The 72,089-nt window shown below is 37.7% G+C and overlaps 2 long non-coding RNA genes across 2 annotated transcripts in view; one reads left to right on the top strand and one right to left on the bottom strand.

The window, feature by feature from the left end:
• LOC127479510 (uncharacterized) overlaps positions 1–1,647 on the bottom strand; it is a 9,851-nt gene extending 8,204 nt beyond the window's left edge. Inside the window, exon 1 of the long non-coding RNA XR_007907591.1 lies at positions 1,586–1,647. This is a non-coding gene — a long non-coding RNA (uncharacterized LOC127479510). The remainder of the gene's footprint in view (positions 1–1,585) is intronic.
• Positions 1,648–52,925: 51,278 nt separating this feature from the next.
• On the top strand, positions 52,926–58,030 carry LOC127479508 (uncharacterized). Its single transcript, XR_007907589.1, has 3 exons — positions 52,926–53,260; positions 55,423–55,678; positions 57,705–58,030. It is a non-coding gene; the product is annotated as an uncharacterized LOC127479508 (long non-coding RNA).
• The last annotated feature ends 14,059 nt before the right edge of the window (positions 58,031–72,089 follow it).

Genomic DNA, 72,089 nt, shown 5'->3' with positions numbered 1-72,089 from the left:
ATTCATTACTATAGAGAAGGAACCTGTATGTGTCTTTGAGTATAAAGTTACTAGACATTGGGTAGAGGAAAATGAGAAGAGAGTAAAGGACAGAACCCCTTGAAATACCCGGGAAGTTGAAAGAGTTACTTGGGAGTGGATCTAGAGGAGCTGAATTGCAGAAGCTAGGGGAGGACAGAATTTGAAGCTGAGAATCTGATTTTCAAGAAGTAGCCAACAGGTTCAGGAAATTGAGGGTGCTTGAGCTGTAGGAATGATTAGAAATTTTTGGGAGGAAAGTTTTAGATTTAGAGCTACATTCCCCAGACAGGAAGAGAATTAAAGTTTCAAAAGAAGCCTGTACTAAAATTCTTTGCTGAATTCATTTAATCCCCGAAATCAGGAGAACTAAATTCTTTGGAGGACTGCCATCTAGTGGCACCATCTACAATCACCTGGTTCTCATTTTTAAAACTGGTTGCCTTGTGTGAGCCTTGAAGGTCGAAGATATCGTTTACCTGACACTAATTTAGGTCCGTTTAAGCTGTTCACCTTTCATAACCGACCAATTCCCTTCATTTAGCTAATTTCACAAATGCAAATTTTCTGTCTGGGGGTATGCATGGTTTCTGTGTAGTGGATGGTGAAATTGAAATTACTTTAACCATATAAATAGCGATAGATTTTTTTTTTCTCTAATTCTGAGTTCTTCTGTGAAAGAATCTTGTTTGACTATAACAAAGTCCAAAGACGCCTGCAGTGGTAGGATTTTGTGGTAAATCAGATCAAGAAAGCAATAATTTTCTTGCTTTAAAGTCTTGCCTTCACTATGAAAAATATCCACAGGCTTAAAAATATATATAACTTTTCATTCACATGTGCAAAAAAAATGTCTTGCAGAGCAGGATGCATCATTTTATCAGGATGTAAACTTCCCAAGGTCAGGTACAACTCTCTCCTGAGATTGCCTGTATTAAATTTATTTAATCAGATAGCAAAGGTGCCTTGTTTTGCACTCCTGTTTAATCTTGGCATGCTCTGCAAGCATCAATCTGAGGGTTAAAAAAGCTATTTTTTTTAGCCATGAAAACAAGTATTAAGCTAAATATATTTTTATGACGGTTATATGTGGATTGTCAAACCTTTTCCTCACAGATATCCTGCAAAAATTTTAATGAGATTTGTAGCTTCATGTTATGTTTGTTAAGGTTCCTTCATACAGGAATGCCTGTATCTCCCCAAGACATTCTGATTTTACACTTTTTTACCAGCAGATGGAAACAATATTATTAAATCAGTATTATTATTACTTGGAGCTTTACTCCATGTTGCTTCTCTGTTCTAGAAATGAAAAGTCTGATGTTTTGCATTAACTCACAGTTGATTATTTAATATAAACTCATTGAATTGAAAATGATTTGTGACAGAAGTGACCTAGGGAGGGACAGCTCTTTTTACATTGTTGCCTTAAAACACTTTTAACCACCAAATGATAAGAAATATTTTGATTGTTTTATACCTTTTTGCATGTTGTATAGCTTCATTTGACGTTCCTTTTATGCAGGCAACCACCTTGAAGAGTCAGAACCACCTGTGGTGGACTTACCCTGGCTGGACTCCTAGTGACCATCAAAGCTGTTTCATCAGTCCCCTCCTCAGCTGGTCAGGGGAGAGAAAATATAGTGAAAGGCTCATGGGTTAAGATAAAAACAGGGAGAGATCACTCACCAATTACCATCACAGGCAAAACAGACTTGACTTGGAAGAAAAGAAAATACATTATTACCAATCAAATCAGAGTAGGAAAATAAGAAATAAAATCAAATCTTAAAACACTTTCCCCCCACTCCTCTCTCCTTCCGAAGATTTTACTCCGGAATTCACTACCTCTTCCACTCCAGTGGCACAAGGGAACATGGGATTGAGTTCATTACATGTGTTACCTCCGCTGCTCTTTCCTCCTCGTGAGAAGACTCCTCACACTCTTCCCCAGCTCCAGTGTGGGGTCCCTCCCACAGGAAGTAATCCTCCATGAACTCCTCCAAAGGGAGTCCACCCCACAGGCTACAATTCTTCATGTATTGCTCCAGTGTGGGTCCCCCATGGATCACAAGTTCTGCCAGCAAACCTGCTCCAGTTTGGACCCCTCTCTGCAGGTCTACAGGTCTTGCTGAAAACCTAGTACAGCACAAGCTTCCCACAGGGTCACAGCCTCCTTTGGGCACCCACCTGCTCTGGTGTGGGACTCCTCCACAGGCTGCAGGTGGGTCACTGCTCCTCTGTGGACCTCCATGGGCTGCAGGGGAATCTCAGCTCTGTCACCTGGAGCACTTCCTCCCCCTTCTTCTTCTTCACCAAACTCAGTGTCTGCAGTTTCTGCAGCTGTTTCTGTCACATATTTCTTCGCTGTCTTCAGTTGCTCCTGCTCAGCTTTTTTCCCCCCTTCTGTGAGCACCCAGAGGTGCTCACACTATTGCTGACGAGCTCAGCCTTGTCCGGTGCAAGGTCCATCTTGGAGCTGTTTGGCATTAGCTCTGTCAGACAAGGAGGAAGCTTCCAGCAACTTCTCAGAGAAGCCACCCTGTAGCTGCCCCACTACCAAAACCTTGCCACAAAAATCCGGTACAAAACAAACTGCTTCGATATAAAGAAAAACTAGGAAGGCCAAATGCTTGTCAGAAGTTTGGATTTCAGTTCTTACTTTTCTTCTCTTTAAGAAATAGATCAAAGCTTCCATTTGAAGAATGAAACCTAAAAAGAGTTCAAGAACTACTCCCAGATCTGCAATCTTTTTCTCTGTGTAAGAACTACAACTTATGAGTAAGTGCTGCATTTTAAGAATTCCTTTTTAATGGCCAAATGTACTTCAAGAAGGCATTTTGTTTGTTAAATCAAATGGCTGGTTCTCAGTTATGCTGAGACACCCACTGTTACTTATTCAGTATTCTGAAAATTTAAATAGGTTTTTAAATGGAAATACATTGCAATTAGCAGAAATGAGAATCAAGTCCACTTTAGCAGTCTACTCTGTCAGTAGAATTGCAACTAACTGAAGTAACACTCTTTAATTCCATGAATGCACAAGAAACTTCATGATTGTTTGCAGAAAAGCTCCCCCAAACCTGACTAACACCAGTAGATGTCAGTGTTGCCATATTCCAGTGCGTTGAGAAAAATCAAATGTTCCATTTGATATGTGTTTCAATTTACATACCTATATGGATACCTGAATATATGATATTGAGCATTGATGTTTTAGTTGTTGCTAAGTGGTGGTTACTTTAAATCAAGGACCTTTCAGTTTCCCGTACTCTGTCAGAGTCTAATTAAAAATTATTCAATACTTCATTTATTTTTTCATTTATTTTAATTTAGTAACAAGTGTTTCCCTCTGTACATTTCAGGCAGTGGACATGAAATTGTGTTTTAATTTATTTGACAAAGATGTGTTATGCCTAGTTTATAGTGCAGGTTAGTGAACTGGAATTCACAAAACATCTGAGAAGCAATAATTTGTTATTGCAAAAAATACTTGCTTAATAATTAATAACAATTAAACACCAGGGGATAACAGTTATTCTTTAGGTTTTGATTTCATCAGGTGATTCAGGGATGGGGACACAAAATATAAGAGTGCATAATTACAGTCAGATATTAACTATGTTTCCATATAATACAATTGTACTTGTAAACATGGTACAGAGTCCTCCTGTCTTTTCTTCTGGGTTCATGAATATCCCTCAGTTTATTTTTTCTGTAAATGTCACCATCAGTTGCATACTTTTTTTATTTTAAAATTTAACTTCCCTACAAGGTCTGGGGTTATTTAATTTAAATTTCTTGTAATAATTTTTAGGGAAGACTGATTTCAGCTCTTTATGAGCTTCAAATAACTTTGAATTAATTTTTCACATCCCTTTGCTTTGACACATATCCTGAGATATGCAGATCTTTTTTCCCATTAAATACAATTTTTTTTAATCAACGCAGTCCCTATGTCACTCTTTTTTTTTCTTTACAATTTTATATAAAATAAAATCCAGTCCACTAAAACTAAGAAAATGTGGTATATAAATCTTATTTCAAATGAACATCTAAATAAATTTTCTTTTTTTTAACAGACAAGTTTGATTAAAAGATCAATCTCAGCTCTGGAGATGAATGCTTTTGAAGATGAAACTATGTTAAATATGTCAGCTAATTTCAAAACCAGCATGAAAGAATTGAAGGTTATGAAGCAATGGTTAGCTGAGCCAGAGATTGGGAAAAGCTCCTCTACCAAGCATCTATTGAATCGAGTCTGTAATCATCCTCAGTCAACGCAGACAGACATACCAGTAGAAAAAATGCCTACTTTGCCTGGACAGATGATGGTGAGAATGGCATTGTTTTTGTGAAATGACCTCAAAATGCTGGGATTAAATACACTGTTTTTCCAAGAAGAAAGAAAAAAAAGAAATCAAAGAAAATAATAAACCCTAGAAAATTAGAAGCTGTGATTAAGAAACTAAGTCTACCCCGAGAGATTCTTCTAAGGTTTTCTTTAATTAATATGTATTGCCTTTTTAAAGAATAGATTTTAATTTCTAGCTGTATTATCTAATTATAGGTTTTATATTTTTAATATTAAATATTGCTCTGAAATTAAGAGAAGAAATTTAGTTATCTAGGAATAATATAGATTTTTCAATGCACAGAAAAAAATAAATGCTGCTCAGTTATCTTTAGGACTTTTAGTATGTACTGCAATTTAAATGGAATGGCTTCTTGAAATGACAAAAAATGTTTTATCTAAATATAAATGCATTATTAAAATGGTCAAACCTTTTTCTTCAGAGAGACGAGGGTGAAAGGAATGCTCTTGATAGTTTTTTGATGTTTCTTAAATACTATGTTCTAAATGTGACCTGCAAAAAAATTCCAAATGTTGTCTATTCTTGCGTGCAGTTATATATGTTCACATTGTAATTACTCTGATGTTCAGGTCTGGTTCTTCAAGCCAGTTTTCCATTCAGCTTCTAACTTTTTCTACTTTTAGGCACCTTTCAGTAGATTTGTTCTTAAGGAAATAAAAATACTTAAATGGTATGGTATACTGGTATAGTGAACTGTGAGTAAGGGAGAAGGTGACCTTTTTCCAGGGTCTTTTGAGACCCTTGCTCAGGATACAACACTTTTAAATGGAGTTGGAGATAGCCTAAACAGGAAGGACAGGAAGATTTTTAATTTCTTGCTTTCTGCAAAAGTATAGTAAGAAAGTAAATGGAAAAGTAATGTATTTCCTGTTTATAATTAAACTATTATTTGATGTTACAATTTTATAAAATACTATTAGTGTTTTCCTATATGTTTATATATATATTTATATTTTTTCTATGTATTTATGGTTTTTTTCAACACTTTTAAATTCCTTTCTAGTGCTACAAACCTGCCATTAATTCTGCCCAAGACCCTGCACAAGAAAGAAACAACAAAACCAGAATAAAAACATTGCTGAAAAAACAGAAATTAAAAGAATATTTTAAAAGTCCAAACTGTCTTTTTGATGAGGCCTATTTTCTGAGACAGAATTAGTTCCTAGGTATGTGAGCTCAGATGTCTCAAGTCAAATTGAACTTGGGTAAAGGCCATTTGTGTTTACAGGTTAGTTGGCCAAGATGGGTAAAGAAAAATAGGTGATTACACTAACTGAAGGCAAACCTAAGATGTGAAGATGCTAGTTCTTTCATAAATGAGGTTTTACAAAAGTCATTCTTTGCTACCACTCTTCAGAAAAGCCACTTAAAGTATAAGGGAGGTTGCAGAAAAGGTGTGTGTTACACTGGAGCAGATTGCACACAGAATTGTGGAGTCTCCATCTTTGAACTCTCTGCTTATTCTCTGCAGCACTGTATTTTAACAGGGTTATATAACGGTTTGAAACAATATGAACCAGCTGAGAAAGACTTTTCAACAGGTAATATTTATTTCCTTTCATGATTATGTTTGGTAGCATGCTAACAATTATGATAACAAATTACTTAGCTTTATTTCATGATTCAGAAAGTATATGTGTATTTTTGCTAGTATATTTTCTACCTGATTTGATCAGATATTATGATGTGATTAAAAAGAGAATATTAAAGTAAACATGCTAATTAATTAAAAAGAGGATATTAAACTTGCTAATTAAGCATGTGTTTTTTCCAGTTTCAAAATTGAAAGAATATGTAAATTAGAAGATAAACCATTTCATATAATGTGTGTCATTAACAGGTGAACAAATCCCCATTCTAAATGACATTGTGACAAGAAGTTATGCAAAAATACTATACTTAACAAGTCTGAAAATTTTTGTGGGTTTTTGTGTGTATGTGTTATCTTGGTGCTTAGAAAAACACACTCAGATAGCTTAATTTATATATAAACATGAAATTTAATATTCATGCTCTCTGTAGAACTTTCATCTTGATTTTAGCAAAAATAAAACCTTTTGTATGGATTCATGACAGCCAAGTTATATTACTCCATCACTGCCCTTGTCATTGCAACTAACATGAGATTCAGCAGCTTTCTTTCAGGTAAATTTCTTCCAGTAGCTAAAGCTATGGGGTTTTGTATTAATTTTACTGAAACAAAGTTTCATAATGTGACTTTGATTTTACATCATTTGATTGCATAGGTCATGATGTTTCCTGACAAGATAACTCTCTCTAGAATTTTTTTTTCCAGAAATTAGCTTGCTTTTTCTGTGGAATTTGTCAAAATGGTGTTTCAGAGGAAAATATAATTTCTGTTGTTATAATGGGATTCACAAATGGTATCAAATAGAGAAAAAAAATCTGAAGTGTGAGTAACATAGCAAAGTTTCCTACCTCTTGATGTAAAGTTAATATATATGTATAATAAGTTTTCTCTTGTAAAAGTATCTATAGATAAGAATTTGAGCATTGACAAGTTTTACTTCCTTTGTAATAATATGATAATGTTAAAAAAAATTTCCTAATATTCTATTTCTTAGTTATACAGCATTGCCAAATCAGGCTAATGGTGCCTTAATGTAAACGGTGCTCTAAATTTAGAGCTGATATTTGTGGTAAATTTGGTTTCAGTGAAGAGGCTGAGAAGACTACAAACATGCAGCTAACATTCAGGAACAGATGGATTCCATGTGGAAATATAATAGTTGTCATGCCTCTTGGGTTCAATTTACAGATTTCTCAGATCTCTAATTAAAAAAGCCCAACATACAGGCAACATGCAGGAAAAATGTATAACTTATCTTCATTTTTATATATACTACGCACACTTTATTCTCCTAAATAATATAATTACCCAGACTGTATGAAACTAGCCAGAGTTATTTAAGAATAAAATATCACATTTAATTTTTATGTGTTATAGATTGTTCCTTATTTTTAAGTGTCAAGAGGTAATTGTTTGTGTTTTGTGTAAAAGAAGGGACAGAGAAGAGCTATTTATAGGCAAAAGGTCTCAACCATATTGGTTATAGAAGGATAAAAGAGACTACTCTTTCCCTTTCCCCAAATAAAAATGCTTACAGTGATGCTAATTATAGGTCACCTAGAGTATGTGGGAAATAAAAAATTTAAAATGGCTACCAAATGCTTGTGACAGCTAATTAAGTCTCACTTTTTTTCCTTATCTTCCTTCTCTACCTCTGAATAAGATTTCTTACACCCTGCCACTCCCATGGTAGGGGAAAGCCACTGTGCAAGGTCCTTCTGTTGCAGTGTGTGAGAACTACTCCAAGAACTGAAATTTGAGAAGGACATGATTCACTTTCTGAGTAAGAAGTTCAGGTTACTTATTTTCACTGAAGAGGCAGGTGAAAATTAAAAGTAAGAGCTAATAGTTTTGTGTTTTGAGCTGCAGGAATGGGCTGAAGAACAAGCTCTCACCTAAACTTGGAAATTGAAATGTGAATCTGTATGACCAAAATTTAAAAATTGTCAGACTCTACCCATGGGCCAAATCGAATCCCCAGATTTTGCATAGTCTGGTGAAGATAGCAAAAGGATGAAGCAAAACAGATGTCATTGTCTCAGAAAAGAGAGAAAGAAGGAATGTTAAAGTCTTTCTTATTCAGCATGCAAGCACTATGGTTTCAGATAGTGGCAAGATTTCTAAAGGCTCAAATGGTACTTCAATGGATAATCCCAGTGGTATAGGAATTGCCTATGTGATTTCAATTTAGACCTAGATGTAAAATGCTAACAATTTTCCCCTTGAAAAAAGTCAAAAGGAAAAGGTGGGAGGGACCGTCACAATAGACCCAACACACATTGATATGTTCTGGAACTACCTAATGTTCTGTATGTGCAGTCATCCCTATGCAACAGAAAATAATCCAGAATAAAATAAAACTTAAAAAAATCTAATCTATATAAAATTAGTATGAAAGATTTACATTGGTCCAATTAATTTTATAACTAATCCTTTTGGCACTGCTAGAGTGGTTTGGTTTTTTTTGTTTTAATTTATGTGCTATTGAGATGAAAGTAAAAAAAGTTAGTATTCCTTTGTTTTAAAGAATTGGGTTTTGTTTTTCTATGCACTTAACACACTACTTCATGCTATTTCTGTAAAAATATCCATTCTTGCATATCTCTGTAGTGTATGGTAGCCAACGTGACAGACAATAGCTGCAATTCTAGTTTTGTTCTAGTGTCCTTTGCTTGTCACTTTATGATATTTGGATTGAAAAAAAATATAGCGTGGAAAGGAAATTTGAGGATCACAGCTAAGAACATTTATGTCAGTAAAGGACTTGTCTCCATCCCTACTCTCCTTGTCTATTATCTTATCTTGTTGTTTAATATCTAGCTTGGTGAGCCTTTGCACTTGAAAGATCTGTGGTGATAAGGTTGACTGGAGTAGGTTTATCATAGTTAACTAGTATAAAAGTTAAAACAAATTCAGATAATTCTGTATTTAGTTTTTGTTTATTCACAATTAGTGCCTCTGATGTTTAAAAAGGAATGTTTATAGATATAAAAAAAAAATTTAAATATTTCTATATGTTGCATATTGATAGTTATTTCTAGTATTATCATTAGAGTGTTACTTACTTGTGCTGGTTTGGGCTGGGGTAGAGTTAATTTTCTTCACAGGGGCTGGTAAGGGGCCGTGTTTTGGATTTGTGTTGAACACAGTGTTGATAATATATAGATATTTTTGTTATTGTTGAGCAGTGCTTACACAGAGGCAAGACCTTTTCTGCTTTTTGTACTGCCATGCTGGCAAGGAGGCTGGGTGTGCGTGGGAGATTGGGAGGAGACATATCTGGGACAGGTGACCCAAACTGAGCAAATTCCATACCATATGACATCATGCTCAGTATATATAGTGGGGGGAAGAAGGAAGAAAGGGTGGATGATTGGAGTGATGGCATTTGACTTCCCAGGTAACCATTATGCTTGGTGGGACCCTGCTCTCCTGGACATGTCTGAACTCCTGCCTGCCCATGGGAAGCAGTGAATCAATTCCTTGTTTTGCTTTGCTTGCATGCACGTCTTTTGCTTTTCATATAAAACTGCCATTATCTCAACACAAGAGTTTTCCACCTTTTACCCCTCAGATTCTCTTCCTGATCCCACTGGTGGGGGAGTGATTGAGTGGCTGCATGGGGCGTGACTGCTGGCTGGGGTTAAACCACAACATTACTATAAATCTGTTTGGAATGACAGTTTTTCTTGAAATTAAATTAAAATATCTGACCATGGGATGCTCTGTTCTCCAGTAATTTGAAATAACAATTGCTAATAACAGCTTTTAGAAGTATTAATTTTGCCACACTGCAATGAAAAAAAGATCTGATAGGTTGCGACATAGAATCGGGAGAAGTCCTTTGTGACTGTGCATTAGGGAGGGGTTCGAAACATGCTGAAACTTGAAAACCATGACACTGTTGCAAGCTCAACAAAACCGATATTTATTACCAAGAGGTGGCCAACAAAATGAACAAACCCAAAAGGGAGGAAGGAGGAGAGAAATAAGCCCCCAGCACAACCTCCCCAGTTACCCAGCTGTTGCCCATAAAGTTATCTTACCGACCTAGCATGCCTATAATTACCCATAGCAGAAGCTGCATCCTTGGAGAGTCAGTAAATTCACAAACTGGCAGACGTCCCTGCCAAAGGCAACATTGTCCTTGGTGTGAAGTTAGCTCCCACCAAGAAAGCGTTATCTGCTTTTTATACAGTTGAGTGACCACAACCTCCCAGGTGTGGCCAGCACCGCCCAGCCAGAGGACTTAAGTCCCACCTCCTTAGTTATATAAGTGCACCTCTTCTGTGCACATGTGGCTTTCCCTGTGCCTGCATACTGTTCTCAGGGGAGTCTTTTCCAAATGAGTCTGGGGGCGTCCTTCATCATCCTCCACCTCCTCAATCTGTCCTTCAAGCGACCTTGGAGGAGAATTAGCCGATCACAGAACACCAATTAAATCAGTTTATACAAGAAGCTCTCTTCAAGGGCAACTTTCCCGTTTATCAGTGCTTGTTTCCCATAAATTGGCAGGGACAGAGCAAAGCTTTCACAGGTGGCAGGGCCAAACACAGACCAAAAGTATCAGCATAAATTCACTCTGCTACACTATGACAGAATTCAAGAATCGGAATAGCTATGCCAGGTCTGATTAGACCATTGCAGCCATGTGCTTCTGCGCAGAGTTTTACTCTTTGTGGATTTTGTTTTTGTGTCCTTAATATTGACTGTTACATTACTAAAGCTAAGTTTGTAAAGACCAAGGTAACTGGATATTTATTTACTGGGGTTTTTTTCCCCAATATTTTTCTTTTTTATGATTTATTTAGCTTATTTATTTTTGTGCTATCATCATACCCAAGTGGATCAAGTGTAATGTACAAAGTATAAGTATATGTGTGTCTGTATTTTCATGCATGTTTATCGTGGTTGTTGATGAAATTTGGGAATGATTTATCTAGTTTTTCTATGCACACGAAGTTGAAATTTGCTTGCAAATGGTGTTGGTGGTATTTTTATTCCCTTTCTCTGGCACCACATGCCTCTTTCAGTGCTCTTTTTTATTATTGAAGAATTGTTTATTGATGAAGTTGCTAAATTATGCATGATTCTATGGCCTTTTCCTTTCTTTGACCTCCTTATGAATTACCTACTGATGAGTTGTGAGATACCCTCATCGTGTATAGTGCATCATCAAACTTAAATCAGAATGAAGAAAGGTCTAACCTTTCTCTTTGATCCTTTTCTTGTAATATTCACTGTGGATTTTCTTTAGTTTAACCTCTCTTGAACTTCAGGCTTTTATCTTCACTTTTAAACACTGAAATCAGATGTAACCAGTTATGACTCACCATTGATAAAGTGACTTACATAATAAGGACTTATTCTCATTTCTGCTCGTAATTTTTAAATTATGGATTTAAAATATGGATCTATTTTTTTTTAATTCTTTAAACCTGAATATTTATTATTTCTATGGTTGGCTCTGTGGAGTTAAACTTTTAGAGCTTTTCATCTACCTACAGTGCTTAGGAAATGGCTGATGTCCTATTGTCTTTCCAATGTCAGCATTTAGCATTGCTCTCATTCACCTTTCAGGGACCATGTTAGATTTTTATAAAGAAAATGGGAAGTGGATGAAGGATTTATTTGCACAGTAGATCATGGAAATTTCAAATTGCATGATCAGAACTAAATGCATTCTTTAAAAAATGGATTGTCACTTCCTTCTCTTTTTTCTTCAAATCTTTCTTCTAAATTTCCTTTCTGACCTAAAGAAATTTTATTTTTTCTAAAGGTTTGTAAAAGCAGTTGGAAATATTTTGTCAATAGTGACTCTAAGAATCACTGTTCCACCAGTAAGTTGCAACTGTGTTTGTAGGTTGAATGGTAGCACTTGAACTTCCCTGTTGGTGGAGGCTGCAGTAGGTTTGTGGTATTCTGAATTTTGCCCAGCTCATGATGAGACAGGTGTTAAACTCTGAGGTTACTTCCATTGCTAATAATAGATTTAGTAAAATTTCATACTGGGGATTATCAAAGTGATTTTATGTCTCAAATGCAGTTTAACGATAACTCTTGTCCCTCGCTATGTAATGGTATTAATTCTTTTTGGATTTAAAAAATGATAATCTGAGGTTCATCTTTTTCTGCATTTACTTTCTTTCATTTTCTTTTTCTAGAAAAACCTTTGATAGACTGTAGTTAAAAAAACCCCTAGTTACTAAGAAACCTCAGACGCACACAGGTTTTTCCTTCCTCTTTAAAATAAGACATGCATTACTGGGAAACAGGTGCACTGGTTGATTAATTCAAAATGCAGTAGATAACTTTTTATTAAAAAAAAGACTAAAGCAAATATTTCCATTTGAAGTCCTATAAGGGACACAAGGAAGTCCACAAGGATAATTGAGTCCAGCTCCTGGCTCTGACCAAGAGCATTCCCAAGAGTCACACCATGTGCCTGAGAGTGTCATCCAAACACTTCTTGAACTCTGTCAGGCTTGCTGCTGTGACCATTTCCCTGGGAAGCCTGTTCCAGTGTCGAACCACCCTCTGGGAGAAGAACCTCTTTTAATAGCTAATCTAAACCTCCCCGGCTCAGCTTTGTGCCATTCCCTTGGGTCCTGTCACTGGTCACCACAAAAAAGAGATCAGTGCCTGCCCCTCCCCTTGCCCTCATGAGGAAGTTGTAGGCTGCAGTGAGATCTCCCCTCAGTCTCTTCTTTTCCAGGCTGAACAGACCAAGTGACCTCAGCTGCTCCTCACACGGCTTCCTCTCAAGGCCCTTCACCATCTTTGTTGCCCTCCTTTGGACACTCTCCAACAGCTTAACATCTTATATTGTGGAGACCAAAATCGCACACAATATTCGAGGTGAGAACTTGCAGGAAAGATGCTACTCTTTAGAAGAAAACTCATGAGTTTTAAAAGATAATTTGGGAAACCTCTTTGTAAAAATGCAATGAATGCAAGTGGCCTATCATTGCATCTGAACTTGTAGTGTTTTCAGTTTACTTTTCTTGGGCCTGAAAGAACGCAGTAAATTTTAATTCACTGCTGGTTTTGTTCATTTTAGTAGGGGAAGAATGGCAGCTATATTCCATAGAGGAAGACAATGTTATGGCTGCTGCTATGGTATTCTCACTAGATAGTAGTTTCAGAGTAGAGAGATGAGGTAGTAGTCTTGCTTTTCTAGGTGTGCCATTGAAAGTGAATATTCTTTTTGGGTGGTTAAGAAAATGAGTCAAAATTAGTCTCAGTATTATTAATACTTTTTTCCTTAAGAAATATATCTCAGAAATGTATTTTATTTTGAAGTCTGTGCCAAATTATAACAGATTTGTCATTTTCAACAAATTAACAGAGGCAATACACCCTAGTGGAAGGCCATAAGAAAACTCTGAGTAATGTGCTTCTAATTTCAATGAGAAATATACCAATATTTTCACATTATGCAGTCTTAACTATACTGCATTTTTAAGGCTGAGAAAAAAACAGGTTCCAACTCAACCTTAAACCTGCCTGAACTTTGTATGAGCACACTGTGAGAGGTGGCATGCAGGACTAGTATGATGCCCTGCCCAGTGCTATGTAGACACTACTGAGCAACGGCTGCCTATGACTCAACACAAAAGATGTTTCATATTATGGGACACTGTGATGGTCTTTTGTAACACTGCCTGTGTACCTTTGCCACAAGGGCAGATGCAAGGTGATCTAGGCTGGGATGGAGAGTCCTTTGGTGGATCATGGTATACCTGGGCCATCTACTATGCTTACAGCAAGAGCACACCTGGGTAGAAACAATATTAGCTCAAGTTATCTATTATGTCTTCCATCCCACCCTACCTAAACCCTCAAGCCAGTGCTTGGCTCATATGGACACAAATTAAATTTGGATTTGAATTGGCAATGAACCAAATCTTGAAAAGAAGGATGCAGCCTGAGCCATTTCATGGGATATTAGGAAAAAAAATATACTGGAATTAGTGTGCATGCAGAATGTGCTCTGAAAATGTCAGTGTGTACTAAGGTGATGTTTTAAGTAATCTTACTCAAAAGGTGACTCTTATGAAGTGTGACAGTAAGACAGACCACCAGCAGATGGCAGTAGGCAATCTCAAGTGGAACAACTCTACTCCCCTGTAGCAAACAGGCTACACCAGCAGCCTTCATCTCTGGTAACAGTTGTGAGGAGGTATTACATATACTAATGTTTTCTGATGCCTCAGGCTTAATTGAGAGTATTGTTCTCTCACTTCCTTTTGGATATCCTTTATGCAGTTATTTTGTAATAAAATTATAATTGAGATTATCATATATCAGAAATGTAAATGTACATGTATAAGAACATGTGCAGAAGCACATCCCCATGTATATGCATATGTACATGCAATAATACAGGTAATGAGTGGCACGAGCCCTGAATAACAGCTCCTTTCCTGTCTGGACTTTTTTCCCCTCCTGGTTTTGAGGTACTTTCCTACAAAATGAGGCATTCAGAAAAAGACAGTAAACTCTGTGGAACCTTTCAACTGTTCCAAGCAGTTATATTTTACAGCATGTTTCTTTTTATTCAGTCTATTGTGTCAGTAAATTCTTTTTGTTGCAAAAGGAAAAAGGCTCTTGCCGTTGCTATCTGTTGGAGTTCAAACAGAAAAGGTAAAACGTAGCCACACCTGGCTTCATGAGACATTCTTCCCTCCGGCCCTTCCTGCCCCCCTCTCAAAATGGATACAATGCTTTGTTTGCAGAGAGTGAAAGAGATAAAGTGTCTTTACTCTTAAGAAAAGAAATTCTCCCTTTTCTCATGGAGAGGGTGTGGCCTGCAGCTGTGTCCTGCTCAGACTCTTATACTCTTTTCTGCATGGACAAGCTCTCCAGGCAGGGATGAACTTTTTTTACTGTCCCCAGTGCAAAGAGACATTTCTACCCAGGATGATGCACATACCTTGTACCTGGCATGTAGGTAAGTTTTTCTTCCCGCTGGGCCCAAAAGACAGAGGAATTGCCCAAAACCTGTTCCAGACCAACACATGGGCTCTCCTGCCTAGCTGTGCCTTCATCTCCTATTGTCAGGGCCTTGATGGGACCTCCAGGTCTCCCTGCGCCTGGCTGGCCCCAGGTTGCTGTTCTATACCACCGATGTCATCTCTGAGAGCGTGGTTTCATGGGGAAAAAAAGGTAGGTACCCACTGGAAATGTGCTTTTTTTTTTGTTTCTTCCTCAGGGAAGTTGCCTGGACGGGTGCTGCTGACTCTGTCCTTCTCCCACTGCCACCTGTCCATTCCTGTCCCTCAGGAAGAATGTAACTCCAAGTGGTGAACACAGCCAAGTCCAGTGGAGCTCATGCTCTGCAGTGCCAGTGCTGGAGGCAGCCACGGGGAACGAAGTGGCAGCAAAGCAAGTCAAGAGGAGCCAAGCAAAGCCAAGCCCGAGCTCAGCGGAGCGGAGCAGAGCAGTCCGGAGCAGACAGTGCTGTGTAGACTCGCACCAGTGGAGCAGAGCAGGTCGGAAGCTGGTGGCGCAGTGCAATGCAGGCTTTTTGGGGGTTCGTCAGTCATTGTTTCTCATTGTCCCAGGTCAGAAATGGGGAACACTGGCTGTGGAGAGCATCCGCCATCTTGTCTTTGTCTGTGGGGGGCCATGTGACGCTGGATGTAGGAAGATCCACCATCTTGTCTTTTTCTTGGTGGTCACATGGAACTGAGTCAAGGTAGTGAGCACCTTTTGTGTGTAAAGCACCTTCTTTTTTGTATACTTTTGTTATTAATATTGTTGCTGTTACCGTGCATTTCTCATTCCATTGTTGTTTGTTTTAATTAAATTTTTATCTCTGCCTTTGTTTGTCTCTCACTGGAGGGCAGTAGGAGAAAGTGGAGCAGTTTATTTGTGGTCTGATTCCCACCTTGCTTTATACCACCACACTCTAGTTTACATGCTGACAAGCTTGGTGTTCATGCAGTTACGAACTATTAATTTTGTGATTTAAGAAGAAATTCATACACAAGTCTTTAAATAACCAGTTATCTCAGAGAACTAATAATTATTTAATTACAGGATTTCCAAATAATATTTTAATTCTAATTAGAGCTGTTCAGAAGCTATGAAGTAAAGAAAGAAAACCTGCATAATTGAAGACTAACTCTTTAGTAACTACATTGTGTATCAAGCAGAAAAAATGTGTTAAAGTTGTCTCAATAGGGAGCTAATCAGTACAATAATGATCAGCCTTGTTTCCTAATAATAGAATTATCTAATATTCCATTTCTTTTCCCAGTTTTTTGAGAGCTTGCAGGCAAAAGTACATTTTATTTTCCATCAATATTGAAAACTTGCTGACTTGCCTAACCTCATTAAGAATTACAGTGTAATATAACAATAAGAATAATACACTTATAGTGTATTTATTTCTGTATCAAGAGGCACTGCAAAGAGTCTGTCAGATTTTACAGTAAATGTGAAACTTCTCATACATATATTTAAAATGAGAAGTAAATGGGACATAGAACAAACAAGGCAGCCAGAGTGGAGCAGAGCCAACTGTGCTGATATCCCAATCTTTCCCTGATGATTCATTAGTCCAGCTACTGATATGACTCTTCGTTTTCAAGTAGGAATTACAAAACACAGTCCAACACGAATGGTGAAGCCTTCCTATCTTCTGTTCTGGGAAACGGTTGTTAGCATTTCCCCAAACAATTTTTCTTTAAACAAAATATAATTTAAAAAATTTAACTGTTGAGTGCAAAGTGAGAATTCTCTGTGTATTTGCTGAGAAAAAAGGAAATAGGTAATTCAAAATGCGATAGCAAAATTAGATTTGAATTAATTTCTCAAAAGTGTCAGAAGAGATTAATTCTCCTTTTCAAAAGCATCATGTACATTTATGTACTCTAAAGTATTCCAGCAGGGGCCTAGCTGTGTATTTAGGTGTCTCTATAAATCTGAAATCTGGGATGTGGCTGATTGTTAATTTACTTTCATTTAAAGACAGAATGATTAGGGTTAATCAGAAACTTTTGGGCAGAAGATTTTACTATAAAAAAGGTTGGTTTTGTTTGACACTTCATGCAAGCGTGCACATATCATAGAATTCTTGTTTAGACAAAAGACCAGGAAAACAAAACAATTTATTTCCCTTCTATTTTTACATTTACAGAACAGGATACTTTGACTTTGCTTGGAAACAACTCTTTTCTGTTTTGAGAAGTTGTGTTTCACTTTACTCAAAAACCTGAAAGGAGTTTAAATGTTAATTAATTTAAAACAAAATCTTAGTCCATTAAAAACAAAATTTCATTCAAAATATGGTTTCTCAAGGGCATTTAATTTTTCTGTTTACTCTCTGAACTGTAAAAAGCTTTCAGATTTATTCTCTGCAGAACCAAAAAGTCCAACTTTTCAATCAATGTGTGACTATTCTCTTTTGTGATTTTTCTTGTGACACATTACCAGCAAGTGATAAATGCTCCAGTTTTCCATGCTTAGTGTTCAGAATATGTGGGGGTTTTTGTGTTCTTGTGGTTATATCTCGTACCTATTAGCAATTTTTAGAAGCACATCATTCTAACATTTCTGTTTTCCTGTGAGTATTTTGTTTTATTGCAGCAGAACCTAGATGAGGTAAAAGACACAGATGAAAGCAAAATGCTGAAGTTCAAGAAAGTTCCTGATGTTTTCCTCTCTCATCTTCGCACTTCAGTTCTCCAACCATGTGATACAGATCATTCTCTTCAGATTCAAGCATGAGATCAAATTCTAAGCTGACCAAGAAAATTAACTATCATGAGTAGGGAAAAAGCTGGTAAACTCGGGGCCACCTTTGAGTCAAGCAAAAAAACCCTGCTACAACAGGGTGATGTCACAACAAGTTGGTTCAGATCCAGTGCAACATCAGCTGCTTTAGATGTAGGCTGACTTCTACCATAAGGAGGAAAGACCATACCTTTTTCTCTGCTCATCAGTGCTCTGAAAGAGAAGTGCAAAAGCAGATGAGGCAGTGAACACAAGCTGATCTTTGCGCTGTTGTGCACTTACTGCACCTGCTTAAACAAACTCTCAGACACAGAGTTGTGAGGGAACAAGATGAAGAAACAGGCTTCAGGGAGGTTTTGGAAATCACCATCTGAGAGATGGCATACCTGATTTTAGACATCTCCACTGGCCTCGGTCACCCCACGCAGAGTCTCCCACACTGTGCTTCCCAACACTGTCAGTTGTAAGAATGGGGTGCAGAAGTCTGCAGAAAGCCTCTGGGATCCCCCTGGTTCTGTCTTATGCAAAGTTATCTGAGCCTACACTGGAAGCAGCAAAGATGTAGTTGCAAAGCAGTGTGCCTAAATGAAGCTCCACTTACCTGAACTGCTTCACTTCCAAGGTAGTGTGCTGCTTAAAAATGATACCATCCCTCCTCACCCTGCGAGGTGTGTTAGAAACTTCCACAGCTTTGCTAGTAAGAAGTAGATGGTGGGAGCACTTTGTCCACTGCTTCAGGTAAGTATTTCAGCTGTGCCATTCTGACTTGCACAGCCTAAGGGTGGCACACCATGACCCCTATTCAAACAGAGCTGAGGAGGTATGTTAGTGAGGGCAGGAATGGTTTAATCCAGCTGGACTGAGCCTGGAGGGGGATGTCTGGTCATGCTATGGAATCAGAAACAGTAAGAAAAATGAGAGCCTGGGCTACATCAGCCAGTAAAGTAAGGATGGTTTGGCTGTTCTGACAGAAAGCACTCCTTGCTTATTCAGCCTATTTGATCTTCATATTTATTGTTCTGGGGAATTTAAAACACTAGAACAGAGATGTTAAGTAGTATTTTCATCAAATAACAGTTTGTAAATGATGTTATTTAAAATGAGAGGTCATGTTTTAACCTTTACTTCAGAATAAAATAAGACATTAGCATTTTTATGTGCAGGTCTATATATGTTACGCATTTTGTATAATAATTGTCAAGGGTGAATTTTTTGCAGCCATTTAGGAGGCAATTATTTTGATGAATGAGTAAGCTCTTGCCCTTGATAGCTATTAAAATGTGTCAGGTTTCTTTTAGATGTTATAGACTTTGTGAGCGGCAGAATTAATGATGCTTTGGTGCTCAACAGGGATTTTTCTTCCTTTAGGAAACTGGATTGGACAATTGGCTAGTCCACAGGATGCTGGAGTTGATATCAGAATTATATAACTTTTTCTCTGCCATTCTTTCTAATGTTTTCTTTTCACTTCATTATAGGTCTATGATATTACCATTTCTGGGTGGTCCAACTGTTCATGCCAGAAGTACCTCTGCAGCAATTTTCATAAATTATTTTCATTTCCCAAGTGTTAGTTTCTTTCAAGTACTATGAATGACTTTAAAAAGTCTCAGAGCAGAAAAAATACCAGATAATAAGCTTATTTTAGGTTGCTTTTTACAAAATAACTCATCAGACAGCATGGCAATTGTCCTTCAGATGTTTAACATAATACACAGATGAAGTCAGTATCAACTATCTTTTTCTGAATTTTGTCAAAATATTTTCAATCATTTCAGTAAGTACTATTTGATGTTCAATGCTTATATGCTAGGAAAAAAATTGTATTTTCAGAATTTCCATACCCATTCTTAAATTCTGCTTATTTGCACATACCTGTTACTGTTTATTCTGCAAATTTGCTTTCATGAAAGACTAAGAAAGATATTTTTCCAACAATACCTTGTTATTTTTCCAAATACATAAAACTCTTTTTTTCCCTTCTCTCTCGTATAACATAAGGGGATGATTTTCATTGTAGTGACAGAGCTACCACTTCTAGACTGGAAGTTTCTTGAAAGTGTAAATGTGTCTGGATGACTCAAAAAGAACATGCATGCAAAACCTTAGCACATGTCAGAACCAACGAATTTACCGAAGGATTTATCTATTTGTGTTTTTCCTTTCACAGGGTTTTCAGGTATTTCAGATTCCCTATGCTCATTCCGTGAGATGTAACAGAAATTCCTTCTGTATCTCATCTATGGTTTTCTTTAAGCTTGTTACATTACCTGGCAACTTCTTAAATATTTATGAGGATTTGGAGGAATTGACTAGTGTAATAATTAGATGGAAATTTAAGGCCTTGGCAATTAATACCTCTGCTATAAAAAATGTTTGAGGCTTTACTAATTTGAAAAGTCTTATATGCAGTCTTTCAAGGAGAGGGTTATTGCCTTTACAGAGAACAAAAAGAGGGGTAGGGAAGTGCAATTGAATACACAATTCAATAAACACATTACTTATGTAGTGTACAAAATGAAATTTTGTCTTTGGAGGCTGAATGCAGTATTCTTCCAAACCAAATCTTCCAAGTTTTAAGATGTTACAAGGCACAACGTAACAGACTTTCTCTGAAATGTTGTTTCCTTCCTCAAAAATGTCATTAAGATGATGCAACATATTTTGTGCCTATAGCTGATCATTTGTTGAATGTAGTTGCTCTTCTGATACAAAGCTTGCATATGTCAAACAATTTATAACTGAATCCAGATTTTGATTAAGGTCTGGGTCACAGCATCATTCTCCTTTCCTCTGTAAATAGACATGTCAAGTCTTGTGCAGTCTGCATGAAAAACATGTGACCTTCTCCTTCTCCCTTTCCCTACTTCTCACCTGGTTTCCCTGCTGCTCCAGAGTGTCTCTGTGCAGTGTTCACAGAGCCAGGTGCACCTGGCTGGTAGCTGGCTCTGTGTACCTTGTCTCTAGAGAGGCCTTCCAGAAGGTTCCCGCTCTAGCCAAAGCCTACAGTCACAGGCCTGTGGTAGTCACAGGAATAATAACAGGATAAATATTACAAACAGGATGTAAAAGTTACATTACCAGAGTCTGTATAACTGCCTGTGAAAATGTGTGAGATAATTTTTCCTGAGAGTGTAAACTTTTAGGACATAGATTTCTTTTTTCTGTATGCTTATAAAGAAGCATATAAGGAGCCTATTGCAAATATTGCCTAGCTTTAGAAGTTGCTGTAATGCAAATAGAATATTATCTATCTACACTAAAATGTCTGTTCATCATGTATGTTGTAGGAATATTTGCTGTTTTGTTTCTATATGGAATTGCTCACTAGGTGTCCTCACAGGATCAGAACTCATTGAGTAATTTTTATAATAAAACTTTAAAATTGTTATATTTCCCAATCCCGAATAATTATGAGCTATAAAGGAAAAATAATAATGTGTATCTGTCTCTTACTCAAATGGAAAATTAAGAGACAGGTAGAGATGGCCAACTTTACATCCATTTTTACACTTCAGTTTTCAAACTGTGACAGTTTTTGCTGGCTTTGTACAGCAAACTGTACAAAGGCTTTGTACAGGATACTAAACAAATAATGACTTAATATATAAGTAAAAGTTAATGATTTTCTGACAGGAGAGAATGAATAGTGGAGTAATCAAGAGTACACAAAAATGAACTTAATCAAGAATTTGAAACCTTTACCATTGCATGAACGTACTTCAGATAATCATGTAGCATACAAGAATAATGTTAGTTTCAAATTAAACATGTTAGTGCTCTAGAAAAAAGTTTTATGTTCCTCAGAGGTAAGTGCAACAGATTTACTTAACAGTGAATGAATAATTGTTAATGTATATCTGTGTCTTATGATTATTGATTATTTGCCATCAGTATAACTAAAACAACTCCCACTATAAGGCAACCAGTCTTTTACTCGATTTTCTGTCATTAGTTATCCTTCTCGGGAAGCCAAAAGCTGTCTTCTCTCAGCCAGTTTGTTAACATAGATTTTCTCAATTGTAACACCAAAACTGACCATGAAGTTGAATAATTTAACCTCGTCTGTAATATAGGCCATAGATGTTCAGTGAAAAAATACAAGCAGTTGTGGGTGCACTTATAGCACATCCGTAGCTGCTGCTTTTGGAAAGCTTGAAACATACCTCAGGCAGATTTTCATCTCCGTTGTCTTGCAGCCAGCTAAAGACTAATTTGATCCTTTGTACAGATTCGTGCTTAACAGGTCCTTTTTCTCTGCACAGGACTTAGGAAAAGGGTTGCTATGGAGCTGCTAGTCTGTCTCAGCACTATACAAATGAACAGATTTTTTCCATTTTATTTGCATTTCTAAAACTGGGATCTGAAGAATGCTTTGAATGACCACTTTTTGTTTGGGATCATCTATCCATAATAGAGTGAGGACTAAGGTAGTAGAATTGCCTTAACTCATGTTCCTAATTATTTAAACTGATCAAATTGTTTTGATAGTTACTTCCTAGAAGTGTCATTAGCGAAACATAATGCACAAACATGCTTTAATGGAAGAGAAATAATAGAGTAGCAAATCAATTGGGCCTTCAATAGATGTAACTGGACCAAACACAACTTTTTTCTGGGGAAAAAAAAAGGCAGAAATTGATGAAAAACACAAATAAGCAAGTATTTTTAAACTCAGTAAAATAATCCAATTCAGAGTAGTGAAAAATGAATACTTTACTGGGAGATAAGCTATCAGATAAACTTAGCATGTGAACTACTTTGAGGTAATTGCTTTTTAGTTATGCTCATTTGTCTTTTCCCGTAATAGTTAATTCACAGATATAACTAACATAGAAATACGTGGCAAGTTAAAAGCAGTTATGTAACTCCTGTACAGAAATAGATGTGGCAAATGGAAGCATGTACTTCTTGGAAAATGTACTCAATGAAAAACATCAATGAAATTGCAGCACCTGAAAGGGAGCTATTCTAAAGTAAAACTAGAATGCATATTGTCTGCTAATTTAATGGTGAATATGAGTACAAGGTTAAAGCTGTGGCATATCTGAAGTGTAAATACCGATACATCCTATCTTAGTGTAACACAAGGAGCATCACCTGTGTTACTTGGCAATTGAGGAGGTTTTTAGATATAGCTGAACAGTTACAGGAAAAGATCAAATGTAAAGTAGAGCTGACTTATACAGAAAATTATTTTTTAAAAAGGCAATTGTTCTTAAGAAGATTATGAAGGTCTCTAGGAAATATGGACTATATTAGAAAGTATTTTAGTTTAGGAAGCCTAATCTACATAGGATCTTACTATAGTCAAATGGAGAAGATGAACTTTTACAGAGTCCAGTCAAATTAGCATTATGTACTTACTACTTGCTGGGGGAAGTTTATCTTCATGCACCAGAGGAGGCATCTATCTTCCCTAGCATTTGTGACTATCCCTCCATGTGATGACATCCAACCTAGTGCATATAAACATAAATTCATTGTCTAAATTAATGGAGGAGAACATAAATAGTAAAACAACAAAAAAAGAACTCCCAAAAAACCTCAACAACAAAAAACAACAACATAAAACCAATAAAACCCAGGAACAGCCCTCAAAATAAATTTAGGCAAGCTATTGAAGAATAGCATTAGATTGGTAATGATATTGGTAATGCCTGCTTGCAGATGAGATGCTCTTAAGAGATAATGGATGGAATTCTTGTTTTCTGAACTACTTTAAAATTCATAGCAAGTAACAGCTTTGAGACTGAACTCCAAGAAAGCAGCACTAGAATCTTTCACTGATGCACATCTGTGCTATTCTGTTCATATAAGACTTCTTAGGAGTTTTAAAATCCATTAGTGCCTTAATAACAGTAAAAGCAGAATTTTACCCAAACATCCAGGCTCCTGTTCAAAGCCAGCATTTATAAGAGGTAATTTTGCCATCTTCCGTTCTGTATTGTACCCAAAGGTTGCTGCCTACCAGTGCACCATCTCTCTTTTCTACTGCAGTGACAGCATGACCCAGTAACTACCTTTTCAATATAGAAGCTAATCAAGTAATTTATTTTCTGTAGGTACAAGTATTTGTTCATAATTGCTTGAAGATCATAGAAACTTCTCCACAGGATTTCTTTTCACAGTATTTCAATTTCTAAAGTATGCTTTCATTAGTGTCTTCTGAAAAAGCTGGTTAGGTCAGCTCTGCTCAACATCTATTCAGCTTGGAAAACCAATGGAGAGGCTGGACATGCAAGGATAGCTTAGTTCCCCATGTGTGTTTATGATTGCTGACATTGCAAGAGGCTGGTTCAATCTCCACCATTAGCTGGGGATGTCTCCAGAGTTCCTCTAAATTGTAAATGGCAGCACACTTGTTACAGTATCATTTTAAAATGAAAATTGCCTGTGTGATTTTCAACACTTCCAGTGTGAGACGGTAGATAAAGGCAGAAGAGCCAAGTATCCAGTTCCCTGACTATGAATACAAAGTTTTATTTCTAAATCTTTCTTCTAGCAATCTTCCCTGTTATGTAGTCATCATTAGAAATCTATCTGATAGCTAACTGAATTACAGCTTATAAAATATGCATTTTCCTTACCAATGCAGTGTGCCTGAGTTAGGGCACGGAGGATACTATGAAATTTTGGGTCAAACCCCTGAAAATGTAGAAGGAGCTGTGCTCTTGGTTTAGTTAGTAAAAAACCCATTTATTTATTTATTATAACATATGTTTGGGCACTTATAATACCCTGAAGTCTCCCAAAATTAACTTTATGGGCAAAAAATTCTGCAGATGGAGAACTGCTAGAGACTTTAGTGAGTAGAAGCAGCTACATTTAACACACTTATGATAGGATAACAAAAAAACAGTTCAGGCTGGACTTCCCCTGTTTTATGTGGCCTATCGGTTTATTCCAGCCCTCCCTTCCTCTGCAGCCTCTTCGTCTCAGCTTTGGAGCACATCTAGGCTATGCCTTTATTTGCTTCTATTTAGCTCATGCTGCCTTAGGTAAAACACTGATTTCATCATTTTTTTACATCATACTGAGCCCATCGCTGTCCCCATTCCCCTCTCTCACCTGTTTTGGGCAGGACTGCAGCTGCCTGTAATTCTAATGGGACACTATCCAGCATTGTGTAAGTCAGCATAGAGCAATAAATGTAATTATGGCACTTAACATTGAAATAGAAGAAACTAGTGCATTTGAGTCTGTCAGTAGAGTAGAAGTCTTACTTTTTACATATGCTTTTTGTTTCCAAAAGTATAAAATTATTAAAGAAATGAAAGTTGTAGCACTACATAATTTTGCATCTTCTGTCAAGTTTGTCTTGCTGAAAAGTACCTTTTGTCTTGTGACCTTCACTGTAGCACTTGCAAAATGTTGTATTTTAAAGTAATTTAACATGTCTCATTCTACCTGGTCAGTCCAGACTACAAATTCTTCCTTTCCCTTTTCATATGCTGCTTACAGAAAGAAAATAAGATAGACACTGTGAACAAAAAATATTACCAAGCTTTTTCCACATTGGAGGAGGGAACAAATTAAACAGTGACCTGGCAGTCAGAAGTGCTTCTGGCAGGTCTTTCTCATGTTGAAAAATAAGGTCAACTTTCTCAGCTTTCTGTCAGGTTACTGTGACACTGAAAAGTAAGAGCATACAAATGGTAATAGAAATCTGCAGATATCACATACCCACACCATGTAACTTATGACCTACTCTGCTCCACTCCCTTCCCTTCCCTCCCCCTCCCACCTTTCTTTTGCTTTCACGTTTGCTGCTGACTTTGAAAATGAATTGGTGAATTATTTCAGTAATAAGTATCTAAATGTCTAGTGTGCACGAATGACTGATGAGGAAAGGCAGATTTAATTGCTGTGCTATTGTGAGCATGCAGGGGAAGAACCAGGATGGTAATAGCTGCTTCTTGGACTAATTGTACATTTTATGATATCAAGGGAAACCTTTTTGTTGAGTTAGAGATGGAACTGACTCGTGTTTTGATGCATTCAAGTTTCCTGTCAGTAGGGTTTCCTGACTGGTTTAGTTTATGTGTGTTTGGAGATCAAACACTGAGGATACAGTCTTAAAAATATCAACAAACATGAAACAGATGAGGAGAGGAAAAAGAAAGTCTGTTATTTGGGAAGATCTTGCATAAGGCAAGGTCAGGACTGAATTTCTGATATTTACTATTTTTCTGTGACTTGTGAATAATCCATGTAAATTTTATTTATAAATAAAAGACAATTTTTAATGGATAGCTGTTGATTGATTCCTGAAGTTGTTCCAGAGAGGCCCCAAAGACATTAGAGTCTGTAGCTGGCAAAATGATAAACAATGATGGCTTAAAATTCTATTTAGAAATTATCTTCATGCTGTACTTTATCTAGTTCTATTTATTGACTGTCTGGGCAGTGTATTTCACATCTTCTGTAGCCCAATGAATCACAACATGTTATTAAAAAATCAGTGTTGGCTCTTGCCATCTCTCATCTCCTAATTGTTTTGTGATATGAGGTAGGTATGATGCTTCTGAGAGGCTTAAGGAGATTCTATGTTGCTGCTACACTTCATCCACCCTTGTTTGTTTTGGTTTGGTTTTTTTTATAGAAGATAAGGAAATATCTTTGTATAGAAGATAAGGACAAACATGGCATCCCTGTGTGTTTCACACACAGCTCAGGCAGGGGAGACAAAGAGAGGAACATGATGATGAAGGCACTCTTCTAGCTCTTTCAGTGTAGACTTTTCTTTCAGCATTGAGATGAAAAAGAGGGAAATTACTCAGCAGATAAGACAGGTAAAGTAAGTGAAAGAAAATTCCAGGTACAGTGATGAGACAAATTTAAGGAAAACATTGGGAAATGTATCTACATACATATTTTGCTTATATATATATATGTGTGTGTGTGTTAAATAAATGTATAAATAAACTAGATGTATATGTGTGTATACACATATATTTGTATTTATGAAGTATTTGCAATAATTGATAATGATAAAGGGGATCAGATCACATACTGTCAATTTTTTAAAAAACTAATTAGGTCAAGTATTTCTCAGGTTCTGAAAATTTTCCAGAGGGAGGAAACTCTGTAGATCAGGATGTTAGGATTAGATATTGACACATAAATCTTTTAATCTATGGGATCAGGAAATTAAGTCGTAAGCACAAAAGAGCAAAGTATTTTCACACAAGTAATTCTAACCCTCTCAGGAAAGCTTTAATCCCTGTGAAGTCTGTGAGATCTGTCTGGCAATGATGATAAAGTTTCTGATTATGTTATAAGCAGAATAAATGCAATGAAATTCAGTGTGCTGTGGAGAAAAGGCTTCCTAATTTAAACATGTTTGAAGAGGTATGAGAAACATTAATAAATATTACTTAGTAAATCCATGATTAATTAAAACATAGTTATTCAATAACATTTCCCAAAACCTTAATGCACACTGTGAAAAAATTTCCAACATTTGCTCCAGTTTTGACTTCATAACAAAAAAATTGTCCTGTGATTATTAAAAAGATGAAGAACACACCGGAATTGACATATTTACATGAAGAGTAGAATCAGTTAGGTGAAAATAGTAAGATATTATGTGCATGTGTGAGTTTTCTGTTTAGTACTACAGATGGAGAAGTTCAGGAGGTGAATGGTTTTATTTAAAGAATACCGCCAACAAGGGCATCTGTGGCTGAAAATTGACCCTTTCGCCATAACTCTGTAAAGACTTCAGGAGAAGGATAAAGTAGTTTACATGTGGCTTACAAGTCTAACTGAAAGTTCCTCTATATTAAGACTCCTAACTGGGTAGTTTGTGTATGTATGTGTACATCTTTGTACAAGCACTTTTTCAAGCCATAAGAAGAGACATCTCATGATATCTCTAGAACAAATTGCAGGAATGGGAGTTTTGTCTTGAGGTACTCAGTGGTAACTCTTACGCCTTTTTGTGTACTTTTTTGGTGTACTTTTAGTGTACTTCATTTCAAAATAGAAAAATTGAAAGTGACACATCAGTCAATTAAAAAACCCCAACAGCTATGTAAGAATTGAATTCATAAATCTCATCCAGGATTGTTTTACATGTGTTCAACCTTACAAGGTCAGCCTAAGTAATGGTTGTGTTTTAAATGCTCTTACATATTTAATTATATAATTATTGTTCTGTGAACACTTTTAAAACTGTTCTTTGAAGTAAGACAGTCCCCCAGAGAGACATGACGCATCTCTGTGATGTACACATGTACACATTGTTTCTATGATGTCCCTGCCCATTACTTAGTTAATGTCATGTACCAGGCAAATAGGTTAAGAAGATCCTTTCATACTATAAATGGCATCAATCAAATATTCCACTGGAGTAAGTTTCCAAAAATTAGTCTTTCACTTTGTTGTGATGATGATGGCTCACTGATCCTTTGAAGGGTTACTCCAGATCAGACTCTCTATCTATTGGGATGTACAGGTAATGATGTAAAGCACACAAAATGTTGTCAGAATCCCTCTTGTTGACTTCTGCTGATTTTCACTCCTTTCAGAATGAGTCACAGGAGATAGTTACTTAAGATTTGTTCTGTAAATTGATGCCTTTTGATGCAATCAGGTTTAGAACTTTCCTTCTAAAGGAGGTTTAAAAGGGAAATTTACTTTGGAAAGAGAAATACATGACCAGCATATTTCTGCCACTAGAAAATTCTGCAAGCATATTGCTGTATTTTCTGCAATCAAACACAAAATATGTAATATTCTGCACATTACAGTGATCACTATACTAATGACTACTACCTTATTATCCTATAATTTTCCTTAAATAATTTGATTTTATACTTGGCTGGTTTGCCTCAGCAAATTAGGTAAATCTTCTAAGAAGAAGATGGGTAATAAACTGTTCTCCACACATGAAACAAAAATTACTGATGTTCTGAGTTAAATTGTAATTACAGCACTCTTTTGTAAAAATGTCCTCTGAGTTTATGCATCTTTCCCAAATTCACCAAAGACAGGTTAAAGGGCCTGAAAATGCAGATGACGATGCACCACAGACTGCTTTCTTGACATCTGTGCAGACTATGCTTGTGTAGAAGGTCTCTCTTTTAAATACATGGGAAATGTAAGATTGGGAAAAGGCAAAGAAGAAGAAATAAAAAGAAGGAAAGAAAAGGTGACCAAGAGAAAATGATTTCTTAAAAGATTTCTGAAAGCCACATTCTTACAGAGGACTTTCTCAGCTGTCCACCCGTGCATTTTTCTCTGAGAGGAACATTGTGACAAAAGATGTGCTGATATGTCTGACAGAATGGTAGATAGTTTTTTCTCTCCTCATTTTTATTTTTAATAACTACCTTGCTTTTAAAGGAAGTTCAGAGCCCTCAGGATAGCCTGATATAAACATGTGGTCACATCTTATCCTTTCAGTGCTGTCCCTCAGAGAAAGTGTAGCATGTCATACTGCTGACTTTCTAAAACAATCATCTAAGACCACAACAATCCAACACCTCTGCATAAACTAGGCTCATAACACAGTTCAGAGCATTACTAGTGAGGCAAGTAATTCTTATGTCCCCTTATTTGAATTGTGGGATGAAGGTGAAATAGCGAGAAGCTGAATTGGGTTTCAGGTTGTGGGACAGGAACAGGGGTGCAATGACAATGTCTATTCTGTCCACCAGCATTCAATGTCTCCTTCACAGGCACACCACCTTAGTTTAGAAGGGTTTTTTGTTTCATTGGGGGTTTGTTGTTTTTTTTTTTTTTTTTTTGGTCGTGGGTTTGTTTTTTTTTTTCATATGTTTGCGTTTTCTTGTTTTCTCTTTTGAGAAGGGGGAAGCAAAAGAGACTAAGGCAGTTGAAGTCCTTTGAGATTGAAGCCTTAAGCAGGATTTCTTGCCAACAGTTTCAGTGACTGCATGCCAGGGAGCAGTGGGGACTTGCAGTACTTCCTGTTGGCAAGCAGGAGGTTTATATTTCTGTTGTGGACACAGTTTGACTATAGCTGTTACTGAAATTAATAAAATGGTCCTAAGAAAAGGAGCTTATGGACTGAAGTAAGGAGGTTACTCTTCCTGATACCTGCCTAGTGCAAATAGTCAGGGAACCCTAGAAGAGAACAACGTTCCCAGGAAAATCTGAGCCCTGCAATAGAGGTAAAATGAGCCAGGTTAGGGCAGAGGTAACAGCCTGAAGTAGGGATACATCTCTTGTGTGCTGCTCTTCTCTGTTTTGAGCAGCAAGAATATTTCTTTGATTCCTACTCTGTGTGTCCATGACTCAGGTTGATTTTAAATTGGAGCATTTCTCAAATATAGCTGGACTCACAGGAGTAGGCCAAGAAGGGGAGAAAACTGATCCTTAGGAACAGAAATGTAGCAATTTATAATTCTACTCTGATAGATTTGGTTACTTTGCGACAGAATGAGGTCTTCAACGTGAACTCTGGTTTAGGCAATAGGTTTCAAAGATTCCAAGGTCCTGAAAAGACAGCTTTATGTGTATCTGTTGTTTGCTAAAGTATGGCTTATTCAAATTCACAGATGTATATTTTAAAATATAATCTATAGTAGCCATATACCTGAATTTTTTCTATTGTGTAGCAATACTTTCTTCATCAAGTTTTGATACATTATCAAACAATAAGAGGTGCTATGAACATTTTGGGGAGTGCTTTTTCTGTGAAACTGCCTTCTGTATCATATTATTTGGCTTGGTTTTCCATCCCTTTGGGCAAAAACCCAAAACCCACAACCCTATAAAATTATTTTCATAACATAAATGCAATGTTATTTCTCTCATTGTTGAAAAATGACATTTATAAATCTGATATTTAGATATGAGAGTAATAAAATATGCTTTGCTATTAAAGGAATAGTTAAGACTGGGTATATCATCATCGAGTTAAAATTTGTAGCAGTTAAGAGGTGTTGGAATGTGATAGCTGAAACACACAGTTTCCTGCAGAGAAGGATTTATGAAATACTACAGGGGGCAGGGAAGGATGCATTACAATATGGCCTTTCCCACAGAGAGAGATCTTTCAGAAATCTAACCTTAAATTGCCTCTCTTGTATATGTATCTAAAATGAAGCACAGCTCATTTACTTACAACAAGTGTCTTAGCTTTGCCTCAGAGAAATCACAGAGAAAATCTGAAAGAATTCTATATTCTTCATATATGACTGACTACTTTGGAATCTCCTAAATTAAGCTAAGACTTTATAGTGGAAATCCTATCCTCTGCCCTATTTTTTAGCTGGTCTTTTTCTGAAAGATAATCAATTCCTCTGTGTCTATTAAATCAAATAGTATGCATTATGTGACCATTGCTTTCCCTGGAGCAGCTGAGGAAGCAATGCTTTTTCTCACAGAGAGAACCACTGAAGTGGCAAGATATTACCAGACTTTTAGGCCAATTTCATTTACATCTAAATTATTTTAGAAAAACATTCAGTGGAAAAAAAAGGCTTGTAGGTAGGATGCTGTAATGACTTTTCCCAGGCATATGTAGTAGATTCTCCTATGACTGCCAGAAATATTATTGCTAAGACCTTCTCATTATTCCTGGTACTGTGTACATGTTAGGAGACTCCTCACTGTGGTTTCAGCTTGATTTTGACCCTCAGACTTAGGTCTCTTGTGTCTGTTGGCATGCTGCAGTCGTGTTCATAGTGGAGACTCAGCTGCATATACCCAGGTAAAACACTTCGTGATTTCAGTCTTTCCACCTTCCTTGTTTCTGGGTGCTGCTATCAATTGAACACAGGTGACTGACAGAGATGAAGGGCTAGGAGCCACTCAATCTGCCCTTCCACTGTAGTTTACCTCTGTCTTAAAGACAGAGTAGTAGTGACCCAGCCTGCGGCACAAAGCTCACTGCAAGGGAAGATTTCTGTAGGACAAGGATCTATTGTTGGGATCTATCATTACGAGTAGCAACCTGAACAGATGATGACCACTACCTCCAGCGGTCATCCCATCATGTGGGACTTGCATTTGATATATTGGGCTTGAATGTGTTGTTTTCAGTCACCTGTAAGCAAGACAACATAGCTCTTCAGATACTTGTTCAGTGTTTCATTGTTGTCGCGGTTTGAGAGCCCCAAAAATCCAATTTCCAATTTCCAAGCCCGCCTCCCATAATTTGTTTCAGTGTGAGAGGGTTTTCAGACATGACACAACTCAGCATGGAGGAAGGGAATTTTATTACAATTTATTACTACACAAAAAATACTATAATACATTATATACAACAATTCTAACTATCTCTCCTGTGGTAAAACAATATATATATATATATACAGATCAAATCCCTCCTTTGCCTCCAAATAAAAGTTCAGAAAGAAAAGAAGAGAATCACTCTCAAGGCAGCACAATGTTTTCTCTTCCAAGCAGCAGATTCACTCTGTCGTAGCTGGAAAATCTCTCTCTCTCTCTTCATTACAATGCAGGAGTTTTCTCTCACCCCTTGGTCCTTTGGCTCCAGCCGAAGGTCTTTCTCTCGTGGACTGCGAAAGCAGGGACAAGGCTCGCCTCACCATGGTCATATCATGACAGTCCCTTCCTCAGGGGATTCACGCTCCTCCTGAGTCAGAACATTTAGGGCTTTCAGTTCAGTTTTTGCCCCAAGCATCCGTCTCAAACTGCCAGCATGGTGAAGGGGGGGGAAAGGGAGGCCACTTTCCCCCACATTCCTTCTGGTCGTCCTGGTCCAGCTCCAGGATGTCTCTGCATTTCAGGACTCCCTTCAAGTGGAAGTCCACCTCCTCCTTCCAAAAAGAGGTCTCAAAAGGTTTGGGGAAATAAAGCCAGTCTCACCCCAAACAGTCTCTACTGAGCTTGGTTCTCTCTCTCTCCATCGGGCAGCTGTGCGTCTCTCAGCTTGGTTCCATGCCATCTTTGCTGCTTGTTATCTTCTTGGCTTTCAGCCACAGGTCTCTGTTCAGTGCTGCTCATACTGCAGTTTGAGTTTCTTCGGCTGTCCACTCACAGCGAAGAAACTTCCCCCAACTTTTGGCCACAGTACTTGGCCCAGTTTAACACTGTTCCAAGTTTCTGCAGCCCCAGCCAGGGGCTGGGGGGCCTTGGCCCCCAGCAGGGCTCCCTGGCCTCTCTCTCCTCATGGTCTCAAAACACGGCTACTCTTCTTCTTCAACGACGTCATCCCTCTTCTTTTCCAGCCTGTTGTAATATGTTGATTTTCACAGTAGCGAATTGTAGCTTCTGATTGGCCCTACACCAAGAACAGTATCCCTTGGGGGGTTACCACTTTCTAACTCCAGGGGAAAACCCTTTGTAACCCACAGCAATTGTGCAACACTGCAAAACCACAACTTTGAAGACAGAAAGTGAACTTAGTTTTTTAGGGCAGAGAGAGGGATACGTGGCTGTGGGAAATTTTAGGAATGCATATTTTACTCACTTTCACAAGACTACCACAGCAAACAAAAAAAAGTTCTGCATTACATATGATGTCAATTGTTTTACACATTTGAGATAAAGTTAGAAGAGACAAAAGAGGACACGAGAAAATTCCAAATGTTTCAAAGAAGGATTTCTTCTTGAAACATCAATGCTGACATACTGAAACAGACAGATGCCCCAAAAGAATATTATGATTTTCTTTCACCACCTTGCATAACGTGCTTGCAAGCATAAATAAATGTCTATGAATTATACATACCTGCAGGTGTACAGAGATACTACTGCTGCTGGAGATCAAGAAACACACCTTTCATGTAACTGTAGCAGTACTACTTAGGAGTAGCCCAGGAGACTGTTACAGGGAGGGTGTTGAGACATGTTAATCAAGGTTTGTAGATGGGGGCAGTTCACATTTGGTGGATATTCCAGTTAAAAATGCTCTCTTCAAAAGAAGAGAAAGACAGAAAATTAAAAAACGGAAAAGGAAAAACTCTATCCAGTCTAGCTGGGAATAGCAGGGAGAGGGTCCCAGACAAGTATCCTCCTCTGAGGGTTCTCTGAAGTGCAGCAGGCTGTGATGATGATGATGTTTCTGGTGAGTTTTTGACATCTTTCCCCTAATGCTATGTGTATTTTTCATTAGGATCCACACAAACTCCCTCTGGGTTGTTCCCAATTAGAATGTTATTAATGTTGACTGAAGTATGCTGTTTAGGCATCACTGTTGCACACTGAGTAGTTTTTACGCTTCTCTGCACATAAAAAATTGGATAATATTTTTTTGAATACATAGATGACTCTTAACTACTTAACTGTGCACTGTGCTTTGGATTTTTCTAATATATGTATATATATATATTTATGTGTATGTGTGTATATATATATGTAATAAAAAAGGGAATGAAAGGGGGGAGCTAGGAGAGGGAGGATTATCATGCCAGTGATGCCCATGGTATTGAACAAGAGAACCTGTCATAACAACACCATCCGGATTTGCAAGCGAAAGGCTGTGAGAGCAATAATAAGGGTATAATAGGATGGGAAAACTTTTGACACAGAGGCCTTGGAAATGCTACCTCAGTGGCTTAGGTAAAAGGTTACAGAGTTGTAAATGGTAAGTTCTTAGCACTACTAAGACTAAGGCACTACAGTACATAAGACACTGGAACAAGACATATTTGACTTTTATTACATCTGAATTCTTGAAAGGAAACAGATGCACTTGAGAGGCAGATATAGGCAGCCAACATTTGTCAAGGCTCAATTCAGCAGAACATTATTGTGCAGGCATTTTTTTGCCTGTATAGTCAGCTGGTTTTCCAGTGCTTTCTGAGGATACTCTATGTTCATGAGAGAAGAGAGATATCAGTGACAATCAGTGTGCCTGTTGGTTTCTATCATAAATCTGGTGGTGTTTTTCTGTCATATCAGCCTTCTGCAAGTAGAATTACATGGAAGGACCTCCTCCTTAGTGACTGTGTAGCAACAGATTTGGATACTGTAAACATGGCAAGTATACTTATAATCTGAGTAGACGAACCCTCATTATTACTTCTTTACAGGTAGATTAGTCATAAGCCACAAGGATCCTACAAGTATAAAGTGTGAGGTAGACCAGGGTCAGTGACTGGCTTTGTCATACAGAAATTTCTGGGGAATTCACAGTGACTCACCCCCACTTTTAACAATTACAGATGTCATTTTTCTTTGGGTAACTCCTCTCATACAGCAGACCTTAGGGTATTGATGTGATCCTTAAGGGTGTGTGAGAACTCTCACTATCCTTTTGTGCGTTTTTGTGCTTAGACTCATAATTTTCCATAAGGTGGAGTGAGATGTTGAACATTCAGATCCCTTTTTCCTGAATGTTGAGGGAAATTACGTTGTGTAATCTCCACAGTGTCTTCACCAACACTGAATGACTTTTAAACGAGCAAAACAAAACAGAACATTTTTCCAGTTCAGTTATGGATGCTTACTAATAACCAATATTGTGTCTGTTCTTGCCTCTTCCCTCTGGGAAGCCTGTTTTATAGTAGTGTTCTGTAAGTGTCACAGCAAGTGTTACCAGTTCTTTATGTGGAGACGAGAATATCCTCAGGGATGTGGCACACACCAGCTGCACAGCTCTTCTTGCTGTTCTCATTTGCACACAATGATTCCATCCTACAGATACAGAAGACAGAGGGAACATGATGGATCTGGATGTACCAGTACTTCTCTTCTGTAGTCTCTGAGGCTGCTAAGAATTATTGCTTCCTTGAATAAGAGATTTTCACTGGGCATTTCTACTTTTTTTGTAATTTTTTTTTGCAATTTTTTTTTGCACTGATGTTGTTCTGATTTCCAGTGTGAAATGTTTGGTTTTACTTTTTTTAACACTTAGTTCAGTAGGTACGACAGGGGCTCCCATCTGTTATTAACCTTGGAGGATTTGGCTAGACTTTGGACTGAGGATGAAGGGCTACAAAGAGCCATTCAGCCACCATGGAGCCTCACTCTGAATGGCAGGATATATTAGTTCCTCTTCCTGGAATACTTATATTGCTCTAGGTCAGAGCAAATCTCAACCCCGGACTTATGTCAGACACTGATTTCTTGGGGAAAGTATTTTGTGGAGGTAAAGAAGACATTAGCCTTTGTTATTCATTTTTGCCCAGAATCAGTGGCAATTCACATATTCTCTAGCTGCAGCACAACACCCTAATTTCTCTTCAGCTCCAGTATGTCCTGCTGGGGATAAAACTGCATTTTCAGAGTCAGGAAGACGAAGGGGACACCTCTATACATGTTACCTAACACTGGGGTTATTTCTGCCCCAGCTCCCAGGACTGGGAACATATAGAAAGACCTAGATCTGGGCAGATCTAGAAACCATGAAACTTCACAGAACAAACCCAGGTTCTGACACTGCTTGTGTATAAGTCATTGCAGACGCAGTGTTGGGGCACCCATGGGCTCAGATGACTGAGAGATGGTTAGAGTCAGGCAAAATCAGAGGTACACTGTCTTGGCTACCTCAGTGCAGAGACCTGTATCTTTCTCTGCTGAGTTTCCTGTCTCTTTCCCAGAGTCCATAATGTTTCTCATCACTGGTTTCGCTCTGCTGGAATAGGTAAGACTTCAGAGTACTTGGATGTTTTAAAAAGCAACCACCCTCTCAAATTTATTGGATCAGTCTCAGAATGTAGGATAATGCCATTTTCATTTGGAAGTCTGAGGTGACTTGAGCCAGTGTGCTCTATAAAAGCACACTGAAGTATTTAATTTAGCAAATAGGTATTTACAAAAACAAAAATTAAACAATTGTATTGCTTTTTCCACGAGTAGCAATTAAATATGTTATGGGATTAAATGTCTCATATTTTAAGTTAATGCAAAAGAGGCTTGCTCCTAAGCTCAGTGTTTCCAGCCATAAACTGAACATTAGGTAGAAATTGCACAGAACAATTCTAAGCATGTAAAGAAGAGAAGTTTAAAACCTCAATACAAAATAATGAAAGTGTTACACCACTTGGTAGCTGTTACTGAATTGAAGCTGGATTTAATTTAGGTAAATCCACTGTAATAGAGGGTTTCAAGAATGTGTGATGTGTTAGCATCCATCTATTTAAAGAAAAGTTTATTGTTGTAAAACAAAAACACAGTCTAAGAAATTATGTAAAGCAACTGTTAATTAATCAGAACTTGTTTTAAAGTTAAAAGAAACTGGAAATTATTCTAAGAACTATTCTTTCAGGCACATAATAGAGCCACACTTTATTAAAGGCCAGAGAAAGAGATCAATTAATAACTACATCTGAGTAGCTGTAAAACTGAGGTGAAAGGAAAAGGTTGCCATGTTTTATCAAATCTTACAACTCCATTTAATTTTTTTTTTTAAAGAGTCACTCTATTTTCAATTTGACCTAAAGTAACATCTTTAAACAATCTATGAGATGCACAGAACAGCAATAATGCATACTTGACTGGAGGTTGCAAGAAGCTATAATGATTAGGAACTGTCCATTTAAAAAAAAACCAAACAAGCACCCCTTCTAATTCCTCCATGTTTGGTAAGTTTGCTTTAAAAACTAGATTTAAAATTCAGTTAATTAAGAAATCAGCTAGGATACTAGAATATCAGTGATATAAAGAGGCTAGTCATGTTTGTCATAGGGAATATTTCTTGCATAAAATGCAGATGTGTAGAGAGGTGACAAAAAGGCTTTTGGACATGCCATTCCAACTTTACTGCTGCACAGTTCTCCTTGAAGAAAATTACTTCCACATGAGATGTTAAGGCTCAAAAAAGAATTCTTTTTTGCTAATTTATAGCGTTTCATCTGCCTGACCACCTGCAGGGAAAACTTTACACTATTTTTGACATATCATTAGTACAGACCTCAGGTTCCCAGCTACTAGCTGTGTCTGTTTTATCTCTGCTGTCAAACTTGTTCACAATCTGAGCACTCTCTTCTGAATCTTCAAGGATAACTGGGAAGTGTTTTATTTTCCCTGTAGAGCTCAGTATTGGCTCTTGGGTTGCTTAGGGTTTATATACTAGCTATAATACACTAACAAGTCATCATAAGGCTATCTAAATGTTGTAAACAACACAAGCAAATTCATTTCCATATGCATGTTCTCCATTTTTCTATGAATCCAATCTACTCCAAGAAAATGATAAAGAGGCAGAAAAAGAAACAGTAAAGTAATTCTTTCCACCTCTCTATGTTTTCTCTCCTTCCTTTAGAACAGATTTTGCTCACATTTCAGAAGCCAAGTTTCTCAGGAACAGATGTAAACTTATTACTTCACATATATCCATGCTGAGAGGTGTATGAAGTAGAACAGATGCATTAGCTATAAGAAAAACTATATCCAAACAAAAGTTTTGTTCATAAAACATTTCAGCTGTGAATGATGCTTCTTAGCTAAGAACTTCAGATAAAATGCTTCAGAATTCACTTAGCTCATCAATTTCCTTTTGGTGTTATTAGGATGTTTTCAACAAAACTTCTTGTAGAAGCCAAGAACCTGCAGTTGTGTAGAGCTTATGGGTTGTAAAAGGATTTTCAGTGTGTTTGTTTCCTTCCTGTATGGAACACTGGAGTCTGAGTGCCTGTTTTTCATCGCTCTTGGTGAATTTCCATAACTGTGGCATAGGTTTGTAGCAGGATACTTATGAGAAATATGGATGCAGAGGATGAGTCTTTCTCAGAATTTGAGATCTTATTCCTCAAATGGTGCACTACTAACTGCATGAAATTCAGCCAGCTACCAACCTTGTGACAAATAAATCTCTCCTTTTCAGCTTTTAGCTGAAAAGATTTTGTAAAAGATTTCTTGGAAATAGTCTTAGATGTACTATCGGTGAACAGTTATTTTTTTGAATGGGGTTTGCTTTTGTCTTTTTAATCTTTCAGTCTTGTAAAAGAACACGTAAAGTAGAGTAAAATAAAAGAATCTCACCTCTCACACATTGCAGGACTGTGATATCACAAATTTGAGAACCCTGAAGCCTGGTTTTACTGAGGATTTTATAGAATTGTTTGTACTTTGTCAAACATAATAAGTCTTACTGAGCTTGCAAGGAAATCTTTTATTGCAAAATGCTCAAACTGTAGAATCTGCACAGCAGTTCTGTGAAAAGGCTGCAAAATTTTTGAATACGAGCATAAGACCCCCCTGCGGGATTCGACAGATAGTTCATGTAGGCCTTGGCAAGGGCTTGCCCTTCTCAGCAGGAGAGCTCCTCTTGTGGTGTTTGTTTGCTTATAATTGCAAATTGCACTGAGCAGGACCACTGGCCATGCTGTCAGTTTGTCCTCTTTCGTAGCTCTGCACTATATGGGTAAATGTTGCATGTATACAGAGTCAGAAACTTTGGCTAATGTCAAATGTAGAAGCTCTCTTGAGGAGTTTTAATTAGTCCTTTTATGTTAAATTCCATTATCTAGCACAGGATGTATACCTAATCCAACTGCTCAGCTGTAATGTGATAGATAAAGGACTAAAAAAAATCCCTTTTGTTACTGAGTCAAGTACTCTGCTATTGTAGCCGAGTTATAATTTCCCAAACAGATTGGATTATTATTTATATATATAGATATTTGATAATATCTAGATCTAATACTACCTCTGTTCTCACAGCTGCTACCAAAGGTTCTCTTAGAGACAATGCTCATCAATCTCTGTTTTGAGCCTGTGTTTAGTCAGAAACAATTTACATCAATGGGTGCTTGGGATTATATTCCTTCAATACAACAGCCACATTTTTCTGTTTTCCTCCTGTTAAAGCTTCTACACTCTATAAATTATTCTATGAATCCATTTCTGCAGCTGTTCTTCTCAAGATTCATCTATATTGAGCAAAAGTTGCTTATGTCTAGTGGAAATACTTCATCTGATATACTCCTAAATTGCATGGTCTTTTTTTTCCACAACATCATATTGGTACGTTACAGACATCAAAACCCAACCACCTTGTTTCCATCATTCCAAATCAATAAGCCCCAGAATTTCTTGCTGTTAAGTCCAGAACACATGCTTTAAAACAAGACTGTAATATCCAGTTCTGTATGTTTCCATTAAAAAATGCTTCTAACCCTAAATGGTCCACACCAGGAAACTGGAAAGTAGGTTGTGCAACATAAAAGGAGTTGTCTCGTGTTCTACATTAATGTGGGTGTATCTATTTGCAACAGCAACATGTAGGTTGTTACTGCGTGTCAGAGTTGTTTGTAACTAGGTACCGTACAGGAGAGCAACTGGAAGATAGGTGAATATTATGCATAGTCAATTAGTTTCAAGGTTCAAAGTGAAGTTCTGGTATACACAGCAGCAGCAGTGTTCTGTAACTGCCATCACCTCTTTTGTTATCACTTTCATAGCTCGACCATAAGGTTTCAGACTTCTTTTGTAGCTTTAGAAAAAAAGTAAGATTTCTGAATTGCTTAAATTGCTTAATATATATTTTCCAAATTCTTTGACTTGCAGTTGGTATTTGCTATGGCTGTCCATGATGCTAAAAGCAACCACCAGACACAATAAATGATTAATATGTGTGTTATATGTACAATAGCACTGGCTTGAAGTCTGTCCTTACAATTTTAATGGTTCTTGCAATTAATTCTATATTTAGAAGGATCATAAATAATGTTTTGTATTGTAATAGAGGAAAACTAAGGAAAAATTATTTGCTGAAATCTGTTTCACATTGTCATGTCTAGGTCTGCACAATGGTTTGGGGTAACAGAAAAAGGTTCTTCAAGGTTTCTTATCATTGTCTTTGCAAGATGATGGTTATGTCCCAGTCACTGTATAAGTTAAGAGCTCTGTCCTTAAGCTCTCCCCATTCCAGGGTCCCAGAAAGGGATCAGCAGTGTCTGAATATTCTGAGATGCCTGTGGGATTTTGTTGTCTGATATTCATATTTCAGAACTTGTCTCCTCTTACCCAGAGCCACCCAAATATTAAGTGCATTTTCTGAATAAGTGCAATTTGGGGATGTATCTCTCCTGAAACTATTATTGCTGGGAACTGCTGGCTTCACTGTTGCTCATTTGTCTATGAAAGGATTTGGTAATTCCAAAGAAGTGGTTGTTTCCCATTTTACACCTCCTTTCCCCACTCATTTTTAGAGGACCATGAGTAAAAACTTGACCAGGCCTTCATGACTATGTAAAACATGACTTCTGGAGTCTTTATGGTGGACAGCTTACAATGCCTTTTTCTCTTCTGCCACCCAGCTCCGCCAGTAGACTCACAGGAGAATGTCACCAGCGTGACACTACCCCTTCAAGAGGTATGTGGTGAGACCACATGGCAGCTGGCCTTTATTCTTACCTGAAGTGTAGGAGAGGTCTCTTATTATAACCAGGTTCCACCTCTGAAAAATAGTTCTGTTGATGATAAAGTATTTGGCATTTCCTCTGACTCAAAAAGCAAAGTTAAAAAATACTAGTATCTTGCATTTTTCCTGTGTAGTTGCTCTACTGGTACAGAAGAGGGCCTGATTTTAAAACATACACAGTCACAAGGAAATAGCTGCCACCCATAATAAGTGACCACTGCAGAGAGGGATCTGCTAGGTAGAGATATATTTTTGACTGATCAGAACTGAATGCGTTCTCTGAATGGACCTGTTTTAATTAGTGCTGGTACCATTCATCATCCTGCTTTGTAAGGAAGTCAGAGGCAGTAAGGTGGTCAGGGAGTACTTAGACCAGCTTAAACATGGCATTAATTCCATATCAGAACACCATAGATGCAGGAAGCAAGGGATTTAGAATTTTGTGACTACTCTTTATCCAGGCATTCTCATGAAATTACTTTCCCTTGCCTGTGGTGCTGAGGATGAATAGGAAAACTGAAAATGTGCTACGGCTTTGCTGACATATGGAATTCAAGCTTCTCTGAGAGTGGAGATGGATGGAGCAATTCCTGGTCACAGAAGGGATCTGTAAGTAAGATTACTATAGCCTGCCTAATTTCATTCTGATGGGTAGTCATGAGTCTCTTGCTGTGCAGATACTAGTATAATGTCCAAAAATTAGTATATGAAAGAGTCTACTTGAGCTATGTGCTAGGTTTTAAAGTTCTTAACTAAGGAAAAAAACTGGGCAGTTTGGAGACTAGGTAAGCCAGTAGAAAAATCGAATGGCCCCTGGAGCAACCCCATTTCTCTGCAGTATGAGGAACCTGACTTTAACATAAGTACTCTCTCATTCTTACAGCCACAGGAACCTAGGCAAAATCCAACCATAGTTAGAAGGACTTCTCTCTTATCTCATATCTCAGAAATAGGACAGGAATCAGAGAAATGGATAGAATTACTTGTGACTATATTTTAGCAGATGCTTACAAGTATGCCATTTATGAATAAATATGTATCTTTTAAAAAGTTTGGCTCTGTTGACTTGTACTTTCATAACTGGTTTGAAAAAATTATCGAAAAGCTGCAGTGTGGAATCCTGTACACTCACTATTGTTGCACTTTAAAATACCTCGGCGTGTGTGTTTTTGGAAGAAGAAAGTCCTATTAAATATTTTGCCAATTCTCTCTGAGAGACCTCAGTGCAGAGGCACTTAGGCTGAGAATGTACATTTACAGGCAGAACACCTCCCATACTCTCTGAAGGTACTACTGAGTTAGACAGGGTACTTACCAATCATGTATTAGATTTTCAGCAAAGGCTCACATTTCCCTGACTGAAATTACTGATGTACTATGGCATTGTTTGGAAATCTATACCACAAATTAGAGGTTTCTGTATTTCCAGATGCTAATCTAAATTGCAATTGCATGCATAGACTTTGCTTTTACAAACCAAATGTGAATGTCTTAAATTTCCCATAAATTATTTCCCAAGAAATATACTGGGAAATCAGGTAGGAACAGGTTTCTCGGTTTGCCATTTTAAATTTCTGAGTTGACTTCTGTGCTGTTCTAACAATTTCTTTTCAGCTTTTTAATCCAGCGTAGTTCTGGCAATTATGAAGCTGTCTTGTCTCATTCATGTAAATCGTTAAAACATTGCCCTTTCCTGCCACTGGTGCAGTGGACATTCACCAGAGGTTTTTTTCCAATTACATGGCTCAGTGGGCCCTTCCTAATCTAAATACCCCCTCATTTTCTCATTTTTCCTTTGTTATGAGTTGTCAGTATTGCTACTCAGTGAAGTCAAGTTATATCAGGAATCATAATAGCTATTCCCAAAAGATTTTTGTGCTTTTGATATGCTGAAATTGGAAAATCAATTGGTTTTAAAAGGGAATAACGGAGGGGCTTTGTGTGATTCTTCACCTCCTGGCAGGGATTCTGTGTGGCTGCACTCTGATTTTTATGTAGCTATAAATGCAGTTACTCAGCAACACAGCCTGAGACTTAACCTTTAATTTTTCTCAGAGTTTATTGCTCACAATCACAGAGGAAGGTTTTGTTTTACTGGGCGCGGTGCAAATAAAGCCCAGGCTCCATTTATGTCCCCCTCCATGTCCTGCAAGTGAACAAGCAGTCAAGGAAGAGTTGCAAAAACATCGGCTGTGAAACTAAATTGCTCACTAGTAAATGGGCTAAATTCTCCTCAATGTCAAACAATCAAAATGTTTGGGAAATATTTGTACAGTCCACACGTCAATGGGAGTTATTAATCTAGAACTAATAGCTCATCAGCTAATAGCTGAATAGCTCTCTGCTCTTTTTAATAAGCTTCTCTTTCCTGGGTGACAGAGCACAGTGCATCACTTCTGACATCATTAAGGGCTGTGTCTGGAAGTGTTAGATTTCAGCAGAAAAATTCGTAACGAAAATAAAGACGAACATCCCGAAAAAATTAATTCTGAATTTTTATTACTGAACTGCTTTTGAAATGGGGAGGGATGGGCACGTGCTTCTACGGTTGGACTTCTGAGGCATTAAACTGCCTTCTAGAGGGGACTGCTTACAGCCTTTCCGTGAAGAATGGGGCCTTTTTATGTGACTGTTATAAGTCATAAGCTGTTGCAGAGTTTTACTATAAAACACAGTCCTTCAGGGCACACAGTGAATTTTTTCAGCATGTTGATTGTTGCCCCATTGCACAGGCTGTGTCTGGGCTCTCTGGATCACATGACACTAAAAAGAGAGTCCAGCTTCAGACCTGCCTGCAGGTTAATGTGTAAGGGCTAGCATAGCACGATCACCTCTTGTTGATCGGTGTCCTAGACTGGCTTGTGCAGCATCTAGGAATTACTGCTGTTGTCTGCATCTCCAGGGCTCTATTTAAATCAGTTCATGTTATCTCTAAGTGTGGGACACATATATTATGTGCTGATTTGGCATAACTTATCAAATCACTTTTCATGACCCATCCTCTTCAGGATAACAAAAATGCTCTGACTTATTCTGATGTCAGGAAATTCAAAATCAAATTTGCAGCATTATTCTCTGGGACTGCAGAGAAAACTTCAGTTTTCTTCACATGAGGTTAAAGATATAATTGAATTGTTGTACCCTGTAGGGTTGCTCTCTTTTTCTCTTTTTAATAGTTGACCAAAGTCAACTGTCTACATACAGTCCAAATGAAATGCTCACAAGTCCTTGACAAATGAACTTTATTATAGAGATGGAAACATGCCAGCAAGAAGTCAGGGTTAGCCAATATTAGTTTGTCCAAAGTGTTAGAGTCACCTTTACAACAGTTGGGATCTATGTCTTGGGCACTAAGAGGAAGGTGACTTCTTAGAAGAGTGAGGGCTTTGCACAGAGGCAGCCAATTATGCAGTTTGCTCAAAAACAAGCCAATCATTCATTTTAATGAAGTGAATTTCAACTTAGACATAAGTATGTCCTTGACATTTTTTAGTAGCAGTGACATTATCTGAACAACTTGTTCTACGAGAAGTATCAGACATGCTCAAGTACATCTACCTCTACAGGGAAAAAACACTTAGCATGGTGACTTGCTTAGCAAAACCAGGAACAGTTTATTAGATATTGTCGAAATTCAGTTTTTCTCAGTTCTGTAAGTTTGTGCAGAGTATTTAAGACAAAGTTGTAACAGATGAATGCAAAACTACAAGTTTCAGAAACAGCTGTAAGAACGGATGATAAAGTAATAAACATTGTTTTTTTAATAGCCACATTTTTTTTCCCAAGATTTGCAGTATAAAGGACACCTGACAATATGATCACATTGGGACTTTGTTCAGCAGTGTTATCTCTTTATCTCTAGGAAGTCTCTGAAATTCATGATGTCAACTCATGAACACCATTTCTTTTCTCCTCTCTCTTTTTTTTGTTGTTTTTGGGGTTTTTTTCCAATTTCACGTATCTGGAATATTCTTCCAATTTATAGATAGTTATAATTTTATTTAGAAAAGATGTATTTTTCTGAGAATCTCCAACTATTAATTCATTATAAAGCAGAAATCTCAGCAAAGTTAGTTTCATTGTACTAAGCTCTTTAAAAATATCCACTAAGGGAGAGCTATAAGAACACATGCCAGGGTTTCAGGTGTATTTTAACATTTAACTCAGATTCAACACACCAGGAAATAGGTATCTAAAATATATCTTAATCCACCTTGACAACCCATGAAAAGGTTAGGAGAGCAGAAGAAAAGATTCACTAGCAGCATTTTACAGATAAGGGTTGGAGACAGAGTTCAGTGTTGCGCTGCCTGTTTTGAAGCTATCTCAAAGACTTAGATGTATGGTGTACAGGTAACAGCATATCAGAATGGCTTTTTTCAACAGGAAATTCAGGTTTCAAAAAAATGCAGGTTTCTTGGGAAACTGATTTTACACTCCCAATTATTTTTTTCATTAGGAAAGAAAGTGAGCCAGCTTTGGCTGTGACACACTGGGATCTTTATTTGTTATGTTCTTTGGTGCCATAAAGTTCTTTGGTGCCATTTCATCTTCATTTAAGTAAGAAATTTTTTTGACAATGAGAACAATCATTCACTGGAACAGCTTCCCCAGGGACTTGGTAGAGTTCCATCACTGGAGGTTTTCAAGATGCAATTGAATAGGGTACCAGATAATCTCATCTAGGCTCCCTTTTCCACAAACTGTTGGACCAGATGATATTTCGAGGTCCCTATAAACAACAAACTTTATTTATAAGTATATATATCAGTCCATCCTTATAAGAGCTGGATTCCTTACACATGCTGCAACATCTCACACTTTCCTTTGATTTACAGCTTTCATTTGTTTGGGGCAGTTTATTTTTTCTAGTTTCAATTCTGGTTTGTTTTTGCTAGTTCAATAGCTGTTGTCTCTCCCTGTTGTTTAAACTTTGCAATATTTACAGCATTTAATAACAATATCTCTTAGTGTTTTCTAGGTGTAATGTAGTCTTTTTACATTCTCTGATCAGTCAGGTTTTTAAAATTTGCAACATTTTAGAGCAAACTGATATCACATGAATCAGGAGATTTTTTTAAATTCAAAATTAAATATGTCATATCAACTCAGTTTAAAATACCTAGCTGCATTTGACTGGCATTTCATTTACCTATGGAAGGGGTTTTTTTCAAATTCAAAGTCTCTCCTCTAAGCTGAGGTTTCAGATAAATATTAAATATTCCTGTAATTAATTGCAGGTACCTTCAAACCAAATGGTGTTTCATCACTAGAGACACATGTCTCTGCATGTGTTGTGGAAAAAACCCACTTTGACCAGGATGAAGGTAAGGAAAAGGAGGAGAATAGTTTGGGTTGGAAAGGATTTTCAAAGGTTATCTAGTCCAACTCCCCTGCAGTGGCAGGGCCGTGTCCAACCTGACCTTGAGTGTTTCCGGGGATGGGACATCTACAACATCTCTAGATAACCTGTTCCAAAATAGAAAAAATAGCCATTATTTTTCACCTTCAGGTTATGTTTGTTCCCAATATTTGGACTATTTTGACAAAGATAATTTCTTTCCTGCATGGAGGGTTTCTTGTACAGTGGAATCTGTGGACTAGTTTTCCTGTGCGACACATTATTTCCCCTGATGTTCACCTAAACTGCTGGACACAGTTTTCACCTCCTTTCTTCCTCTGAAGACTCTGCCAGAGTCTTATGCTTCTTATAAACTCTTACACAGCAGAAAATATAAGTACTACAACCTATTTATTATGTTTAACCTATGTAATTCCTCTAATGACTTCTCTAGAGGTAAGTGTGGAATGAATGAACTTACAAAGATAGGAAACTACACTTCACTTGAGTACGCGTTCTTCATTTTAGGCCTGTGTCACATCACAGAAAACTTACAGACTCACAGGTTTACACATGCTCTATGGCCAGTGGGGTCATATCTAGAGAGGTTATGACAATATCAGTGTTTCAGGAAGTGTATCATCTTTTTAACCAAGATGGCTAATGACAGTCAGTCTCAGCAGGGTTGTTTCTAAAGTTAAAAAATTCTGTGTGCTGCTGATTTTACTTACCCCTGTCTCAAAATGGATGCAACTAGCTGTGACGCTGAGGGGAACATATCCTCCCTTTCACCCTGCCAAGCAGCCCATTGCATTGTAAGATGACCCAAATGGAAATCTTCTTATTTCCCAATCAAATTTTCCTGTGGAATAGCAGCTCTGACCTTGTTCTTCTCAGAAAAGGGATAATTATTTTTTTGAAACAAGTATGGAAAGGTTGGTGGATTAGCTCTGGGATGGAAAACCTGTTTCCAGCTTCCTTCCAGTACAAATGAGCTTCCAGACTTACATGGCAGAAAGCCCAACCCCAAATAGCAAGATTTCCAAGGTTTCCCATTCAGCAGAAAATTTGCCTGGTTTGCATTTGAGGAGCCAGAGATAAAGAATTCTGATTCAGTCTTGCTTGGTCTCCATTTTCCAGAGAAGACAATCAGAAAATATTAGTGTCATGTTGAAAAATCATATTTTCATCTCATTGCACTCTACTGTAATTAATGAGGCAGAAAATTCTAGCATAAATGAGATGACTTGCCCAAGCCAAATGGCCACTTTTCTGCCAATTCTTTCCCACCACCTGACTGATGGAAACCCACCCTTTGGAAGCCTTTATCTGAGTATCTCCCACTTGATGATGGGACCAAGCCTGAGATATACTGCACATTTAACTCCATTGTGGTAGTTCATATATCTTAATAGGACATTTAGATTGCTCTAGTTTGACAATTAAAAAGCAGAGGCAGGAAAAGCTAGTGCAAATTTGGAAGACTAAGCAATTTCTCTGAAGTCAAATCAAGTTGATATTGGCTTCAAACACACAGAATAGCATATTGTACCAATTGAAAGTAATTTATCTGAAATCTGCATGTAGAAAAACATGAAAGACTGGTAATAAAAAAATTAAATCTTAGATATCATATTCTTTCGTTGTTCACAAAAATCCATGAGTGAATAATTGTGATAACATATAATTGTGTCCATCTATCTTTTTTTTCTAAAAAAAAATTCTTATGAAGAAAACCTTACTAATATGAGGATTCTTCCTCAAGGTGAACAATATTAGTCAGAAATGCCTTCAAAGGACTCTTGATCTTTATTTGAATCAACATTCCTAAACACAGTTTTGTACAATATTATTATTTCCATGCCAAAATAAGTTTCAGGGTTAATTAATATGCAGTACCTGAGTTATAATGCCCTTTCTTTGTCAATTTGAATTCATTGGCTACTGAGTTTTCCACTGTGAATATATTTCGCTTTTTAATTAGATCTTTAATATGGGAAATAGAACAGTCTGGCAGAATACAGTCAGAATTAGCAAAAGTAAACACATCACATGTCCTAGCTTCTGATAAAAAGAGAACTGTCAGAAATGTGATTTGATTTGCTACATATTCATGACAAACTATGGATCAGAAAACTATGTCTGCTTCTTGTGCTCTATACCATATATGTTTTCATTCACTTTAACTTCAGGGTTTTTTTTTCAGAAGGGCAAACTAGCAAACATCTTTTGATCATGGGAAGGGCTTGTAGTAGCCATCTGACAGTTTAAAATTTAATTGTTTTCCTGGAATATCTTTCCCAGGTGTACTGCAAAATATCTTTTTTTTTTAATCTTTTGCTGTAAGAGGATTTCAAGGCCTTAAATGACCAAGGTGTGGTGTGCCGCTAGCATCTGTGATTGGAGTAGAACAGAATGGCACAGGCATCTGTGGGAAAGATGTTATGAAGGCTTTGGGTGTTTATCTGAGGCAGCTAATAGAAGAATGTAATCATCATAGACACCTTCTGTAGTCAAAACAGAGAAAAACAGAAGCCTTCCCAGTTGCTGAACCAATCACTATGTTATGTGTCTATTGTGCTGCATGTTTTGCTCCAAAGCAATCCATGTCCTTCACTATTACACCAGCTGTGAATTTCGCTTTTATTAAAAGAGTAAATTTACCTTGGAATCAACTGGTGTTCTACAGAAACCCTGCAAGGGATGTGGCCATTAGGCACTGAGAACAGAGGCAGTTGCCAATGAGAGAAGAGTCACAGGATGAGTTTCCAAAGGCACTGCTGAGGTTTGCCACTACTCTCTGATGGCCAAACACTGCAGAAGCTGTTATGAGAGTGAAATTTGCTTAGTGCTACAGTACTACAGCACAAATGCTGTTTCTTCTCATCAACATCAGAACAGGAAGATAAAGCAGAGAGACATGCACAAGTTGCAGTGTAGTCTATTATAAAGGCCTTTTTATTTTTACTGCTAATAGTGAAACACTGCTCTTCATAGAAATGCATCATCAACCTATTATCCTAGGCAAGGGGCAAGTTCATGTAACTCAGAAATTATGTTATTTCAATAATAGCTGGGAATGCTTGAATGAAAACATTTTAATGCTGCAGACAGAAACATCATGACAACAATCACTAATGCAGTCTTCACTGTATTGAGCCAAAAGCTATGCTAGAATATGAATATGCTCCATATGCTGCAAGGCACACCCAGAACCACAAGCGGTAACCTTTATTTGAAGCAGGTTTCAAGGATGACATTTATAAAAACAAAAATAACATTTAACTCAACATTTAATTAAAAATTTTCAGCATATTTTGCAGATAAGTCAGGGCTTTTGCCTTTTTTTTTTTTTAATACAAAACTGAGGTCTTTTTGACCCAGATGAAGCAAGTTCTATTTCTATGGTTAGTATTTTTATTTTACAGGTTTATAGCCCTGTATAGGTCTTCTTCGTGTCTCTGGAATTCTAAGAACCAGTATCTCTAAACCCAAAATTAGTAATGAAGAACAAAATTTGAAATACTTCAGCTTTGATTTCACTCTCTGGGACCCAGTCTCTTTCTTTTATCCTCATTTACACCATTCTTTATCTTCCCTTTATACTTGTGTTTATTTCTGTCAAAAAATGGATTTTGGAGTTTACTTTAAGGATGCTGGAATATGTAGACAGATCTTCACTGTTCCATAGCTCGAACTGGTCCATGGTTTCATTACAAACTTCCCTGTTAATGTGGCATGCCTGGGACCCAGTTTTTCTCTCCCATCAACCCATGTTCTTCCCAACAACATTAGAACTCTGAAATTCTGTGTATGCACCTGGTTACAGGCAAATCCTGTTGTATTTTACAATCTACTCTTCAGTGTGCGCATATGTAAAGCTGATGCTTTCTTAGGAATAAAATGGTCTAGTCCCTGTGATGAATAGGAAACTGTAAGGGCTATAATGGTATTTTAGTTAAAAAGTGTTATGCTACTTACTATCAAACTTAACACTAAATGATGTATATTTAGGCTCGGTTGAGATATATTTTTCTAGATTGGCCAGAGAAGGCATGTTGGCATGCAAGAGCCAGAAATTTTATACTGCAGCTCTAGATTTGTTGTTCCAGGCAGTCATAGCCAGCTGAAAGTAAATAATGTCCTCATCTCCATACCCTCCAGCCAGGAGTCTTCTGTCTTTCCTGGAAAACGGCACAATATGTTTGCTATCAGAAGAAGTAAAACCTCCTAGTAAGTAAATAGAAATTTGCTACATTAGATGAATATTTATTTTTATGTCCAAACACAATGATCAAGAACTAATTTTTTAACCCCTGCAAAATCGTGTATGTGCAAACAAATGTTAAATGACAGTGTTGTAAAGCTAGTGAATCTAGTTTTCTCTGCTAGCAAAAGATTCAGAGATTTCTTATTTCCAGTTTAAAGTGTGACTCATGTGGCTACATACATCAGTGCAGAGCTTTTGATCTTAATACATAGGTTGACAGTGTGAGGACTGGAATCAAACTCAGCTTTACATCACAAGCTACAGAGCTACGTGTCTGTGTTTGTACCATGCTGTCTACCTACAGTAGTAATCACAGAATCACAGAGTATGCTGAGCTGGAAGGATCACTGAGTCCAACTCCTAGCCCTGCACAAGACCATCCTCAAGAGTCACATTATGTGCCCCAGAGTATCATCCAAATGCTTCTTGAACTCACAGCTTGCTGCTGTGATCACTTCCCTGGGGAGCCTGTTTCAGTGCCCAACCACCCTCTGGGTGAAGAACCTTTTCCTAATATCCAACCTAAACCTCCCCTGACACAACTTCAGGCCATTCCCTCAGGTCCTGTCACTGGTCACCACAGAGAAAAGATCAGTGTCTGTCCCTCCTCTTCCCTCATGAGGAAGTTGTAGACTGTGATGAGGTCTCCCCTCAGTCTCCTCTTCTCCAGGCCGAACAGAGCAAGTGACCTCAGCCACGCCTCACACGGCTTCCCCTCAAGACCCTTCACCATCTTCTTTGCCCTCCTTTGGACTCTCTCTAAGAGTTTAATGTCTTTCTTATATTGGGGTGCCCAAAACTGCACATAATATTCAAGGTGAGGCTGCACCAGTGCCGAGCAGAGTAGGACAATCCCCTCCATCGACTGGCTGGCGATGCTTTGCCTGATGACCCCCGGACATGGTTGGCCCTTCTGGCTGCCAGGCAACTGCTGACTCATATTCAACTTGCCATCGACCAGGACCCCCAGGTCCCTTTTCTGTGGCACTGCTTTCCAGCATCTCATTCCCCAGTCTGTACCTACATCTGGGGTTGCCCCATCCCAGGTGCAGAATCAGGCACTTCTCCTTGTTGAAATTCATATGGTTCATGATTGCCCCGCCCTCTAATTTATTGAGGTCTCTCTGCAGGACCTCCCTGCCTTTGAGGGAGTCAACAGCTCCTCCCAGTTTTGTGTCAACTCCAAACTTACTTAGTATCCCTTCTAGTCCTGCATCCAAGTCATTTAGGAAGAAGTTGAAGAGCACAGGGCCCAAGATGGAGCCCTGTGGAACTCCACTAGTGACGGGTCACCAGTCCGATGTTACCCTATTCACTGTTACCCTCTACGCTCAACCCATGAGCCAATTGCTCACCCACCACATGATGTGTTTATCCAGCTGTGTGCTGGACATTCTGTCCAGAAGGATACTGTGAGTGACAGTATTGAAAGCTTTACTGAAATTCAAAAAGATTACATCAACTGGCTACCCTTGCTCAACTGGGTGTGTTATCCGAAAGACAACACAGTCATTGGTCACAGCCAGCGTGGCTTCATGAGAGGAAAGTCCTACTTATTCACACCATAACTGAGGAAGCTTAAACTAGTGCCCTAATAAAATTGGGCTGAAAGAATCTCTTTGCTCTTCCTTACCCACTACTGTGCCTGTTGCCTCTATTGGATGCTCCCAGATGGCCAGAAAGGATCCCTTCCTGCTCAAACTGCCATGCCATGCCCTCACTAATGTGCCACGATCCTGTTCACCCAACTGGGGGTCACTCATGCTCCCCGGAGCCATTTAAAATTCCCCCAATTGCCCTCAGCACTGTTCCTTCCATGCCTGCTTGTCTGCCAAGGGCTTCCAGCTCCTCACAAAGCTGCTGCTTGGTGCTCCTTCACCAACCAGGGCCTTACTGGAGTTATGTACAGGTAGATAATTTTTACGTGGAAGAATGATGGATTTTTTTGGCAATTTACACAAAGTATTGTATTTAGAAAAGAAATAAAACCTGTGTTAGATTTAAGCAAGATACTGTAATGTAGAATAAATTTTATGAGCTTTTTCAGGAGGACAAGCTGTGCTGAACTAAAATGGGAGATGTGGAGGATGAATGCGACAAGGTAGGTGCAAATGTGAGAGCTTTCAGTTTATAGAAGTGTCACTCAAGCACAAGCACTGCTTCACATCCAGCACTCTTTGTCACATGATGAGTTTGTGGTCCTGCCTCAAAGCAGCTGTGGCCACGTAGCACTTATGTACCGCCTTGCTCCCCTGAGAGTGATGGGGCGATTTTTTAGCATGTACTAACTAGTTCTGTCAAGAATGAGATTGCCATTTGGATCTCAATAAGTAGTACTTCTAGGCAAACCCCTCTTACATTGCTGGGAACCAAGCCCTGAAGAAGCAAATGCCTTAATTGTCTTTCTTGAGGTGGTGACACCCAGCTGATACACTTGAAAGAAGGATTTAAGTGAAGTGACAAGTGGCTGGTACTTGTCTAACCTATTACTTTTAAACACTACAGGTGTTGTATGATTGGAAAGCTTTAGAATTTACTTCCTGGAGAGCTCCCAGTGGCAATCAGTATGAAAGTAAAAACCACACAAATTGTCTCTCCTGAGAGCCCGACATGAAGGAGAAATATGCCCTGAAGTCTACATGGTGTGAGACCACAGCAAGAAAGAGTGAACAAGGTAAATATTTGTGTTCTGTCTATCATTTCTTTCAGCAAGCTATTATTTCCCTTTAGCAAAAAGTTGCATTCAGATGTAAAAAGCAAAAGCAGAATCTGTCCTTAAAATGCTACTGAAATTTGAATGAATCTTCCATTCAGCCACAGCTAAAAAGGTAACCTTATGACATTAGGAATGGATTCTTTCTATGTCCCAATCAAATATAAAATAAATTTATTAGAGTGTTGTTAAAATGAGAGTGCAGAGGAAAAATTATGACTATACACCAGATTAATCTCAGTTTCTAGTGCAGACATTTCTAAGTACTGTGAAATTAAGTTATGGAAGACTAAAATGTTGCTTGAATGATAAATAATACATGCTTCAAATATCCTGCATGCATGTTTCATCACAGAAACAACATGCTGTTGAGATTTCAAATTAAAATGATTATCTCATTTTTTCTCTTTACACTTCATCTTCAGTACAAATTAATTAGTTTTACCTTGCTTACCCTTTTGCTAAGAGCTTTGAATGGAGAGTTCTGTGCTTAATATCCGGATCTAAAGTGTTATGGTGATTGAGACTGTATTGCCAAATTTTTTAGAGTAACTGTTATGATATATTAGCATGATATTAAAATATCATTTAACTGGACTAAACATTGCCCATTATTTAGAACCCTGTATAACTGAATTTTTTCATCTGGAATCAAGTTTTATGTTCCCAGTACCCATAACAAACCCAAATATTTTACATCCATCCATTGCATCCTCTGTAAGGGTACTCCTGAAACCTTTATAATTACAACATTATGGTCACATCAAGTAAACTCTAAACTGTGAATGGAGGTATATGTAAAAGTAATTTGTAGTCCCTAAAATAGAGTATGTTTGCTAGAGAAAAACTTTTTTGAGAAACATGATTTTTACCATCAGGTGAAATGTTGACTTTTTTCAGCCATGTAGGTGTTCTGCAGATACAAGATATCTTACTTTTATGCCAGTAATTGTCTATCTGGAGGCACACATTTCCTTTATGTACACAAAATGAAAGTGCTTCTTCTTTTTATCTCAGTCACCATTTATGTTCCTGGTCATATTAAAACTACAAATAGAATCAATCATGCTCCTGATGAGAGGAAATGGGGTGGTGATAATTACACCTCCACTGAATTTCTGTTTCTGTTCTAGAGAGGGGAGAAATTGAGTGACAATCTCAGTTGTAACAATGCACCGAGAAAATAAATGCAGGTGACATGTTACCCACAACAAATCTACTGTGCTCAACATAATAGATGGGATTGAAACACTTTCTAGTATATTAATTAGAACTTGTCACAATTTCTTTCCCAGATAGCTGTGTTAGGCTTATGACACGGTCATATGGTACTTAATGGACATAAATATGTGTTGGAAAGGAGTGTCAGGCACTTACACATCTATGAATCTGTCAGTGTAAGCAGATTTCAGATTTATCTAATCTGAAATATCTAAGTCCAGGGAGAATCATTGTTTTGGGAAGATATTCACATTTTAAGATATATGAGATGCCTGCCTTTCCCTTTAAGCAGAGTGTATTGAGGTGAAAAGTTATCATACGTGTGTCTTTCACAGTCTTGCTGCTCACATACTGCCTTAAAGCAAAAGTGAATGTGAACTTAACACTGCTTTCTGGAGACAGTGAAACGTACCTTCATACGTTCTTAGACACTTTTTAATATTCTTCACCTGATTTTAAAGCTACAAAGTCTATTTAGAATACAAGTGTATGCATTTTTTTGCCTGCTTCCCAGGGAAGATTCTGGTGATAAGTAACAAATGAGGAATTGATGATGGATTCAACAAATTTACAGATAATACAGTCATGTAATGCGTAAGTTGAAATTACTTTATTTACATTTGACTGTAATTTTAATGAATTAAGTCCTATAGCACATAAATATTAGTTCTGTGTAAAGAGTAAGAAGAAACACAAATTAAAAAAGCAAGTGAAGCATTTCAGCACCTTGATAATCACAGGTTAATTGTAAGGAATACTCATATTACTATGGATTTCCTCCTAGGTTTCAATTTCATGGCTGACTTTTCACCTTCTGCCTTTACTGTAGTCTTGGCCTTAGTCTAGAGGTCCTGTTTTCCTTGAAGTACTTTTTGGATCTTTATGTTTTTCCTTCTCTGTAGGGATGTTAAGAAATTTACATTTTCCTGAATGGACAGAGATGGCAGCTCACCATGTACCAGAAAGAGACTGAGAATTTGTGATTTGATTAACTGTAGACAGAAGCTAGAAGAGGTGAGAAAGAAGGAAATGAGTGTTGCAGAATCTGAGAGAAGAAAATGTGAAAGATACAAAGAAGAAAAGAGTACTCAGGGAAGAGAAAAGTATCCTTCAGAAGGATGACTCAGAAGACACCTAAGCCAGTGCTAATCTTTCCAGGTATGGCAAGTAGGAGGTAATTTAATGAACTGAAGGGTTGCAGCAGAACTTTCATCTTGTATGCACTGGTCTTAAGTTCCTATGCACTTACTGCTCTATGCAAAACAAACAGGGCTTTTGGACCCAGGCATTAGATTTATTTAAAAGGTTTTATGCATACTATTGACTGAAAGCTGGCTGATAATATTTGGCACCTTGATTAGTCAAATCTTCTCTAATTTCTCTGTATGCCTCTGTGCTGGATGCCAAAATACCCTACATATGAAGTTTCAGGTGGTTTGGAAGGAAATACTTGGTGCTCTAGGCCCTTGTTTGGATTTGTGTCTTCAGTGTTTCACTCTGTTCTCACCAGTACTGTGATCATAGTACAGCTGAAAAATACGAGGCTGTTTTTGCTACACAAACAACGAACATTAACTACAGTAGATTGAAACATATAAAAGAGACATAAAATGCATCAACATTTTCTCCATGTTGAATTCGTAATGCCAGCAAAAGTAGAAAACGAGAAGTGTCAGCTCTGCCATCTGTCATCCCCCGGCTCTAGTGATCAATACTGACATTTTTCTGGATGCCAGTTCCTATTTCCCTATATTCCCATACAGTAAGGAAACAGTAAAGCTACGCAGTCTAAGGGAAAACAATGCATGTTCAGTGGAAGTTGTCTTCTCCCCTGCTTCTTGTCCAGCTACTTCAAGCATGAACGCTCTCAAGTACACCAATCTCATTTACTTTCTGAAAGTTATATTCTGCAATGATAGTCTTGATCAGTTTCACACAATGACAAGATAGAGCACCACCAAACTCGGTTTAGTAGATTTTTCTGATGACCGTATGAACTCGTAAAAAAGTGAAATATTTAAAAGGGCAAGAAAGTTCATTAAATGAATCTGCATTTGTTTGTTTGTTTGTTTGTTTGTTTGATTTAAAGTTACAGTAAGGAGATGAGTTTCTGCATGTAAGTGCAAACTTTTATTATTTTAGTGACTTTGGTAAAACTGTTGTCTGTTGTAAAGTCAAAATTAGCAGCTACACTTGGAAAGACATTTATGCATCTGGCTCCTGTTAAGGAAAAAGAAGATGCCTAAGTGCTCTTAATCTGTTCTTTGGGCTTTAAAAACTGAATTGTCTTTGAATAGGTAGTGCTTTTTCAAAGTACTTTTACTTTCATGAAGTGGATCCAGTACAAAGCAGTGGAAAAGCAAATTTTGAAAATCAATATTGCAAACTGCAAGTACATTAGCTTTAAGGGTTTTCCTCTAATTTAGAGACTCTTAGGATAGTGACATTTTTTTGTCTTTAAAGGGAAAAAAATGCCGACATCTGTCAGGATTAAAACAAATTTATTTTTATTTTCATTTTTCATAAAAAACATATTTAGCAATCCTTTTTTTCATTTTCTTGCCTGCAGTTTTTGATAGTCACAAGGAGAGGAGATGATACAGACTTATACACAGACACATGCACACTGCCTATCAAACAGGCCTCCCTACTGTGTTCATTGGTATAATGCTGGTTTCTCTATTTTCCAGTTGTCTCAATGGTCTAAATGTATGTGCTATGTCAAGGAGTTCTGATTCCTCTGTACTTTTGATAAATTACAGCTCCTTTCTAAACCCTGCACAATAAGTGATGCAAGTAGTTAAGAGTCTGATTTACTTCCCAGCTCCCATCCCCTTCCACCCCACAAACCAGCCTTTGGATTTTCCAGCATCATCCACATGAGAAAACGACACTCTAGAAAGTAATTGGAAAAAGTCTAGCTGAAAACAATCCAACAAAGCAGACAGTCTGCACACAGAAATCTCATTAGAGGTGCTCCAGGCTGTGCCATAATGGCCTGGAAATCACTAATACACAACCCCAACTCTGGTTGAGGAGAACCTAATGTAAAGATGCATTTTATTTGGTTTTAAATGCAGTTTTGTTGGTGAAAGTCAGTTGGGGCTTTCAAAGAAATAACTGCGAAGTCTTTCCAGTTGCTAGCAATTATAATTACTTACTATTTCCTTTTCTCTTTCTGTAGCACCTTACATGATCTGAAGAACTCACAAAAGCTTTCAAAAGTCATGAATGAAGACTAACGAATATATTACAGTTTAGAAACATGGAATTGAGACTGAAGGACTTGATGAGGATGACATTACAAATGGTAGATCTGAAAGTGAAACTCAGATCCTTAGATATCAGTTCTTGTGTTTTAATCTGTCCCAAATTGCAGTGTTATTTTCAGGAATCTACATTATAGCACCATTCAACAGCACGTTGATGTAATAACACAATTTCTAAATGCTCTCAGCTTAGTGGCAGATTTTGCTGTGAGTTCGTGATGATTCTGGAGTGGTTCTAGTGGAGGGCTGCAAAGATGATTAAGGGACTGGAACACCTCTCTGACAAGTAAAGACTGAGACAGTTGGGCCTGTTCAGCCTTGTGAAGTGACAAAGGAGAGAGGACCTCATCAATGTCTATAAGTATCTGAAGGGAGGGCACCGAGAGGATGAAGTCCAGTTCTTCTCCACGGCACCAACAGGAGATGCTACAGTCAGAAACTGATGCATGGGAAATTCCACCTGAATATGCAGCAGAACTTTACTGTGCGAGTTACCGCGCACTGGAACAGATCGCCTAGAGAGGTTGTGTAGGCTCCCTCACTTGAAATATTCAAGAACTGTCTGTGTGCAATCCTGTGCCATGTCCTCTAGAATGACCCTGTTTGAGCAAGGAGACTGAACCAAATGACCCATTGTGATCTCTTCCAACCTTGCCTATTCTGTGATTCTATGATTCTCACACAGGGTAGGGTTCATTACATCTAGCTTTGTCCTCATCAAAATTACATACTTAGTCTAAGCTGGTTGTCCAAGTTACTGTTCTGTTCAGTGAAGAGCAAACATTTCCAGATAGTGGCTCATCCTAGTCTGAGATAAATATCCATGCTGATGTGCTGACTCACTCTAAGGGCAGTGACCCCTTCATTCCTTATTGAAGATCAGCAACAAGACATTTCATTACTGACTGAGATGACACGTTCTTTCTAGTAAAAACTCTTGTAGCTTCCTAGACAGACAGAAGTAGTAGTACCTGATATTGGATGTTGTTGAAACAGATCTGTAAAGCAGAAGATATCCAAGAAGGGGAGAATGAATAATGCTGCTACTAATCTAGGGAATCTGCACTGTTAGTTAAAATAGCAGACTGCTGGCAGTTAGCCTGCATATTATATCCAGCTGGTTGGCAGCCACAGGCATCATCTAATTTCATAAAAATCTGAAAATTTGGAAGTTTTCTGTTAAGTCATTAAATCACCTTGTTTCTGAACAAAATAGACACCCTCCAGGTCTCCTGGTATGAAATTATATTAGCTTAGGTTTTCCTTATTTAATTGCAACTTTCACCTTGCTTTTGTTACTTGTGCATGATTTAATTTTAGTTACTACCAAACCATGCCACTGCAAACCGATAAGGCAAAACCATGTGTTTTGCTATGGAAACAGATATCAGCTTCAATTTTCCAGACTGTAGTGGGTATTCAAGACAGGAGGACAGTGTAATTGATGATGAGACTATTTTGTGCTGGTCAGAGCAAGACTAAGCCTGTAAGCCAAGACACAAGATATCTTTGTTTAAAAATTATTTCAATTGTCATGAGTGTCACTGCCTGTCTTCCACAGAGCCCTTCAAGATGATTAAAGCTATAACAACCTGAGCCCTGATTTACCTTTCTCATTCCCTTCACCAGCAAGAGTTGGACTTGATGATCTCAGAGGTCTTTTCCAACTCGGCTGATTCTATGATTCTATGATTCTATGATTCTATGATTCTATGATTCTGTTTCTTCCCCTCCTTTTGTTCATCATCAACTGCTTGGAAGTTTCTCTGAATGTGAGGGGCTGGCTCCAGCCATGTGAAGTGTGGTTATAATAAAGTTCCTCTGTATCTAATTCACCTGATACAGTTCATGCTGGTGTTTGGAAGTCGAAGTGAGCACTGCAGCTTTGAAGTCTGTTTTGGGAGGCCTGTGTTTTAGCAATATATCCTTATCCTGTTTATCCCAGCATATTATTTTTCTCTCTTGGGTTATTTCAAACTGGTGTACAAATATATGTGACTCAAGTATTTGACAATATATTGTTTTAGCACTATCACTTAGACACTAACGTTGTGACTTGTGACTATTGCCCTCTTAAGCATGGCCAGTTCATAACAGAAAAGCTATTTTCTGATACACAGGGTGTACTACTTAGTGTTATGCATTTTATGATTACCAGGTCAACAAAGATGCACATAAGGTGTTGCATATGTTTTCACTGTCATTTGTTTTGATGCAGCCATCCCTGAGAATAGCATTTGTCCTGGAAAAAGTAGAAAGAAGTTAAATGTCATGGAACAAACAAATTTCCAGACAATGCAGAACACGACTGAAAATTTTTTCAAAATAGCCCATTCTGCTTATTTGTTGGGCACCAAAATATAGAGCAAGGATCCTGAATTTCCCTTCTTATTCTGGGGTTAATTATCAAAATAGTGACACATGAAGTTGTTTGTTTGTTTGTTTTTTTAATGTTCGAGACAATCCATTGGCTCATTAAATTCACCAAATGTCACTTTCACTTTTGCAGCTGAAGCTACTGCTTTTTTCGTAAGGAATCATGGTCTTTACCAGTTGAGACAAAAGTGACTTGAAAAATGCCTTTAATTTGACTAGTAAATGCTTTCAATCATTAATTTAGGTGTTGAAAGTAAAAAATCTTTGCCACAGAACAGTAGAATATTTCTCAGTTCTCTCTGTCTAGCAGCATAGCTACATTTGGTAAAAACTTTTTCATTATATTTATTCATTTAAATTTCGTTTAAAAAAGAAATTATGACACTCTTTAAGAAACGTGACTTTCAGTTTTACTAACGAGTTATGTGTTTTCCAAAAAAACTTTCACCTAACATTTAAGTAACCTTCATTTTCCATTTTAATTACTTATTTAAAGCAATATTATAGAGCAGTGTGACATAACCATTTGAAACATGCATGAGTTCATTGGATCACAGTGAGTCATCTATGGTTGCTCATGTCCCTGCCTTTGCCTGCCTTCAGCTAATCTCTTTCCTTTCCTTCAGGGCTATTTTTCAGAAAGCTGTGTTTTTCCTGGAATGTCCTCTTCTACTGGATGTTGAAGCTTACATTTAGCAGTGTCACTGTATCATGTTTTATGAAGGCCTGAGTGCTACTGGAAGGTGATGCTACCGTAAGGCCCCATGACTGCCCCTTCCCATCTGTGTTCTCCTATCTCATATTGAAATTAGGATTCCTCATGAGCTTAGCCCAGAGTCAGGTTCATAACTAAGCTTCTCTTACTTCCTCTCTGCACCATGGAGGGATGTAGCATACGACCAGGGCAGGTGTAGCTCTAATGTACAGACAGGTTTTGGAGAAAATGAAGGTTAAGAGACTGTGGTTGCATGTGTGTCATTACAGAAGCCTTTGTTCCAGGAAGTGAGAGGTATCCTAAACACTCAGGTTCAGGAGCTAAGGGAGTAAAAGCAGCACCTATTCTGAGCAGTGCTGGCAACAACCCAAACATTTCACAAAGTCCTTCCTTGGATATCTCTGCTCTAAAGTAAGGCAGGAGAAAAACAGTTTTCTCATTGTGAAAGGATATGAAGTTACAAGGTTTTTCATCCTTTCACCTGAAGAAAGGACTCGTGGAGCCCTAATTGGCACAGTTAATTAGTGCCAGAGGGAACTAACTCTTGGGATTTGAAAAGTTTGTGGTATTTTTGATCTCATGTAATCTCCCCTTCCTTTTCTTGAGACAGGAAAAATACAATTCCAAAATAGATTTTATCTTAAATGAGGAATAGAAACTTTATTCTGAAAATGTCCATATAGGTTGTTTTGACCACATAAACACTTTTTCTCAAATTTTATTAAATTAGAAGTTTCATTGATATTTCTCTCGCAAGAAGTTTTAATCTTTACCAACTGTGTTTTACAAAGTGGCTAGACATTTTTTTATTGTTAGACATTTTCTTTATTTGTTTGTTCTGTTATTCTAGTTTCTTCCTTGAAAATCCTTTGTAACCGACCATATTTTTCTTGTCCATTCTCTTTTCTGCCCACTTTCTTCTTCTTAGTCACTGGGTCTTCAAATTCTAAACACATCTGTAAATATTTTGAAATTGGGATAGTGTCTCAGTGCAGCTTATTTCTAATGAAAAGATTAGTATATTTACTTCAGGAAAGCAGTTTAAGATTAAAAAGAAAATCAGTCATAATTTTGCAAACAGAATTCTTTTTTTTAAAAAAGAGCTGAGTCTTTTCAGGCTGCCATTTAACGCAAGAGAGTCTTTGTGACATAATAGCATAGGACAACATTTTGACTAATTTCCCATAAAGTTGTTTTGTGTGCAATATAATCACACATGAATATTTTAATTATACTGGTCCACTGAGTATTGTTATTACCTTAGTTTACTTGCATTGCTGGTTTTAGAGCAACATAAATATGAGTGAGATTGGAGGAATAAATAACCAAACTATTTTTTCTATGGGCTGTCTAATTGGCTTTCTTTAAGTATTTCTTTTATTAGACTTTTCCTTTGAGTTATCTAGGTTTTATGATATAGTCATGTGTGTGTTTTCATTAGAAATCCTGTATTAGCAGAAGGATCAGAAACTTTTAAATTTTTTGGCAATAAAGCTAGATCAGTCAGGGAAAATGGACAGGAAGAACTGAAATTGATTTCAAGTTTCTTTTCCAAATGTACTCTTGTACAAAAGGCATGTTTGTTTTATAACAGGAGGGTAAGAAGTTCAAAGCAATATGTAGCGGAAATCATAGTAGTATCACTTAAACCCACAGTAAGGGCATAAGATAATGACTGAATAATACCAATGGCCCAATCTGAAGTCTGTTAAAATCGATGAGGTCTTGCCATTGCCTCAGTTAGCTTGGAATCAGGTCCAACAGAAATGCATTTCTTTTGCCATCTCCTCAGAACTTCAAACACGACATTTTACTGTGAAATACATTGTCATCATCAAGGCTAAGCTTCGCGAACGAAGATTTGGGAAGGACTCTACCCACATTTGCTACAAACACGCTCGTGGCTAAAGAGGCCAGTGCCAGATAGACAAGTCCAGCTGCAAAAGGCACAGCAGAAGGATTCCTTAGGTGGTAACGGCAAGACACGATTCTTTCTGCGTTGTCTTTTCTCCTCGAGAGTGATCCTGCGCGTGTTCTCAAAAGAAGCAGCAGCATTACAAATGGTGTGTCTCCAGGCTTCCAAATTGGAGACCAGAATAGACCAGTGATGAAGATCAATGTGGCCAAGACTGAGATGTTGTTTCAGGGTCCTTGTATCTCCTCTTTGGGGCTCCTCTCTTGCGGCAGCCGGTGGCAAGTTCACCATAAAGCAAGATCTTAGGGAGGCGGTGGTCCTTCATCCTGGAGACGTGCCCTGCCCAACAGAGCTGTGTCCTCAACAACATGGCCTCAATACTCGAAACTGCTGCTTGTTCTAGAACAGACGCATTAGTCACATAATCTGACCAGTGGATGTTTAGGATTGTGCGGAGACAGAGTTGATGGAAGCGTTCTAGGTGACGTAGGTGGTGGCGGTAAACGACCCATGATTCGGACCCATATAAGAGAGTAGACAGCACAATGGCTCTGTAAACGCTGATCTTTGTGCTTTTCTTCAGGTATTTATTTTACCATACTCTTTTATGGAGTTTTCCGAAAGCACTTTATGCCTTTGCTAACCTGTTGTCTATCTCTCTGTTGATCTTACGGTCCAAGGAGATGAGGCTGCCTAGGTAATTAAACTGCTGGACTGATTTGAGCTCTGATTTGCCAATGGTGATAGGGGGATGATGGAAGACTTCCTGAGGTGCAGGTTGATAGAAGACTTCTGTCTTCTTTAAACTGACTTCCAACCCAAAAAGCTCAGCAGCCTTAGCAAAGCAGGATGTTAAACCCTGCAGAGCTACTTCTGCGCGGACAATGAGGGCGTCATCATCAGCATAAAGCAGCTCCCAGACAAGATGGTTTAAGGTCTTAGTGTGGGCCTTCAGTCACCTTAGGTTGAATAGGCTTCCATCAGTATGATATCGAATGTAGATACCATCATCTTCATCGAGGTCTGCCATGGCCCTTTGGAGCATCCTGCTGAAAAAGATTGTGAATAGGGTTGGTGCAAGAACACAGCCTTGTTTCATGCTATTGGTTATTAGAAAAGGCTCAGAAAGTGCGTCGCCATATCTGACTTGGCCGCGCTGATCCTCATGAAGTAAGATGATTATTTTAAGGAACTTGGGGGGACATCCTAAATGTTCCAAAATCTGCCACAGAGCTTTTCTGCTCGCAGTATCGAAAGCCTTGGTGAGATCGACAAAGGTTACATAGAGACCTTTGTTCTGCTCCCTACACTTCTCTTGCAGTTGTATGAGAACAAATACCATGTCTGTGGTACTCCTGTTGGCTCTGAAACCACATTGGCTTTCAGGTAGAATTCCTTCTGCTATAGCGGGTATTAGTCTGTTCAAAAGTATTCTTGCCAGGATTTTACCAGCAATGGAGAGCAGAGTAATACCACGGTAATTTGAACAGTCTGATTCATCTCCCTTCTTCTTGTACAAAGTGATGATGACTGCACCACGAAGGTCTGACGGTAGTTCGCCTAGTTCCCAACAGCTCACCACAAACTCGTGAAATTTAGCATGGAGCGCTTGGCCCCCACGTTTCCAGATTTCAGGTAGAATTCCATCAACCCCAACTGCCTTGCCAGTTTTCACTGCTGTATGGCCTTAAGAGTTTCTCCCATAGTAGGGGCAATGTCCAATTCATTCTTCACCGGTTGTTGTATAATGCACTGAATTGCTGAGTCTTGCACTACACGGTTAGTACTGAAAAGAGTCTGAAAGTGTTCAGACCATCAATGCAGAATGGAGATTTTATCTGTGAGAAGCATTTGACCACCTGCACTGAGTAGAGGGCTTTGGACCTGATATGTAGACCCGTATGCTGTTTTCAAGGCCTCATAGAATCACCCGTATCTGTGCATAATTGAATTTTTCCTGCTAGATTGATCCACCACTTGTTCTGGATGTCATGAAGTTTCTGTTGGAGCTTGCTGCATGCAAGACAAAAGGCTGCTTTTCTTACATGGCAAGATGGCAGTGCAAGATGTGCTTGGTGAGCAGTTCTCTTCTTCCTCAACAATTCCTGGATCTCTTGATTGTTTTCATCAAACCAGTCCTTGTTCTTCTTGAAGGAGAACCCTAAGGACTCTTCAGAGGACTGCAGGATGCTATTTTTAATATGTTGCCAAAGTGTTTCAGGAGAGGGATCTGTGAAGTGATCTTCGAGCCTAGTTTGAAGGTTTGCCTGAAAGCTGTCTCTCACTGTGGCTGATTGGAAATTGTTAACCTGGAGTCTCCTCCTTGGAATACCACCCCTTTTAGGTTTTAACTTAAAATTGAAGTTAAGTTTACAGCACACAAGTCGATGATCTGTTTGGCATTCTACACTAGGCAGAACGCAGCCTTGTTTCACACCATTAGTTATTAGAAAGGGCTCAGAAAGTGCATTGCCATATCTGACTTGGCCGTACTGATCCTCAGGGAGTGATATAATCAGTTTAAGGAACTTGGGGGGACAACCTAAACGTTCCAAAATCTACCATAGTGCGAAATACTTAGTTACCAAAAAAATCTCCAAACATTACCCTCTCTGCTTCTTCCATTCCTATGTTCCTAAGCTGACACAAACAAAGAAGGGGGTTCTGTAGTTCCTACTGCCTATGTGTAGTGTGGATGCAGGGGCTGTACTGCAGCATGGGCTTTGGGTTCACGTGCTGGGGTGCACAGCTGATCTTGGACATGTGCATCAAGTGATGGGTTGATAGATGGGGAGTTTACGTAAGAGTTGAGTGGTACAAGGCTGGAGCAATTTCATCACAGACAAATACTGACATCTGAATTGAAAACTGTACAGATCATCAATCAGTATATGGAATTGAGGGGTCAGGATTAAAGCATCATACACAAGTAAGTCAATGCAGAGTTTTATTAATAACCAGTAGCTTTACATAGCCTTAAATGCTACATCTGCTTTATGGACTTTGACCTTTGACTATAGAAGGTGCAACTGGAGTCACTAAATTTGGAAATGGGTCATGATTTATGCAGGGAGGGTGATCAATGTCCAAGGATTGGCATAAACATTACCTATACATGTTGACTATCTGTACACAATGTGGGTTTAGAATGCCCAAAGATTTATTACAAAACCCAGCAATACTCAGTAGTGGGAGAAGGTATTTGGCATTTGAGAAAAAGCTTGAGGAGTTAATAACACGGTTTCATTTACCCAACACTATATTACCAAAAGTCTTGATGTTTTCTCCTTCATGTTCTAACCTTGCCTCCATCTCCAATTTCAGCAGGAGGGAGAGGACATGTTTCATTGCAGAATAGAAAATAAGATGAAATGTAGATTAGCATAAAACTATTTCTTTTTGTGCCTTTCCTTTTCTCCCTTCATGTTTTTAAAATGCGTACAGTCCCCAAATATTTTAAATATATTTATCTGAGTAAATTGTCTGTATCAGAGTACTTAGCAGCTGAGCGCGCACTTACCTCATGCTGTATATTCACCTAACTTACCAGGTTATCAGCTACTCTTTAATAACATGTACCTGCCAGATGGACAACTTCACAGACATAAGGTACTGAATGGAGGAAAAGAGATTTCTCTGAGGGGCAGAGTCCTACTTGAGAGCTTTTAAACTAATATATCACCTTCTCAGGTAAAACCTGTTAAACGCATGCATATTAAGATTGAGATCACTGAAACCCTTTTAATAATGGTGTGTGCTTTTGTGGTGGAGATAACTGAATTCTTTGCATGTACTTTCCTATACACTGAGCTCACACTGCAGTCATTTTCCCATCATCAGTGGCTTGTTGTATAACCCCACCACACTGTATTCTACCTGTTTTCCTCTATATTGGCTCTTCTACAACCTTTATCACCATGGTATTTAAGTACCATTCACCAGTGCATTAAGCATTGTGCCTGCCATCTGTCATATGTTTGTCCCCTGCTCCTCTCTGTAGGGAGTGCAATGTTCTCAGTAAGGTGCCCTGTTTTGATAGGATTTTTGTTGGGATAGATTTTTACAAGTGTGTAAAAATAGATGGAAATCTTCCTTGACCTTTGAGCAGGTGAGGAAGTCAGTAATGTTCTAAGTTCCTGGTTTGGGGGGGGGAGTTTATTCCACAGAATGGACCAGTCCCTGAGACAGCAGGGTTTCGCTGAGAGAAGAAACCCTGCACTTGTAGAAAGTACTGTTGAGCCTTTCCAAATCTCAGCAGATAATTTACGTAACCTGGGCCCAGACCAAAATGAACTTCAAAGAAAAGATTCAAGACATTGAATTTGATTTGGGTGCCTTTGAAATACTCCAGCACAGCTTTGCAGTGCTCCTGGTAACTTTTGTTCCCAAAAAGACAGTCCTTATTCTTGGCCCTTTCTTCCGTTCCAGATTGGTGCTGCAGATGAGTTTGCCAGTCTGTCAGGACACATTTTAAGGCTACCCCAACAGCAAAAGAATCACTTTTCTCTGCAGGCTATCACCCAGGCCTTCCAGGGAAAACATCACATATTGCTTTCATTCCTTTCCTGAAGATTCCTCCAACAGTTTTTAAAAACCTATCTCAGGTCTTGCCCAGTTTCCCGTTGGCCATCTTTCATTCCTGAAAATGCTTTTGTTGCTTATTTCATTTTGATTTGAGAGTAGAAATTACAAAACTCTAGAAATTTAAAAGAAGCTCTTTGGAGAGGTAGGTAGCTATGTGGTACAATTCCATTTGTGAAATTCAGACTATGTTTCTGAGTTTGCTCTCTTCTTTTACATGATATTTTTGTAGCTTTTGGTATCATAGACAGATATGCAGACAGGTAAAATCCTGTATTTATCATTAAGAAATCCTGTGACATAGAAAGACCAGCTAAAGCATGAACTTATATATGTTAGTCATTTAACAGTGTTTTTCTGTGTTTTTGTCACTAAACTGAGGGTCTAACTGTTTCCTTCAGCAGCCTGACACTAGAGCAGCTTCTATAACAAATAACTTCAAAGTGGCACAGTCAATTTTAGTCTGAAGAAGTAATGGGTGAATGAATTAGGTCATAAAATAGAAGTACATGTCCAGAGTTGAAGCATGGAGATTAAAAACCTGCAAGTTGCAGGGCTTGCTGAAAGATTTGTGATGCTAGATGGAAGACAAGTGCAACACATTCTCTTACTGTGTTCAAAAAAGCTGAAGAATCTTGAAGAATTAACACCAGGGCTTTTTGTTACACTTAGAAGTAATTTTGACTCTCTGCTGGGTTATCACTAGTGGTAGAACTTACCACTAGCCTTATCTCTCCTCAGTTTTACAGATTTCTCTAAGGATATTGTTCTTAAACCCATTTATTAAAGATTGGCAATATAACCACGGTGATTTTGGCCAAGGTTTTTAATTAAACTTTTAAATCTTGGAATATAGATAAATACTCCATTGCAATTGGTAGTATGTGATTCCTATATCCAGGTTGATTCCTGCTTCACAACAGGACCATTGCTACCATTAAATGTTCTGGTCATTCTCCTCCTTCTATAAGCAAGGGCAGTAAGATAGTAAAGTCATGTCAGAGCTGTAATGCACAGGAATCCTACAGAAAGGCTTTCATGTTTTAGCATGCATTCATAATTTTTTACAGTTTAATATTATTCCAGCTTATGTACCAATGTATTTCAATGTGAAGATTATGTTTTTTAACAAAAGTGTCCAATAAAATATTTTCAGGTAAAGCAGAGTTTTCCAGACTTCAGTCAAGAGATCATATGTATTAGTTTCCTCACGACGCAAAGGCTGTAGCTCTTTAAACCTGTTTCTGTAAAGTGTCTCTGATCAGTGACCTACAGAAATCATGCAAAGCAGCAATACATGTAAAGGCTCTGTTCTGAGCAGAGTTTGTCCAGGTAGCTTCACCAAGAGCACTAAACAACATTTAGAGCTTTTTAATTTCACAGTGTTCTGCAAGATAGGATAAAGATTGACAAGGTCCATTAATTCAACTGTTTCAGAGTAGCACTTTAAAGAATTATTATGAATAATGTCTGTTTGATACTGCTTTGCAGGTCTAGATCAATCAGGGCCTGGATACATACAAATACGATTTCTCATAAATGTTCATCATTAGTATTTACATTACTCAGAGCCCATGCTGGTAGGGAATTGGTGCTGGGAAGCTGTGTGCTTAATGTTCTTGATAAAGAAACCCTTACTGTAACTTGTCTTTGCAGTGTTACACCGTCCTGTCAAAAGGCTGGGGAGATTTATGATTCACAAAGTTCATTATAGAGGATAAGATATGTGACCTGGAAATTCCAAGTTCAGCATAATGCAGAACTAAAGAACTGCTTTTCTGGCAAGTAGGTTTGGAATTCAGTGCCACAGTGGCAAGGGAACTGATAAGGTTGCAAATGGAGGCAGTAGACTAGTGATCTGTAAGTAAGAAATGCTTAATCCAACTAATGGTGTCGTCTCAATATTAGAGACCTATTGAGTCACCTGCTGAGAAAAAACCGGGACCTCTTCAACAAATATCTTTATATAGGGAATAAACAGGAACAAATAGCTTCTCAAGATGTTTTAAATAGAAAGATATGCTGTCCATAGTCTGAATAAAAATAAATACAAAAATATCCATGAAGGAAGAAGGGACAACAAATTTCCTGTTTTCCAAGTGCAAAAGTGTAGAAATGTAGCAGTGATGTCAGAAAGATATCATCAGTCAGGCAAGTCTTGGTCTACTGAAAATACACATGGGAATAAAAAACGTTACATGGAACAGCATAAATAATAAAGGCATGGGAGGTACAGAAGACAAGAAAAGAAGAGAGAAGTTCAAGTGATCTTTTGCGTTTTATGAAAAACAGAAAAGAGAACATCTTGGAGGTGAGGGGTTGGACAGCTGACTGATGAAAACAGAAGGTTTTGGCTCTGTGGAGAACTGCACTTTTTCACACTTTACTAAGAATCGATGTCACTGTCTCTAACAGGCTGTTAGGGACCAACTTTTCTCATCTGGAAATCAGCTTGAATAAGTAGGAAGAGAAGTAGTAACAAGAACAAGGGGTATAAAGACTGCAAAAACAGTACATGTTTAAACTCAGTGTGCCATAAACACCATGGTCTGATGTGGAAAGGAATATGAAGGCAAGACATTTTTAACAAAATCATTTACCCATGCTACAAAGCTGACTGCTGAGCTAGGAGAACTGGCAGTCTCGTTAAAGGGAAGAAATTTTACTTAACTAGCATTACTGAAACCCGGTGGGAGGATTTGTATGACTAGAATGTTAAAATACACCATACACAGTGCATCAGAAGTTGAGCAAAACTGAGTCCAGCCCTCCACAGGTCACAGCAGAAGGACATATCTTTTTGGTTCTTTAGTAGACAATGTAAAGTGTTTGAGCTTGGCATTCATTATGAAGGAGCAATCTGCCCAGACCCTGGCTGCCTTACTCAGAGGACACCGAAGTCTTCATGAGATTTCAGTGGAGAACTTACTCCTTCAGCAGTGCCCAATTGCAGTGGATTCCTTCCCCATCCGTGCTTATAGATGTGCACTGGACACTTAAGAAAGACGTATCTTGCAAAGACCAGCAAAATCTTTTCTTCCTCTTCCTATGCTTTTATTGCTCAGCGCCCCACTTAGCAAGAGTTACTCAAGTTTATGAGACTAAAATTTCTTAGAGACAATTTTATTTCCTTCTCTAATGTAGAGACTTCAACATTTTGATAAGCCATGTGAGCCTTATTCTATGACATGAACAAATATCCCCAAAGCACAGGATGTATTCCTCTGAGAATTAAATCAAAGCAGATTTTATAAAGGAAAAAAAGGCTGTTTGTTTTTTTCTCTCTTCTCTAAGAGATGCTTATAACTAGATATCTAAAACCCCTGTAGTGGGATAGACCCCACATTATGAGGTGTGGTCACAGCTGAACACATCCTTCACTGTACAGAGCAATACACTACAGTGAAAAGCAGAATCTGTCCCAATGTTCTGTAAGTAATGTATTAAAAAATAAAACAAACATGAAACCTCCTTGACCATGTATCTGGTGGATTCACCGAGTGCATGTTTCAGTGCTCAGAAGAAGAGCTGTGAAAGTGGTTTTCTTTTCTTTTCTTTTTTTTCTTTCTTTTCTTTTCTTTTCTTTTCTTTTCTTTTCTTCTTTTCTTTTCTTTTCTTTTCTTTTCTTTTCTTTTCTTTTCTTTTCTTTTCTTTTCTTTTCTTTTCTTTTCTTTTCTTTTCTTTTCTTTTCTTTTCTTTTCTTTTCTTTTCTTTTCTTTTCTTTTCTTTTCTTTTCTTTTCTTTTCTTTTCTTTTCTTTTCTTTTCTTTTCTTTTCTTTTCTTTTCTTTTTTTTTTTTCTTTCTTTTCTTTTCTTTTCTTTTCTTTTCTTTTCTTTTCTTTTCTTTTCTTTTCTTTTCTTTTCTTTTCTTTTCTTTTCTTTTCTTTTCTTTTCTTTTCTTTTCTTTTCTTTTCTTTTCTTTTCTTTTCTTTTCTTTTCTTTTCTTTTCTTTTCTTTTCTTTTCTTTTCTTTTCTTTTCTTTTCTTTTCTTTTCTTTCTTTTCTTTTCTTTTCTTTTCTTTTCTTTTCTTTTCTTTTCTTTTCTTTTCTTTTCTTTTCTTTTCTTTTCTTTTCTTTTCTTTCTTTTCTTTTCTTTTCTTTTCTTTTCTTTTCTTTTCTTTTCTTTCTTTTCTTTTCTTTTCTTTTCTTTTCTTTTCTTTTCTTTTCTTTTCTTTTCTTTTCTTTTCTTTTCTTTTCTTTTCTTTTCTTTTCTTTTCTTTTCTTTTCTTTTCTTTTCTTTTCTTTTCTTTTCTTTTCTTTTCTTTTCTTTTCTTTTCTTTTCTTTTCTTTTCTTTTCTTTTCTTTTCTTTTCTTTTCTTTTCTTTTCTTTTCTTTTCTTTTCTTTTCTTTTCTTTTCTTTTTTCTTTTCTTTTTTCTTTTCTTTTCTTTTCTTTTTTCTTCTCTTTTTTCTTTTCTTTTTTCTTTTCTTTTTTCTTCCCCCCCCTCCTCTTCTCTTATCAGCTTGTTAAAATACTGCCAGGCTAGAAGAGAAAGCTCAGGACATATGTTAGCAGGGGATAATAACTTGACAGCTTTTTAAAGGCAGAATCCTTTTATTTTCTGCAGAACACAACAACTCCATTTAAAAATTTTCCTTTCCATCTTCCTTTTTACTACAGTACCATGGTCAGAGTTTAAAGGGGGTACATTTTAATGCTTATAATAGGAGAAACTCAGTGGAATAATGAACCTGTAAATCTCCTGGCTCCATCAGA

This window comes from Manacus candei, unplaced genomic scaffold (assembly GCF_025592945.1).
Source record: "Manacus candei isolate 608988 ecotype Guabito, Panama unplaced genomic scaffold, ASM2559294v1 h1tg000067l, whole genome shotgun sequence".
In the NCBI taxonomy this organism is placed as follows: domain Eukaryota; kingdom Metazoa; phylum Chordata; class Aves; order Passeriformes; family Pipridae; genus Manacus; species Manacus candei.
Note: the sequence above shows the minus strand (reverse complement) of the source record. Positions and strands in the feature narration are given on the sequence as shown.